The 72089-nt window shown below is 37.6% G+C and overlaps 1 protein-coding gene across 1 annotated transcript; it reads left to right on the forward strand.

The window, feature by feature from the left end:
- Positions 1-25322: 25322 nt before the first annotated feature.
- On the forward strand, positions 25323-40570 carry LOC139743208 (NXPE family member 3-like). The gene is made up of 7 exons (XM_071653737.1): positions 25323-25335; positions 26243-26364; positions 27819-27860; positions 30807-31232; positions 32097-32266; positions 37166-37224; positions 39654-40570. Exons 1-7 carry the CDS (start codon positions 25323-25325, stop codon positions 40475-40477), a joined length of 1656 nt encoding a protein of 551 aa, XP_071509838.1. The 3' UTR covers positions 40478-40570.
- Positions 40571-72089: the final 31519 nt, after the last annotated feature.

Here is a 72089-nt window from a genome sequence, read left to right on the forward strand (position 1 = left end):
TAAATTACTATTACTGCAGAAAAAGGTACTTCGTATCATATGCGGCGTCCCGCCACGTTCCCATTCAGAGCCATTGTTTACTAAATATAAGATTTTGAAAATCAAAGATTTGTATTTTTTTCAACTTGGTCAGTTTATGTTTAATTACAATGCAAATGCACTTCCCAGTATTTTCAATTCAATGTTTCCACGGAATCAGTTTTTTCATAATTATCCAACTAGACAATCTAATGAGTTTCATTTGCCCCTCCTGAGAACTTTATTAGCTCAGAGTACATTTATATACACCGGTCCTAGATTTTGGAATTCATTAAGCTGTGAAATAAAAAATTCCCCTTTTTTGCATTCTTTTAAGCGCAAGTTGAAATCATTTCTGTTAAATCCTCTTTGATATATTTCGTCCTTAGTTAGATCTCATCAACCTCAGGGTTCATCATCCATCCACCAATCTTTCGTTTACTGACTTCATTATTACGTAATGGATTGCATGGATTATTATGCAATAGCCATTAAATCCCTGCACAGCTGCGTGCAGTACCAGCCCTCTGAAGCACATTCTCAATCACCCCCTGTTCCATTTCCCTATGTTTATAGTTCAGCGTGTAGGCATTCTCTCATTCTCTTATTCTCTTTCTCTTTTTTTTCTTTTCCTTTCTCTCTCCCCATTCTTTCCGTCTTTTTTGTCAAGTGTTGTCATGTCTTTTGTATTTCTCCTCTCTTGTTCCGTTCTGTCGTAAATTATAACTGTGATAAGTATTTGTATATAAGTAATTCATAAGTTTGTTCATTTTTGAGTGGTTCACAACATACAAGCTTGCTTTTTAGTGGACCTCTCAGTTCTTTCTTTTTCCTCAATTGAAGCATAACTTTGTACTTTTTTGCCAGTATGCATTCTTTTGTTTATTTGTATCATTTATCTTTCACAAAGTCGAATGTTTATGTTTATGATGTAATTCCAAATATATTATGCGTTATGTTTTGTTGAAAAAAGAAGAATGAAAAATAAATGAATTGAATTGAATTGAAAAAAAAGTAAAGCTGCATTTTACATATAATTTCAGAGCATGGATTCATCATAATCAATCAATTTGCATTTTGTTTTGCTGATTTTTGCTAATGCCATTTTCTCGTCATTTTGTTGAAAGCTACCTGTCAGATAGATCAATAAAGGTTAAATGTCTTGTCAGGCCAGTCATCCAAAACTACATCCATCAATGCTTCAGTACCACAGGGATCAGTTCTAGGTCCCCTGTCGTTCTCAGTCTTCATTGATGACCTGGATGATCTCTGTGAGAATGCCCTATATCTGTATGCTCATGACTCCACCCTGTTCTGTTTGTTTGTTTGTTTGTTTGTTTGTTTGCTTTTATTTCTGCATTCAATCAGATGCAATTTGAATGCAAACTTCAAAAAGTACAAAGACAAAGAATAACAAGTGCAGTGAAATAAATCGATAACAGTACATAAATAGATTCACATAGGTGATTGCATTGAGCAATGTAGATACACAGAAACATAAAATAAGATATACAGTATTTTTCAGTAAACAGCAGAGATAATTGAATGCAGGAGACCACCATCATAAGCGATTAAGCTTGAAATGGATGGAGGCCTCATAATTAGATCATCAGGAGCAGCGGAGCCAGTTAATGCAAGCCTAAACAGAGAACTGGAAAACATGTAGCAATGGACTGATAAATGGAGGGTGTCTTTTGAGCCAGCCAAGTGAAAGACTCTAACAATATCAAGAAAGAGACAACCATCGAGGACAGACTTGCACTTCGGAAACACAAAAATCACCGAGGTAGACGAACTGGAGATACTGGGCATCACGGTTGACAAGAAGCTCACCTGGAATAAGCACATCAGGAACATTATTCGTCCAGAGTTGGACAGAGACTTGGTGCTCTTAGGAGGGTAGCATCTAAACTGGATGCCCCTGGGAGAGCCACAGTTTACAAGGCCCAGATAAGAAGTATCATGGAATACGCCTCTCTGTGCTGGCTGAATGCATGATAATTATGATCTCCTACAGTACTTCAACTACTTGATCGTATAGTACAGAAGAAGGCCCGACGCATAATTGGAATAAATGAGGACGAGGCACGCTCCAACTTCAATATTCCTTCGCTTCACCATAGACGTTAAGTTGCGGCTGCAGTTGCCCTGTACAAAATGCAGACGGGCCTCTGCCCTCAAGACCTGAAAAAGCTGGTTCCCCCACGAATACAACAAGAAGAACAACTCGCTCTAGTGCGTCAACTCCGAGACATGCTCTTGTGGAACCCAAGTCCAGAACACACTCAACTGGCAGGAGTTTTGTACACACTGCAGTCAGAGTCTGGAACAGCTTACCAGAAGACATTGTAGGCATGATTAGTAACAGAGGGTCTCAGTCATGCAAAAGTCGCGTCCATAACCACCTTCTGCAGATTGTATAGTATATTATTTATCAGGCCCCACTTTTTTTTTCTTTTTGTCAGGCATTATTCTTCTTTTAAGCTGCTGTGAACCCTTGATTAGGCCATGAGGTTGTTATGTATAGTGCAGGCCCGTAGCCGGGGGGGGGGGGGGGGGGGGTGCGTCGGGTGCGTACGCACCCCCCAAAATTCTGAAAGGTCCACTTTTTCATAATAACGGTTTTTAGCAATTCTCAAGATAACAATCCAAATAAATATAAAGACACATTATATGCTACGTAAATGTGGAAGAGTGCGTTTAACAATGTTAAAAATAATTGTACGAAACCCTTTTGTTGTATGAACCATCGGATCGTCCCCATGCACACAAACACAAATGTTATGTATCAATTTGTGCGAGCTATTATTATATTGGCACTGCATGCCATGGCCCTTGGCGCGTGTCACCGCTGTTTTTTGTTTTTTTTTTCCACTGGCCGCCCGCGTACGTGCGATTCGTGGATGACATTGAGGTTGACACTTGCATTTTTTCACAGGAACAGAGGTAAGTGGATGAAAATCTAATAGCCTCAAGTTTACATATATGATAAAAATTAAAGAAATTTCCTCGAAATTACTATAATCGAAAACCTGAGACATTTTATATCTACGTCTCACAAAGATATAGTACATGTATATATAAGTACATGTTGGCATGATAATGCCTGGGGATAGATTATTATGTCAACTATTTTCCATTATGAATGCATGCTCCAATCAAATTGTGAAAAGGTGGTCATGAATTAGCATTTCTTACGAACGATCAGGAGAGACAAAACAAAATGAAAGGCCTGTCTTAAAAACAAGACGTATTAGTACAAACGATTTCTTGAGCCTGCACCGTTTCAGGCTCTGTTCTGGATACGGCGGTAGAAACTCATTCTTTTTTGTTGTTTATTTTATCATTATTTACTAAGCTCTTTTCTAACTTACAGGTAGCGGATTTCTTTGCAGGCCAAATTCGGAAATGTACTGTTGATTATTACTTATACATTTTCTCATGTTGTGACAGTTCTATTGGTTCTCATTTTAAAGTGAGCCAAAACCTAGGAACATTCTCACTTATAATTTCCAAAGAGTATTATGCAGGCACGCAAACTCATTTTAGTTGTATTTCATTTAAATGTAATGGGTAAGAGGGTATGAGAGAGAACGGAAAGTGCTGTGAAGTAAAATGGTAAAGTAAAAAGTTTGTCAGATAGTATTACAAAAGAAACTCATTCTTTTTTGTTTGTTTATTTTATCATTATTTACTTATCTCTCTTCCAACTTAAAGGTAGTGGATCTCTTTGCAGCCCAAATTCGAAAATGCCTAGAGACAGCTAGTAACCAAATATGCTACTATAATTTAATAAATAAGAAATAACCATTCCAGTATGTATCTTAGTGTGCACAGTAAGACAGATCAAATCAAATAGGAAAACATCTGAGCACTATTAAAGCCTGAGGTCTGAATTTGCACTCAACTTCTTCCAATGGCTAACGGATGTTTAATTTTTGAATTTCACTGACCTCCAAATTTCACAAAGAAAACCTTCTTAGCATGATGGTTAATATGACATTTGACTGATATTGGAGATGTTTGCGAATCGGATCTACTACCTTTAATATTATTAAATCTAAAATGATTATTTGAAAGCTCGGAAATGCTGGAAATATCCTACCACAAGGAGGCAAAATATGGTTCACATTTACAATTCATTTTGTTTTAAAAAATTTCTTATTTATTTTCGTTTTTGACAAACTCGCATACCAACGGCTGATATACTGTATAGTAAAGTGAATGTTTCATCTTCCAACAGCATCCAATGGGATGGAAAACTCCAACTGAAAGGTGGACACCGTGACCATACTCGCTAAAGAAAACGCGTAATAGGGGTCGTTTTTTCTCACGGATTAGATGGAAAGTGTGATGTACGAGCGTATATAATCAAAGGGTATCAAAAAGGCCGAAATTTGGGATAATGGTATATTGTTCAATCATGATGAAGTACTTCTTTAGGGTGCAGGAAACATTTAAGGAATACTTGTTTTTAAGGCCCGAAAAAATCATATAATCATTACTCGTTTAGGGGCCATTTTGAAAGTCCATGTATGAGCATGGTGTCCACCTTTTAGTTGTCACTACCCCTCCCGGGACAGTATCAAAGGACCGTTTTGTTAACGCAATCCCCCCTTCCTTTAAAAACCCTGGCTTCAGGCCTGCTAACGCGGGTATACAATAGAAAAAATAAAAGTTAAAACAACACCATTGCAGGAAAATCACTATTCTCAATTTTGCGGCGCGCTACGCGCGCAGAGTCTCGAACATACACAATTAAACTTTGCAACTTCCTGGCAAAATGAGTTTTTACTATTTCCTAGATGAAATACCGTAACGCGATTGCATGCAACAGACAAAAATACAAATTTCCTCGAGACTTTAAAACGTCATTAAAACAGTCAAAATTCACAATTTGCGGCGCGCTTCGCGCGCAAATTCTTATACAACTTTTGTAGTTCGGTCGTCCAAAGAATATATATATATATATATATATATATATATATATAATTGTGTGTGTGTGTGTGTGTGTGTGTGTGTCATTATTGATATTGGTACCGAAGGTCCGTTTTTTTAGTGACCGCACCCCCCCCCCCCCTTGCAAAATCCTGGCTACGGGCCTGTAGTGCACAGCATTGTATTCATGATCTTGATACTTAGTGTCACGCCTTGGTGTGGACTATTGTTCACTCTAGCATGTTATATAAAAAAAAGTGTGTTAGTGTCATTTGTACTCGGTGTGAAATATTCACAAACTGCCATGTGAAGCATATTCCTTGCTGTTCCCGCTCTCATAGCATGGTAGACAAATGGCGAGTATTTCGTAATGTCATGAAAAGTTAAAATGAACCAACAGGCTAAGGAACACTTTTGTTCATCTGCTTTTTGCTATAAGCTTATATTTCTGCGAAGAAAAAAAAATACAAACATTTTGATGATGACGTTTCCAAGTAGGCATTTTTATATCTATAAATTCCGTAAGGGAATTTCGCCTCTGCATGTTTGCGTTTTAATAATAGGCCTACGCTTTATGCTATCCAGGAAACTGTATTACAATACTGCCCTGCTTTGGCAAAAGGAAGCAAGTGACATTTTTAAGGATATTGACTTTTTTATTGATGTGGCATATTTGTGGCATGCTATTTTTAACCGAAAAATCCAAAAGTTACTATTTTGGCCCATTTCTGAGATATTGGGGTGGCAAAAGGAAGCAAGTTACAACCTCATGACATGCTTGTCACTTGCTTCCCTTTGTCAAATCATTTATATTTACACACAATCTAAAATACTTTGGCAAAAGGGAGCAAGTAACATCCTTCTGATATGATTGTCACTTGCTTCCTATCAACTTGCCAATTTTTTATGTTTGCCACAAATCTATAATACTTTGGCAAAAGGAAGCAAGTAACATTCTCATGATATGATTGTCACTTGCTTCCTTTTGCCAGATTTTTCATGTTTGCTACAAATCTATAATACTGTTGTAAAAGGAAGCAAGTTATATGAGTTTCTATGGGAATATCAAAATTCTTCGAATTGTCATAAATGCATCACCATAAAATTATGACTTGCACGAATACCGACATTATTTTTCTTCACAAATTTCCATGTTGAAGGGCCTATCCAAAAACATATTTTGTTCATTTGTATAGCATTTGTACTCGATGTCACTCGCTTCCTTCTGCCAAAGTAGGGCAGAATAGTCACATGGTGTTTGGATATATTAAAGAGAGGAATAGATTTCGAGTCTATATGTATAGCATTTGTACGATACAATATGATATACTGTATAATACAATAATTTGTACTGTGCTCTTACGAACTATAATTACCTGTACCTCCGCCAAGGGAGGAGGTCATGTTTTCGTTACCGTTGGTTTGTGTGTTTGTCTTTAGATTTTAGACGCGCGGACGTTCAAAGGAAAAAAAAAATGTTCTGAGCTTGCGCAGTAGCGCGCGTAAAATCAATCTATTTTTAGCTTGCGTCGCCTGAGTTGTTTACTACGCGTACTGGGCTATTTTCACGTCCGCACAGTTTGCGACGTAGAGAGCTACTTCATGCACCGATCATCAATCATATGGGGGCGCGATTTTATTTTTTATACGTTGCGTCCCAGCGTAATCTAAAGCTACTTTTCCACACGACGCAGGGAGAGGAGAACGTCCAGCGCAAGCGTCGGCTGAAACGTCCGCGCGTCAAAATCTAAAGCTCCCTAATTTGTCCGTGTGCAAAGTTAACTCAAAAAGTAGTTAACGGATTGGGATGAAACTTGCAGGAAAGGTTGAGAATGACACAAGTAACAAACGATTAACTTTTGGTAGTGATCCGAGAATTTGGGGGGAATTTATGAAGGATTTTTGATATTTTGGCAGGTAGGGTCAATGAACTTGGGAGTTCAGGCTGCGCGTATTTGAGGTTTGCATGCGCGCACTAAAGTGCGCGCTCTAGTTTCTGCTAGGGCACAGGAGTGGCACAGTGATGTTGAGTTAAACAATCAATGCACTGTTTATAGAATTTTTAAGCAGCAATTATGCTTTGAAAAGTATCTGATTCGTCGTAATGAAAATGATAGGAAATCTTTAAAGGGAACACAAACCCAAAGAGCAATGTGGATTGAGTAAAAGCAGTAACATTAGTAGAACACATCAGTGAAAGTTTGAGGAAAATCGGACAATCGATGCAAAAGTTATGAATTTTTAAAGTTTTGGTGTTGGAACCGCTGGATGAGGAGACTACTAGAGGTTATGACGTATGAGAGGACCACAATATAAAGAAAATATAAAAGGAATTCCACAAAAATTCACTTTTCTAGCAAAATGAAAGAGTTCTTGACTAACCGCTTTCAGAAAGCAGGGGGAATAAGTGCTACCCCTAACATATGTCAGTATCAAGTTCATGGAATGTGTAATTTTCATGAAAAATGCCTTTCCAGCTATTATGGATAGAAGAATGAAGACTCCCGTAGTGGTAACACCATTTGCACGATAAAGAACCTATTCATTTTCCGAAAAGAGTCGGGAGTTATCCCGGTTAAATAGTTCATAGTTTTCAGTTAATACGCTTTATGAATATTATGATTGAAATGCCCATTATTTTTACTGTGCATGTTTAAACTGTGTATGAACTTAGATTGAACTAAACTGTTCTACACTTAAACAACACTAAACGTGTTGATAGTGTCGTTAAACATATATCAATCAATCAGTCCCTTTAATTGGTAACAGGAGGCTGCGATTACTTGCTTGTATGCATCACGTGTTATTGTACAGAAGGCTATGTCCCACCCAAAGAAATTACAATCGGATTTTTGCAATGATATAACTTTCAAACTGATTGAACAATCTGAATGCTATTTCAGGGAATGAAACTGAAACTTCTTACCTACATTTTGCAGAAAGCCCATTCAATTTGATTAAGTGGTCACAGTGAAATGTGGATCCTTGTGAATCATGTCATTGACCAGAGCTACCAAGTCTCACGTATTCTGAGTGAGACTCAAGCAATTTAGGGGTCGTCTCACGATCTCACACAATCATGGCACTCATTTTTCTCACGCATCAGGCGAAGTCTGCGACTTGGGCCTATAATAATGAGCATAGCTCAAAAGATTGAAGTGATAGTTGCAAATGAAGGTATATTTCCCTTTTGTCTTATAGTCACTTAAAGGGGAAGGCTAGTAACTGATCAGTGGGAATCAGTGGAAATGCTGGGAGATGATTGTTCCAATCCTTATGGGATTCATTCAAGAGTTCATTGTATATCTATTGTTGTGTGAAAATGATTTGCTTTCCAATGGTCTCATATTCAAGTAATGTGCAGTTTAATGCTTCCAGGTTAGCGTCCCTGGTCAGTGACGGAGCATTAATCTGCACATTACTTGAATATGAGACCGTTCTGAAGCAAATCATTTTCACACAACAATAGATATACAATGAACTCTTGAATGAATCCCATAAGGATTGTAACAATCATCTCCCAGCATTTCCACTGATTTTCACTGATCAGTCACTAGCCTTCCCCTTTAAGTGGAAAGCTAGTAACTGATAGACCTGATAGATGTTGAGAGAAGTGTAGAGTAAGTGAGAAGTGATCAGTTGGTAATGAAGAGAGAAATAAAAACGAAAAGAAAAAGAAGAAGAAGAAGACAATGGGAGACTGGAATGCAGTCAATAATGACAAAGGAATGTAACGATGAGTTAATTATAAATTTATTTATATCTGCTGCAGCGTAATAACTCAAGGGCAGTGTATTGGAACAAAATACAATGATGATTGCGATGATCATTTTGCCTATTGTATTATTGTGCTACTTTATTATGCTTTGTATCACCAGAGAGAGAATGCATGCATTGAGATGAAAGAAAAAGATGCTATATCTAATCTGTCGTGTTTTAAAGCCAGCAAGAAGCCAGGACAACGAAGATTCAGATTCCCCTATCATGAAAAAAAAAAAACAGAAAAGAAACTGCAGTTTAGATGAAATAAATGACCCCATTAACAATAGAATGACCCGATAGAAAACAAGTGAAGGAAACATCAATGGTTACTGAAGAGCGAAATAAAAATTGCAAACAAAGAATGATGGGAACACGGTAAAAAAAATCAAGTGAGATTAGAATGAATCAATAAGTCGATGCAGGCAACAACGGAATATATAGATGCGATGGGTTGACAGGGTTGATTGTTATGATCGTATGATTATTTTCCCGACTGTAAAACTGTGCTAATCTACTATGTTTGTGTATCACCGCAGAATAGGTACATGCATTGCTATGCATAAAATGTCACATCACACCTGTCGAAGATGTTGTTTGCCTGCAGCAAGCCAGTATAGGGTGATCCATGTCCCCCCTTGTGAAAAGACTATGCTTTTATTACCCGACATCGGACTTACTAACGATAAATTGTCTGCGTGTTTACCAAAAGCAAAATGCTTGTCTTCTCATTGAATGGAGCATAGGTCTATATGCACGTGTGCGAAAGTGTGTCTGTAGTTTGTTTCGTTTTGCGTGTTTTTCCTCCAAGACGTGTAGTAACCAGGTGACGCGATGGCGAAGGCTTAAATATAGAAAGGGCGAAAGACGAGTTATTGAAAGAACACATCTTAAGAAGTGCTTTCTAACGAAGGGGAATCTTGTTTTTGACATGATTGTGAACGAGCCTTAAACGCAAGGTGCAGCCTGAAAGAAACAAGATAAACACTCATAGCTCAGGTTAGACTTATGGCGCTGTTCACAGCATCATGTATAATACAGAGCTCTGAATCCTTACCACAGTGTTCTGCCAGCTAGCCTCTCTGCGGGATGGTGATGAAAACAAATTAAGCAGGCACACAATGATTATGCTACGTCCTTACAAGGCATTTCCAGCTTCCGTAGAAACTCCGCTATTCCATGTATTCTTTAACTCTTTAGGGACTGTATATACAGTACTGGTTGAGGTGAGGATTCGGCTTGTAACGTTTTGCGAGAGATTTAGAAACCACTATATGAAATGTTAAAGAGCATACAATTTTAAGGGAAATCAAAAGTTTATTTGACGAAAATCAGTTTTGAAATGACTAAGATATCTAAAAACGAGGAAAAACAAAAAGATTCTAAGAAAAGTCGTGTCAATTTTTGTGATCACTTTTTTTTAATAGCTCAGCCATTTCGGCCAATTTTTATCAAATAAACGTTGAATCCTTCTTGAAATTAGATGCTCTTTCATATTTCATAATAATTGCTTTGGATATAAACTCAAAATTGTATTGTCCAAGAATGGAAAATCATTTTGCCCAATTGATCGTGGGCCCGGCAGCCGCTGAGCAGCGCCAGATCGACGTTGCTCTAACCTTTTGAAGTGTTGAACGGCAAACAAGGTAGCAGCAACTCCCATCTTTTAACGTCTTTTGGTATATGACGCGGCCGGGCTTTGAACCCACGACCTCCCGATTATGAGGGCAGCCGCTCTACTCACTGAGCCAACACACATAAGAGGTTTCTCATTATCTCCCCAAGAAATGCTATAAACATGAATCCCCACCTCAACCAGTACTGTACAGTCCCTTTATTAATTAGCGGTATTCTCTCTAATTTTCAAATGATCAAGGGTGTGTTTAAACTTGCTGAGGTCATAATCGAAATCCATGACAGTCACACGTCCATTCCCCTTGTTACCCAAAACGATATCATATATCAAAGTTTTGTTTATTTTAGCTCGAACCTTCAAATCCCCCCCCCCCACCCCCATTTCTCTGAACATCAGAATTACATTACCACAATGCAGGGTGTGTGGTATTACTTTCACTGACTGCGTGAACTGGAAGCAGCATTTGTTACATCCCTTACACTTTGATTTTTAGATAGATGCAACGTTGATGCGTAATGTGCAAATTCACATAATGCTCAAAAAAATTTTTCCAGCTTACTATTATAGATAAGACAGAAATCAAATCAACAAAATGAGAGAAGTTTCATGAATGCCTGAAATAAAAAAAGAAAATTATGAAATTTAGAGAGTTTTTTTTTTCAAATTTTCACCAAATCGTCTATTTGGCACGACCACATACATAATTATACTAATCTCATTCAATTCAGTTTAATTCAATTCAAATTTTATTTCAGTTTTCGAAAAGAACATAGTCATTTCCCTTTGGCAACAGAGAGTAATAATAACAATGATTGTATATAATCATTATTATTATCATCATCATCATCATTATTCATGGTGTCTTTATTTCCTTAAATCGTTCTCAAATCATTCCGCCCAGGAGGCTGAATTAGAAATGATTTTACAAAAATAAAGTATACATATACAGTATCACATAGATATAAAAATCTAAAATTACATAATCAAGATAACATACAAGCTCATACAAAACAATTATAATTCAATATTGAATCAATCGAATATAGATAATTGTTAGTGCAGAATACTAATATCAATAAATATTAAATAACAATATATGAAATGATATAAAAACACCATAAACATAAAAAAGTATGATGTGATACATTTCATTTTCAATATACCTCTCCTCACCCCCCCCCCCAAAAAAATATATATTTAGGAAACTAGACTAGGTATTTCGCTATGGTGACTTGTATGCCTCCGTCATTAAGCATACTTCTCTTAATAAAACTATAGTAGGGTCTACGTCTTGACAGTGTGTGACGCAAATTTCACATATTCAAACTGGCAAAATATCAAAATGATACGCCGTCACAAATATACTAACTATTCATTTTCCTTGAACTAAACTATAGGTTTAATTGGACTGATGACTATATTCTTTACTAGTATTATCTAAATTAGAGAACAGATATTTTGGGATTTCAGGGTTTTCACTAAACCTTTAACCCTTTCATGAATTTAAAAATGCATTAAGTAGTTTCCAAAACATCAAAAAAATATAATTGCAGTATCAAATAAAGAAATTAAAACTTTTTATCCTGACCTTTGATCTCATAACCCTTAAATTCCCAAGAGAATCACTGTCAGCATGGATATGTACTTAAGTTTCATGATGATACCTTGAGCCACTTCCGAGATATATGGAGGAAGAAGTGAAATTGTGCATTTTCACTTGATCTTTGACATTTTGACGTTTGACTTGTTGGCATAAATAAAAACCTTCCTATCGAGTAATACCTATACACTAAGATTCAAGAAAAATCCTTCAGACATTGCATAGATTTCAGAGAAATAGTAGAAGTTTTGTTGGCCATGACCACTGACCCTTGACCTTTGACCCCAAATTTTCCAAGATAATCACTGCTACACTGTAGTTAGTACATGCATATACCTTGACCTATTTTCGAGATATGGAGAAAAAAAATGAAATTTCAAAATTTTCACTTGACCTTTGACCTTTGATCTCATGGCCTGAAATATTCTCTAAAGAATCTTTAGAAGAAGTAACAAAAATATACACTAAGTTTTAAGAAAATACCTTCTGGCATTGCATCGATATATGGGGGAAATAATGAAATTTTGAGCGTTTGGCCTTGGCATTTGATCTGTGACCTTGACCACGTGCACCAAAAAGTTAATAGGTACAACTTCCACTCAAACGTGACATGGCAAATTCATTAAGATACCTCAAATTGTTTTTTGATAATACTATCCACAAAATTGGACGGACGGACGGACGGACGGAAATCGGGTCTTCCACATCTATACCTTAATGCCATAATGTCCAGCAGATTTAATAACAATTGCTTCACAACTGTGGAATTACAAAATTAAGTAATTGAAAAAATGCAGTTACCAAGGCAAACACAAAATTATCTTGTATAACTATACCTCAGAACATTGTACCTGCCAAATATGAAATAGATTAGCCCTACTAGAAATTGTGTGTACCCTGACAACGCTTTTTCTGACGGACACAATAAACATGTCCTCCACATTCATATTTCAATGACATAATGTCCACATTTGATTTCAATTGCTTCAAAATTCTTTCAAAAATTTTCAAGGAAACTACAATTGGGTATGCAAAAAAATGCAGTTACCATGGCAACGCTTTGTCGTGTACGAACACAAAGAGTGTTTACTATACCTTTAAATTATAAAAAAAAAAACCTTCCCAAAATTATTGTGTAGCGTTTAATGACTAAATAAGGTACGGAACTGGGCTTCTCTTGTACCTTTTTTGTTCTACACCTGACAGTTGGATATTGTGTTGATCTTAAGGATGAAGAGTATACCTGTGGTCTGTCGAGGTGCCGGTAGCGAGTGCCTGAATTGTTGTGACTTTAGCAGTGACTTCGCGAATTTGCAGCATACATCATGCCTCAAGAGACTGAAGTTGTGTTATCTCGAGAGCGATGAGAAATGTACCGTAGGATTCCCCTAAGATCATTCTTAGGTCTCGTTATGGCACCCTTTAACTTTGGAGTGACACTCTGCCAGTTGTTGAGTAAGACCCGGATGACACACCGGGACGGCATATTCTACCAGGGGTCCAACGGCGTAGCCAGGATTTCATCTTAGGGGGGGGCGGTTAGTCTGCGAGGGAGCGAAGCGACCGAGCCCGAGCGAGCGTAGCGAGGGAGGGGGGGAGGGTGTGGGAGGGGGGTGTCCCCCCTCCCACGGTAAGAACTTTTTGCATTTTGATGTTGTAAATGGTGCAATTTGATGCATGTTTTTGCGCGTTTTATGGACGTGAAACAGTCCCACTTGTTTAAGGTAGCAGTATATTTTAGTGTAGATTATTATTGAACAATTTGCCTATAAAATGGTATAATTTAAGTACACTTCTTGTGTTAATTCTTTTCACTGAATATCATGAACGCGATTGAACCCGAGCGAGCGGAGCGAGCGAGGGGGAAGGGGAGGGTGTGGGAGGGGGGTGTCCCCCCTCCCACGGTAAGAACTTTTTGCATTTTGATGTTACAAATGGTGCAATTTGATGCATGTTTTTGCGTGTTTTAACGAGTTGAAACAGTCCCACTTGTTTAAGGTTGCAGTATATTGTGATGTAGATTATCATTGAACAATTTGCTTATAATGGTATGATTTAAATACACTTCTTGTATTAATTCTTTTCACTGAATATCATGAACGCGATTGAACCCGAGCGAGCGGAGCGAGCGAGGGGGAAGGGGAGGGTGTGGGAGGGGGGTGTCCCCCCTCCCACGGTAAGAACTTTTTGCATTTTGATGTTACAAATGGTGCAATTTGATGCATGTTTTTGCGTGTTTTAACGAGTTGAAACAGTCCCACTTGTTTAAGGTTGCAGTATATTGTGATGTAGATTATCATTGAACAATTTGCTTATAATGGTATGATTTAAATACACTTCTTGTATTAATTCTTTTCACTGAATATCATGAACGCGATTGAACCCGAGCGAGCGGAGCGAGCGAGGGGGAAGGGGAGGGTGTGGGAGGGGGGTGTCCCCCCTCCCACGGTAAGAACTTTTTGCATTTTGATGTTACAAATGGTGCAATTTGATGCATGTTTTTGCGTGTTTTAACGAGTTGAAACAGTCCCACTTGTTTAAGGTTGCAGTATATTTTGATGTAGATTATCATTGAACAATTTGCTTATAATGGTATGATTTAAATACACTTCTTGTATTAATTCTTTTCACTGAATATCATGAACGCGACTGAACCCGAGCGAGCGGAGCGAGTGAGGGGGGGGGGAGGGGAGGGGGGGGGGAAGGGGGTGTCCCCCTCCCACGGGGAGAACTTTTTGCACTTTGATGTTGCAAATGGTGCAATTTGATGCATGTTTTTGCGTGTTTTAACGAGTTGAAACAGTCCCACTTGTTTAAGGTTACAGTATATTTTAGTGTAGATTATTATTGAACAATTTGCCTATAAAATGGTATCATTTAAATAATCTTCTTGTATTAATTCTTACACTGAATATCATGAACGCTGTCTGCAGTTCAGCAATCAAACAGAAAAAGCATGCACACGAGGGTGTAGATAGGGGCATATCCCCTCCCACACGAAGGTGATTTTGCGTTTTCAGACCTGAAATTCAGCGATCTGGTGCAAATTTTTGGTGCAATACTTTTTCATCGAAGTGTTAACATCACGGAATCTAGCTCTTATTCCGAATGTGCACCATCTGTGTGTATGTATAAAGTCTAGTGAGGTAAAGCTTAGGGGAAGGGGGATTTCGCCCTCCCGCTCGCGGAGCTTTTGCGTTTTTAGAATTGAAATAAAGCGATCTGGGTATAGCCACAGTCTACTTCTATGCATGGCGGAAGGGGGGGGGAGGGGCGGGCGAGCAGGGAGAAGGCGTTAGCGAGTGTTATCTCCACCCTTCCCTTCCGATGGAGCTTTTGCCTTTTTAAGGTTGAAATTGAGATATCTCGTATACGCATATTTGATGGAATCAACATTTGGGAAATCACCAAAAAAACAAAACAAAAAAAAAACTGATGGGGGGGGGACTGAGGGAGGAAAGGGTCGATTAAAAGGGGAAATTCCCCTTATACATGACGGAACCTTGAGTTTTCGAAATATAAGTAATAAGTGATGGTAAATCTAAAAAGTGTACTAAGCTAGGGAAAGAGGCACAGAGGGGGAGGGTTTGGGAGGGGGATACCCCCTCCCAAGCACGAGAGATTTTGCATATTTTGAATTGAAATTCAACGATCTGGTGCACACTTTGAGTGAAATATTCAAAAAATATTTTATTTGATGAAAGGTTGCAAAGGATACCCGCTTCATGTGAATGCATATAGTATACACGCATTTTTTTTTCCGCCTCCCAAATCCCCGGTCCAAATCTTAGGGGGGGGGGCGACCGCCCCCATCGCCCCCCCCCCCCCCCCCCTGGCTACGCCAGTGCAGGGGTCTGATGTAACCTGGTGTATACTTTTAGTAAATCTTTCATCGGAAGTTTGAGATTCCAATGACCTTAACATGAACAAATCCTTTGACAGCATGGCACTCAAATGGCTATCTCACATACCACTTCCATTGTTGTAAAAAAAAAAGTAGCCATTTAAACTACATTGTCTAAAAGGCAACTGGGCTTTACCAAAATCGACCCTCATTACATAACATTTAGAAGCATTAAGTTGCATGTTGTTTGTAATGCACCATCTGATTAATTTCTGGAGGGTATACCTTGCATCTCACCGACCGATCCCCGTTGTATTGTTATCATGTCGTTGACATATTTCCAGTATTCAACGCTGGATGGCATTAAGGCGTCGTTGGTTAATGACGATCAGAATGCTGGGCCTAAACGTGTTCCTTGTGGTACTCCCGCATGGAGAGGTCTACTTGAGGACAGACAACCACGGTAGCTAATACGCTGGGATCGGTCAGTGAGGAAGTTGGCAATCCAGCATATGAAAGAGGGATGAACCTGTAATTTAACCAACCTTGGGATGATTATTGAGTGATCTACGCTATCAAAATCTTTGGAAAAAATCTGTCGTAACTACTACGTACATAGTGCCTATAGCTTGTCGACATTTTTGGATAGAAAGTTGACAATATCCGCTAATAGGCAGTGCATGTATACAAGACATACCGGCTCTACTTCCAAAGTGTTTACTGTCAAGAGAGGGATCAATGGCAGACATCAACCACTTAGTGATAAACAGCTCTGGAAGTTCTGCAAAATGATCTGTGAGTGCTATTGGTCTAAGCTTATCGATTCTGAGTGGTTTCTCTTTCGGGATAGGGACTACTTGCTTGCTTGCTTCCACTGCTGTGGCACTACACGTTCAGTATAAGAACTGTTCAGAATGTGACGTGACGGGGAGCTTTAAATTCAAGTAAGAGCATCCTAATCGTATCAGACGTTACATACGGTGGGAGGTTGGACATGTCAAGCGGTGCTATACCACTTGAGATGCTGATGAAATGCGAATTGACGGTTTCGGCGACAACGTCTACTTTTGACTGATCAACATCCAGGACATGGATTGTCTCATTTAACTGGCTACGTGACGTCATGAGCTCAATTTGTTTGTACCATGCCCATGACGCAGGATCAGCTTTCTTTAATTTGGCAACTCGATCATGATGAAATTCTTTCTTCACTCGGCGAATACTCCTATGTTATTGTGGAAGGCTTTCAATTCACTTACGGGGCCGTTCACAAAAAGATGTTGTCGTTTACTTACAAGAGTTTTCACTTCAGGGGTAATCCATGCTTTGTCTCTGTAGTACACTTGCTAAGGGGGTAAACGCTGCATTTTTTAGTACAAATGTCCTACTTGGCACAGATGTTCCCTAGTGCAACTGAAAAATTTTCATCTAAAGAGACAATCTGTATCTATGCAAATAAGCCTTAATTGGCATAATTTATGCAAAAATACATATACAAATTTTAAAAAAATATATGTGCATCCAGCGGAAATACCTAATTTGGTAGAAGTATTCATAGAGTAAGTGGAAACAATTCCTGCAAAAATTGATTTCATACCTATGTAAATAAAGTTAGAATTTGCATAATTATGCAAGTTATTGTGCAAAAATCTGCATTTTTGAGAGAATTTCTAAACTATTAAGCATTGGATCTTGTAGTACAAAGTTTGAACCTGGGATGGATGTTCCTTGGGTCAAAAGTAAATTATTCATCTGAAGAGACAAACTGTCTCTATGCACACAACCTGTTATTTGCATAATATGCATATCAATAGGCCTACCTACACATCTATAGATAATCAGAACAAATAAAAAGCCTTAATGAGACAATGTCTTAAATCGCTTTGAACTTAATATCCAAAAAGCTAATAGAATAAGACAACATTCTCACAACTACACTTTTCAGTTGCTTAAATTGTTTCCATATTATTTAATCAACTTAGGCATTTTATGCATAAATTATGTGAATAAGTACACCAGACGTGAAATTTAGAAACATATTGATCTTTGAAATAAATTTTGCTATCAATTTGCCCTCATTACATAAATGCTTTGCAGGGTGGGAAAGATAGCAATCGATAGCGACACTCTTTAAATATGATTATACAAATCTAACAGTATAGGGCCAACATATGAACAGATGCAAATCGGAGCAATATTGCTTACAAAAGGACTGTTTTCCCTTGCAAGCAGTACACAACTGAGGTCATGGTTAGAAAATCGTTACAAAAAACGCTACAATAGTGAAAGTGTGAATTCTGATTTTCATTGTATTTTGTAGGCAATCAAGCGAATAAGAGGCACTTTTACATCAAGCTGATTATAAACTTGTGCAAATTATGTGGATGCAAGGGTATCTGCACACATTAAGAACTTACAAGCTTGAGTTAGAAACAAAGTCTGTTTCTGAAAAAAAAAGTTAACTCAGTATAGGCCTACTATGAGCTACTATGGCATGGAAACTATGCTAGGAAATTTATACACAATAACACTTTGATAAGGCAATAATATGCAAAAATTGTCATGTGAACAATATAGGAGATGTTATACTTTAAGTCAAATAATCTCAGTCTCTGACTTAAAATCAGTCAATTTCAGAAGTTCAATTGTAGAAATAATATGTTCATAGCCATAAAAGAGCACAGGTGTGTATTTGATTTCTTTTACAATTACTAGGATGTGATTTGTCAACAGATCGTCACAGGCTACTTTGTACGAGAATCGTAAATGTCATATTCTCCCTGGTTGTGATTGTTTTCTCTTGGGATAATGTAACTCCCTGGCGGTCCAAAGAATGTTGTATTCCACCACATATCAGCTAATGCCTGTACAGATGATCATGACCTACATGGTCTTCAAGCTTCTTCAAAAAAAAAACACGATTATGTTAAATGGTATACTGTAAAGATGTCAGGGGTTAAATTAAAAGAAATACACAGGTAAAAATGTAAAAGGTAAGAATGTCAGAGGTTATACACGTGTGCATCAAAATTAACTTCTATGCGACCCATACATTAAGTGTAATGACGGTGATGACTACACCATGTCACTGAATTCCATGTCCTTTCCTACTTATCAAGAGCTAACAAAACACTTGAGAGGGGAGGGCTTAACATTTTTTCGATAATCAACAAAGGTATCACTGTCAGGTAGAACATGCACAAATATGCACTAAGTTTCATGTTACCTTGATTCACATTCAAGATATGAAAGAAAAGGTGAAATATAGCACTTTCATCAGAGCTTTGACATTTTGGCAGGAAATTTCCCAGAGAATATCCATTAGGTAATACATGTATATATTAAGTTTCAAGAAAAATCCTACAAGCATTGGAAAAACATGAGGGAAATAGTGAAATTTTGAGGGCCCAATTGACATTGATCTTTGACCCCTGACCTTTGACAAATGACCCCTAAATTCCCTAGAAAATCCCTGCCAGTACCAAGTTTCATGAAGACACCTTGAACCATTTGCGAGATGCTGAGAAAACAAGTGAAATTTTAACATTTTCACCTGAACTTTTACCTTTGACCTCTTGACCTGAAACTCTCTGGAGAATCTTATTTTGGTAGTACATTGTATGCAGTCACTAAGTTTGAAGAAAGTACCTTCAGACATCGCATAGATATGAGGAAAATAATGAAATTTTAGCATTGACCTTGAACTTTGATCTCTTTCCGATTTTACTTGAAAATTGCTTAATCGCTTGCCCCATCATACGTCATCTTTGGACCAGGTTTGGTTAAATTTGCATAATCCAGTCTTGAGTTATCGCATAAACTGATATAATTTCTTAAGTCGACCTTGACCATTGACTTCTGGTACATTTGGGTATTAATATGCACAACACGCTAATTAGGTGGTATTGGCATAGACAAATAGTGTTTTGATATTACAAACCATTTCCTTTTGACTAAAGGAAATGTATACTACTTCCGTAGTTTTCACACAAAATGCAGTTCTTAGACTGTAAGAAAAACTTTAAAAATAATGTTTTTACTTTACTTTCTTTAGTAATTATGTAAATTAGCTGGTAATGATGGTTCAATTATTCAAATTCTTTTCTCATTTTGTTTCATAAAATGTTTCTAACGGGTTATATCTATCTAGGATGAGATTTAAGGGAAGTTTCATAAAGGCTTCATTAAGGCTTTTTGTTTGTTCTGATTATCTATAGATGTGTAGGTATTGATATGCAAATTATAAAAATAACAGGTTGTTTGCATAGAGACAGTTTGTCTCTTCAGATGACTCATTTACTTATGACCCAAGGAACATCCATCCCAGGTTCAAACTTTGTACTACAAGATCCAGTGCTTAATAGTTTAGAAATTCCTACAAAAATGGAGATTTTTGCACAATAACTTGCGTAATTATGCAAATTTTATGTTTATTTACATAGTTTTGAAATCAACTTTTGCAGGAAGTGTTTGCACATACTCTATAGAATACTTCTACCAAATTAGTTATTTCCGCTGGATGCACATATATTTTTTAATAATTTGTATATGTATTTTTGCATAAATTATGCAAATTAAGGCTTATTTGCATAGATACAAATTGTCTCTTTAGGTGAAAAAAAAATCCAATTGTAGAGAGGAACATGTGTGCCAAATAGGCCATTTGTACTATAAAATGCAGCGATCACCCCTTTTTATTCGCCCTTAGCAAGCCTACTACTGTGGTGGTCGACTCGTACCTCCTTCTGAGGAAAGAATGTTTTCAAGGCTTGGTGAAGGGTGGAATAGAACGCATGGAATTTAGCCTGGGTATATGTGGGGCATGGGACATTTTGAGAACTGCGAGTATCCATGGAGTGAGAAGTAATCAACAGTATCTAAGGTCAACCATGGTATATATATATATATATATATATATATATATATATATAGTGTGAAAAGAAGAGCCAGGTGGACGTAGCTAGGTCAACGTGTCTGTTTATTGCCGCCGAGCTTTCGGTCCCAAACGGACCTTCATCAGGGCTTATTAATGGCGGATATAAAGGCTTGCGGCGGTGTCTGTGTGGGTTGAGTGTGTCTGTTCGTGTGTCCACACACGAACAGACACACTCAACCCACACAGACACCGCCGCAAGCCTTTATATCCGCCATTAATGATAATAATGATAATTAATAACATTTATATAGCGCTTAATACTGATGTTTCTAAGCGCATTGATCCGGAAAAAAAAAGTATGACATTAAAATAAAATACAGCATTATGTAAATATACGTATTATGATATAACATGCAACAGCAAAACAACATAATTAAAGTTGAGTAAACAGATAAGTTTTCAACGATGACTTGAACTTATCAACGTTATCAGCATTACGAATATGGAGAGGAAGTTTATTCCAGAGAGACGGGGAAATAACAGAAAAAGCCCTATCACCATAGCGGGTGCAGGTGCGGGGACCATGTGATAGTTGGAGAGTGGAGGAAGAACGAAGAGAACGGGTTGAAGTGGAGGAGCGGAAAGAAATTAAGTCTTTGAGGTAAGATGGAGCAAGATTATTACATATCTTGTAAACGATAAGGAGGATTTTGAAGGTGATACGGTGATGTATGGGGAGCCAGTGGAGGGATTGGAGAACAGGAGTAATGTGGTCAGATCTTTTTGTAAGGGTTACAAGCCTAGCAGCTGTGTTTTGAATTCTTTGAAGTGGTGCAATACTAGAAGCAGGGAGACCAACAAGAAGGGAATTGCAGTAGTCAAGGTGGGAAGAAACAAATGCGTGGATGAGACGTTCAGCGGAAGACTGATCCAATAACTTACGGATTAATAAGCCCTGATGAAGGTCCGTTTGGGACCGAAAGCTCGGCGGCAATAAACAGACACGTTGACCTAGCTACGTCCACCTGGCTCTTCTTTTCACACTGAATGCAAATAATGAAGGCCACACACTGGTACTGTAAATGGTCGATACCCCTTCTCACAGTCTATATATATATATATATATATATATATATATATATATATATACATTATACAAATAATTTATGAGTTGTGAGTGCATTAGGGCACGAATATCGCACGAGGCGCGAGATAAGCCACTGGTCTATTCAACAAGGCGCGTAGCGCCCCGTTGAATAGACCAGTAATTCGACATCATTCTAAGGTGTTATATATATATATATATATATATATATATATATATATACAGTCAAACCTGCCTTAGTGGCCACCTGTCTATAGCGACCACCTGTCTATAGCGGCCACTGAAACCCCCCCCCCCCCCGAGAAAAACCCTGTTAAGGACCCTGTGTCTGCGGCCAAAGAGCCGACAATTTGTAGCCGTGCCAGTCATTCATGGGCAACGTTCAGTGATCACCACCGCTGCATTCATCACTCATGCAGTCGTAATAATGCACTAGCGTTAAGCTTTCTTCACGACTGTACACATGCTACTGTGCAACAATTTCATAAATACCGGCATTGTTCAATGCATGAAACACATGTGTGCATACGAACACACATGAAGGCAATGCACACAAAGTTGGATAACCTGTCTATAGCTCCCCTGGGCGGCCGCTATAGACAGGTTTGACTATATGATAACACAGTCCGATCTCTGTGACAGTTGTTGGGCCATGTCGGAACCTACTGGATAAACGATTTGGGAGAAGCGATGTTTATATAAACATGTGAATACAAGTACTGAGTAGGCATATTTGTTTATAGGCTACTGACACAGAGGTGCTATCATACGTTGGCAATGTACACTGCAACAGAACTTTTCTACTGTTATAACATTTCTGTTGGGAATAGCATAGGTATATTTAGTTTTGTAGGAGTTTTGATTGATTTTGAACTTATTTTGTTGTTGTGTTGTTGTTGTAGTAGTAGTAGTTGTTGTTGTTGTTGTTGTTCTTGTTCTTGTTGTTGATGTCCTTACAGCTTGGAGGAGTCCGGATAATAGAGAGGACCGGAAAAAAAGAGGGTTCGATAACTGAGATCCGACTGAATATCAATGTCGTTTAGATCTACTGTAATATTAAAAAAAAAAAGTTGTATACTTGATTTCATTGTTATATGCACACACTGCACTTTTGCGGAGCCCCCTCACCCCCCCCCCCACCCCGAAAAAACTAACTGAATAATAATAATAATAATAATAATAATAATAATAATAATATTAATAATAATAACAAAGATAGGCCTAGTAATGAAGAAAAACCTCCTCCCTTGGCGGAGGTAATAATGGATGGTTTCGCTTGCTGATCCGAGCTCCATTATTCTTGTCGGCGATTAATTGTTTTCTTTCCCCATTCCCTTATACGAGGCTTATCAAATTTGGCATTCAGGTTCGGTGTTGATGCTAGGTAACGTCGCTATCACCAAGGAGCTTCAAAAGGGAAGCTCCTTGCTATCACCGTCCCTACTCACCATCAGGCAACGGTGCATAACCTACGCTAACAATTGAATAGCCTTGTTGGAATGACCTCCACACGTTTAAGCTATCTATAACATAGATCATGATATAAACTATGTTCGAAGGAGATAACAAGTATGAAAGCTATCAAAATGATATTTCTTCTCAATCTGGCACCTCAATTACGAGTTTATCCTTATAATTGAGATGCAGGTTCGAGCGCCAATTAATCACCTCGGTCTAACACCTCATTTATAAGGTAATTGAAGTGCCGTTGAGATATCGTGTATATCCTTGACATATCGTTCTTCCTATAATACAACTGATGCATATGTATAACATACGTAAAGCAACACGTTGTTCCGGGTTCCTGACTTTCGTCTTTTTTTACCGATTGCATTGCTCGTTATCATCGAGAACATCATTCTCTCGGGCTGCAAAGTCACCTGATGCCATGTTATAATATCTATATAGTCTTTGCCATTAACATAACAACAACATAAACACAACAGCACAGCAGCATTTCACACCATTGTTTCGGTGTTGAAGCGATGTGATTACTGGTTTGAAGTATATTTAGTATGTGATGAGGTTTTGCGCTCCATGGTTCGTCGGTCGTCGCGCGCAGTTGTCAGAAACGGTTCGTGTGGTCGTCAGTTGGATGGCGCTACTCGGCGTACCGAAGGCGGCAGAAGCCCCCGGCAGAAAGACGCAAAGACTGATTTGGGCAGTTTCGGGCCGCGTAGCTATGCCAAACATTAATGAGCGACTCCTAGAAATCGTGCACCGATGAGTAAGATGCACCACTCAGCAGGAAATTGCAAGAGTACTTGTCAAGGAATCCTTGCTATTGGATCATATCAATAGGATCTAACTATTAATTTTCCTGTCCTGGAGGTAAACGTTCTGTTTTGATCACATTATCACTTTATCTTTCATCTTTAAGCACATTGCACTCGCGACTGGTAATATCTTTTTTCTCATGCTATAGGCAGTTTTGCCAGGTTTTATTGTTGTTGTTTTTTTTCCTAAGAGGTCAGTACAATAAAACTAGCAATGCGAACGTGATATTAGTTTTGCAAATTGATGTCGAATGTAAGCATAAATGTTTGAGTCAGCAACATTCCGTAATGTTTCTTTATTATGACGACAACCTGACGAAGGCAAACGCCATTTTACGCCGAAGCAACGTTATAGTGCACAGAGTACATCATAGTCAATGTCAGTGAGTAGAGATGGCGTGTACAGTTTGCTTTACGTATAGTAGTGATGATTGTGCTAAAAAAATGTAACGATACTACTAGTAACGCAACCCAAGAAAGGCTCGTTTTAATTATGCTGTAATAGCTCTCGAGCTGTTTGTTAGAAGTCGATAGCGTGAATTTATCTATAGGCCTATTACGGCATCTTAGTCCAATCACAGCAAATGGACTCGAATGGCTTCAAGCAGACGGACCAGAGACACTCTGGCTTGAATACTGGTGTTTCGTGTATTCTTACTGGTCCAAACGATGCACATTGACTGCTCAATAGAAACAAACGCTGCCATGGTTCTGTCTATTGAGATTAGGATCATGATACCGCTAATGTTATGTGTTAATGTTCGATTTTTTTTTTCATAAGTTCATATTCTATCATTTGCTGAAAGATCAGTCTGATATACTTGACAGTCATTAACTGCCAGTCATTTTATCCCTTTGCGGAATATGGTACATTCCCTTTTTTGTTTGTATTTTTTCGTTTGTTTCTTATTTTTCTTACCGTCAGCCACCGAATCGAATTGCTCGTATCCTAAAGCGTCTGTGATTCCTAGGAAATAGAATGGTGTCTTATAAAACGGCAAACGTTGTTTTCTGGGTAACCTGTTTTACCCTGTCCTCACTGTACTTCTACGGAATGACAACTGTCAAAGTCAGAACTAACTTTGTTGCACCCCCCATCCGGAAGGTAAGAACCCTTGTGTGATCACCTCTCCGCTTACTTCGTCAGTGATTGTTGATGAACGTTAGAGCCGTTATTGCGTGACATTTCTATCATTTCACAATGGAAGGATTATAAAATTTTGTCGAAAGTATGAGTTAAAAAAAGAAACCAACCAGAAGTAAGCTAATGATGATATTGCAAGGTATATTTTTGCTTTCTATTGAAATTATGAAATAACGGAAAGTATGAAAAAAAAATCTGGTAATTTGAAGTCCTTGCGAAATCCAAATCCTGGGTCTGTCGCGATACACATTCCATACACACACACAAACGCACACACATCATGTATGTGTACATATATGTATAAAAAAGACCTACAAATAGATCCTCGTCATTTGATTGGTTGCTTTATACTGACCATTTGTCTCATTTTACTATTGCGTCATCATTCGTGAATTTGAGGGTCAATTTACAGCGCAATCTTGGATCTATGCGATTTGCTCCATTGCACTCATGCCAAGAGCCCGGCACACTATCTACGTGTATGTAAAACGCTTAACAAGCGTTTGCAATGTAATGTGCATGCGATCAAGCGCGCAAGCGTATAGCGCTCATGCAGTGAGCACTCTCAGATCTCTTGATCTCAGATCTTGCACATTCTCTCTTGTTTCAAAATTCATAAAACATCAAATGACAAGGATCAATTTTTAGGTGTTATATAAAACCAATTATTAATGTCTTCATTCGTACAATGGACAAAATTTTTCATTTCATTGATCCATTCAGCTCGTCATTGATCGATTCAATGAGGCGCAGCCGAGTTGAATGCATCATTTTATGTCTTTACTTCATGAATTCTGTCCATTGCCCTCATAAACTTCCGTTATTTGTATCATATATTTACATCATATATACACACACATACGTGTATATATATTTATATACATATATATATATATATATAATATACAGTATATATATATACATACACATGTACATACATAAATACATACATACATACATACATACATACATACATATAAGTGTCATGTAAGATATATCGATAAGTATGGGAAAATAAGAATATTGTATTTGTAATACATGTACAGGCCTGTATGTGATTACTCGTCTAAAAGTCGATTCATGGCTTCATTTCCCCCCTTTTAAATCTACCCCTGGTTGCAAGGTCGAGAATGAGAGATCATGTCTCCAAGCGGTACCTACAGAACAGGTGAAGATTGATAAATATTTGTCTGTTGCTTTTTCAATCAATTTTTCCATGTTCAGCAGACGTTCCCTCCTTTTTCTTTTTTTTTTCTTCTTTTTTTTTTTGGATGTATTGATCTACTTTATTTTTCAATCTTGCCAACACGTCTAAAATCCGACGCGGTCACGCCTTTCGAAAGAATTGATCGCTTGGCATGTGCAATTAAGTGCCGTATTGAAAAAAAAAGCAATACAAAAACAAAAAACCTTCAGCAGAATAAAAGCAGGCGTAGGTATTTAGCCGTAGTTATACAGTCAAAGACACAATGACGAAAAGATTTTAGCATTTCATTTTATTGTGCTTACGTACTTGTTCTATGCGGAAAAGCTTCTCACGTCTTTACTGTTAACAGATGATCTACAGTAAGAATGTTATTAATCTGTCATAAATAAACCAATCCCAATTTTACCTCCATACAAATCTTCACGACATTTCTATCTTTGAATATAGAAATCAAGAAAATTAGTTACACCTTTCGCATTAACCATCTGGGTGCAAGAAAAAAAATTAAAAAAGTTTTAAGAAAAGGGTTTGTTGTTGCTGAATCTTCATTCACAACCTTAGCCTTTTTAATTTGCTATCTTAGTTACAAACAATCAGTATTGATGTATGTTGTGTATGTGGCTATGATTCGTGAAAACGAGCCGATTTTCATATAGTTTCCACAACGTCTTTATTTCAAATTTGATTTCTATAAAAACCTTCACGATTACGTTGTCTTCTTTTCATTTTACCGTATTTAATCACACATTGAACGTGAAGTGGGTTTCACTATAAAGCAGGACCACATGTCAATATATCACATTTGTTTTCCTCGACTTAAAGGACAAGTCCACCTTCATATACGTGTGGATTGAGTGAATACAGCAATATTAGTAGAACACGTCAGTGAAAGTTTGGGGAAAATCAGACAATCCGTTCAAAAGTTTTGAATTTTTAAAGTATTTGCACAGTCACTGCTGGATGGGAAGACTACAAGAGTGTATGATGTCTCATGCGTACAACGATATAAGGAAAATATAAAAAGAATTTCATAAAATATTACTTTTTTAAAAGTTCACATTTGATCCTCGACTCGTCACTGGCGCATGTTAATGGTAATAATACCCCTTATCTGAACGAGGGAAGTCAAGTGTTCTTTTATTATGCGAGAAAAGTGAAAAGTGTTGAATTTTCCTTATACTTTCTTTATATCGTTGTACGCATGTGACATCACAAGCTGTATTAGTCTTCTCATCTAGCAGTGACTAAGCAGAAACTTCGAAAATTCATAACTTTTAAACGGATTGTCCGATTTTTCTCAAACTCTTGCTGATGTGTTCTATTAATATTGCTGCATTCACTCAATCCACATGTCTAGGAAGGTGAACTTGTCCTTTAAATTGCTTCTTCTGCGTTATCTTCCTCATGATTCTCAGGACAAACAGGTCGTCAAATCTGAAAATGTAGTCAAAGGAGAGGTAAGAAAAGTTGTATGCTGAGTGCTTGGATTGTGTCACAATAAGGAAATCCTCTACTTAGATCGACTACATTTCACATAGTCCATTTCATTTGATCAAAGCATGACATTTCATTCTATGATAACAATATGTATAAGTTTTATGCACTTTCCTCTATTGTTCCTTGCCTATGGAACTCCACCTCATATTTTCCTTTCTCCCTGAAATTAACAATCCGGAGCACTTCAAGGCTTCACTCATGACTGACATTCTTCGCCAGATATTCAAGTACTAATTCTCTTGGCCCTGCTGGAAAGAACACAGTGTCCCACAGTGTGAGAAACACAGTGTGAAATCTCTTCACACTGTTAGATTCGAACGTTTTAACAATGTGAACACATTGTGAATGATCAATCAAAGTGTAACACAGAACATTACCACTCTGTGAAAACCAAACCACAATGTGAAATCATCTCCACACTATTAAAATCGAGCGTTTTCACATAGTCAACTATGTGACCACACTGTGAACACACTGTGGGAACTACAATGTATGTTCTTTCCAGAGGGGATAAAGTCTATACGACTTTAAATTCTTTTTAAAGGGGATGGCGAGTAACCGATCAGTTGGAATCAGTGGGAATTCTGAGGGATAAATGTTCCAATCTTTGTGGGATTCATTTACGAGTACATTTATCTACTGTTGTGTGAAATTTATTTGCTTCAGAACGGTCTCATATTCAAGTAATGTGCAGATTAATGCCCCGTCACTGACCAGGCACACTAACCTGGAAACATTAAACTGCAAATTACTTGAATATGAGACCATTCGGAAGTAAATATTTTTCACACAACAATAGATATGTAATGTACTCTTAAATGAATCCCACGAGGATTGGAACAATCATCCTCAAGCATTCCCACTGATTCCCACTGATCAGTTACTAGCCCTCCCCTTTAAGTAAATATATTGAGCCACACAAATTATATGAATCATCATCCTCATCCTCATCGTCATCATTCGTGCACAGAGTACCATAGACCAGGAGCCGTACTAGTGGGTCTAGCAACAAAACAAGTCTTTGTTTAGACCATTTTCAAAAGTCCTGCTTTGCAGGATCGCTTACGTTCAGTCCGTTTATTTTACACTGAACCAATATAGTATGATTTCGTAGCAATCTGTTTTGCTTTTGCTTACTGCACTGAGTCGTCGCTAAGACTTTTTGTCATGTCAAGTAAGTGAAGCAAAGTAAATATCTGTGCATTTTTCATTGGTGGATTTCTCTGAAATTCTTCTCTCTGTTGTTAGTACTATACTGCCACATAACGACTTGTTGTAGTGCATGTGCTTATCCAGCGATAGCAACGCGTGCATCATAAACAAACATTTAGATATCTACTTTAGAATTGAATTTCCGATTCTCCTCAAAATTTCCTAATGTTTTCCACCATATCTTGCATTTGCAAATTTTTGCAACGCACGATACATGTCAAGATGAAATTTTCCTTCAGCATATCAAACATATCTATTGGAGCCAGAGTAAGTTTAATGAAAAATCTGCATGTTTTAATATCCCGTGTGAGGCTATGTTGCCGTGAGTCATGTATGCACTTTACGTCGGTAAGCTATCGAACATCAACCATTGTCAATCTTTGGCCGGGCGGAAAGCTGTAGTTTAATCTTGTAAAGGAGGAGGAAAGTCAGTCACAATAGCAGAGACGTGAGATCATTGATATAATTAGCAATGTGAACATCAATGTTATCATTGGTATATAGGTAAAGAATATTACAACATAATTGTTCTCTGCTTCTGTTGGTCTCTCTTTCCGCCTTTGGACTCTGTACTCTTGGGATGCTCTTGTTTTTGTGATGCATTTCTTTCTGCATGTAGGCCTATGTGGAAATAAAGCTTTTGCGGGTTTTTTTTTTCTTTTCCTGCTGTTTGATAAGTCCCTCTTTATGTCTGTCGACGAGCAGGTCGACGAGAAGGCGTCTGTCAACAATCCTTTGCATTCAAATGCGCAGCCATTGAACAAACAACCCCCTGGCCTTCTGCTACTCTTCCCGTGTGTAACTGTGGATGTCCTGAAAGGAAAAGTACCATGATTGGTTTCTGATTTACTGCATTTACAGTCATGTACATTAACTAGCGACAAACCACTTGATTGATATACAATAATTCATAAAAGCATAATATCATTCCGGCCTTACCTAACAACTGCAGGCCAACTTCCCTACATTATAGTCCTAACATGGTAAGTTTACTTGCCCATCTTCAGGACATAGGCATTCCAAAAACACACTTACAATCAAATTAACTGAATGAATTAAAACTTAAAAATCAGTTTTCCATGTAATAATAGTAATAATAAGTACAGCATTTGTAATGCGCCTTCGATCTAGTATCCTATTCTGAGGCGCAGAGGGACATAATTATAAAAAGAATAGCATACATCGTAGTCATAATTGTACATAAGAAGGTTGAAATAGAAGAAGAGATAGATAGAGATACACACCCAATGAACAATTCGTTGAAAATTCAATCAAAACAAGATGCGAACATATGTGATTTCAGAAGCTTTTTAAATGTTTCGATGGTCTCTGCTGATCGGATCCTCAGTGGAAGAGCGTTCCAGAGAGATGGGGCTGCAGAAACAAAGGCTTTTTCTCCGAGAGTCGAGATTGTTCTATTAACTGTTAATTGTTTACTATTACATGAACGGAGATTTCTGCCAGGGACGTATTCTGAAACAAGGTTTCAGAATGCCTTGTAATGTAATAAAATGACTGCAGAAACTGACAGTTTTTGCTCAAAAATGGCGGCATATTTATATCAAGAAATGTGTGTATGTCTTACTAATCCTGTGATAACACGACATGATAATGTCGTGTTATCATATGTAAGATACATAATATTTGTAATTTTATATATATTATGTAATTTTGACAATTTAATTTCTCGGCAGAAACTTTCATTCACGAGCAATAAATATTCTACAGTAGAGCTGGTCCGCAATCCCGGCGTTTTCAAGGTCGGTGACGTGATACAGATCCTTATCAACGCGCGAAGCGAACAGAATCTAACCAAGAAATGTGGAGGGGACTACTTCCGCGTAAAGTTGTACACGGCGAAGAGCAAGTCTTCGACAAGCTTTGACGTCACGAACGATCTTGGTAACGGAACCTACGTCGAAAACGTCACCCTCCGATGGCCGGGTATGATGGAGATTCACGTGTCCATGATCCATTGCGCGGAGGCGGTCCGAGTGCTCGAGAAGATTCGCGGGCCGGACCAGCCGGCGAGAATGGTCTTCACCGGCCGCTACATGACGACGGTCGATAAGAAGCCGGTTTTCGAGGACCGCAAATGTGTACCAGAAGTCATCGCCGACGTAAGTGGAGGACAAATGAAAATTACTTATCCTAGAAATCTGGGTTTTAAGGTCACCAACTCTGAATCTGGGCTTTTAAAGGCACCAACTGTGAATCTGGGTTTTTAAGGGCACCAACTCTGACATGTGGGGGCGACTAACATTGAATACATCTAAACTTTTCGTTGTTGTTGTAAAGACACTTTATACTAGGTCTCTTTTTATTCATTTTTCTTCATTTGTTTATTGTATGGACATTCATATGTCCAACATAGTATATCCCGACATGATTCTATACCTTTGATGAAAGAGTATGTATTTTGTGTGTCGTAATGTTTCCGTCCCTCAAAATTCTTATAATTTAAATAAAAGTTTCATGCATTGCTCTGCTCCTTTAAAGTGTCCTTGAATATTTTGAATATATCTTTTCACTTTTTTAACTTGAGCAAAGTGAGCTTACATTAAAAACGCAAGTTTAATATCTTCCCAAGATATGCCTATAGGAACCTGAGTATCATGCTTTTCATCCCTCCTTGTAAAATACAAGATTGATTGGTCGACGATCAGTATCCATACTCCACGGACCCTTTCCTAGCGAAACCTTGCTTTGGAACATACCCTCCGCGCAGCTAGGGACGTTAGAATTCTTTTGTTTGATTTCAATTGCTTGTTTCAATGCAACCGTTTTCTTTTGGCAACGTTCCTGTAGAGTATAATCTACAACAGCGGCAGGTCATTACGTTGTTCGTTAAATCAATTATTTAGAACCTCACCCCCCCCCCCCCCATCCTAAATCAATCGTACTCATTCAATGAAGTTGATTACGTTATTAGGGATATATCTAAATTCTGTTACCGTCTGTGTTTGTGTAACTAACATTGATAGGAATCCGCGTGTGACTTCACGGATAACCGGACGGGCTATCCGTTTTTCTGCCAACTTCCGACAAATGGCGCCCTAAAGTGTGACGACTGGACCATGTGGGTAACGAATGGCAGCTCGGCGTCTTTTTGCCTGGACATGTTAACGGAAGAGGAAAAACAGTATCTGAGCATGTATGACACAACTTTCATTTTTTCATCTTTAAAGTTCGTTTTGACAATTAGAAACTATTTGGTTCGTCATCGATACGAGACGATTGAATCTGGTTTCAGTCTAAATGATGGTGGGTGGCATATTGGGCACTTCCACTCCATCCCCTCAAAAAAAGAACAAAAATCTGAGCAATCTAACAAGCGATCGAATATCTCTTTTCTTGTGAAAATTATAGGATGAATATGTTTGCTTCGCAATGATGACAATCTGCATTATTGTTTCATTTTGTCACAAACTTAAAAAGAAAGTTCTTCACAAAATACTTTGAGAGGCAAATTGGGCATTTTGGTAAACTATTAATGCTGCCATATCAACATTGTCCACCATGGTAAACAACAATGTATGACAAAATATTGCCACCTCTCACTTCCTATTAGCCGACAGGCTTGCAATTGTCCCATGTCAAGTTCAAGTTCATGTTTAAGTACCCTCTGCAATTTTTTTTCATAATATTGAGTGCAAAATTTCAGAACACCCATGCATGCTCTGTTGCTCTCATTTGTTTATATAACTTATTTTCGTACCACACCCTTGAACAAATACGCGTAAAGTATTTACCCACGGTGACGCGTGAGTATCCAAACTAGGTCGTGACGACCGCGTCCAGTTAGTTTGCAAATGATAATCCAACAAGTTATTATCCAGCAAGTCATCCAGCAAGCCACAGCTTCGATGTAGCAATGTCCACATAGATGAAAATGAAATCGGCCACCAATATAAGTGAATCAACTGTTCACAGGCAATATGTCGTTCAAGCCTTATTGCCACAAAATATGAAGAGTTTGTTTGCAAAAACCGATAAGTCCATATTTGCCAAATGGAGATATTTGCGATTAAAGGTCAAGAAAAATAAAGAGAATAATAAGAAAATTTTTGCATCTTTTGACCATAACTTCAGAAATACGCCTTTATATGTAATGACCAATATATAATTTAAAAGGTATTATTTTGTACTTTATGACAGAGATCGTACTTCAAAATCTTAAAAAAAGAACTTATTGGTTTTTGCAAACAAACCCTTCATATATAGCAGGTCAGCAAGCAACACAGCCTGACTAGTTGTTTCAGTTTCAGAAGTGACGTAACTCTCAGAGCAAAGGTGTAGGGTACTCTGCCTATACGTCGGAGTTTCTGTTGCCTGTCTAGGTCCCTTCAACCATTCTCGAACGTTCTGTAATTTCTCAAACCTAGGGCTACGTATCTGTGAGTTCTAGGTCCTTCCACACACCCTCATTGTCTAATTATAAGCATGGTATGCCAAAAAGTTAGCTAAAATTAGCTAAAGAAAACACCGGGCTACACACTACAAAACATGTACTGTACAGTGTATTCATTGGCTCACGGTGTGTATTCACACACACACACACACACACACACACACACACACACACACACACACACATAATACATACTTAGAATTTGTTAATATACACAACTATAGGTGAAAGGAATTTCCCTGGAGGGGAGTGCTTGAACATACTAGCAGCTCTACTACATTGCATCAGTAGCCACATAATACAGGCACTACCCAGAATTCTACTCTGTACTGTCATAATGACTGTGTGTGCTCTTTCCTTTTGCATGAAAGTCAAACTATGCACCGACAGCTTTACAGATAGAATCTTCATCACAATTCCGGTCAATCCAATATGTGTACATGCATGCTCTCATTTAGACATCCATAATACATCATTAATATTTCTTATGTACATTTACGACAATAGGTCTACATAAATAAAAACAACTACAAAGAGAAGGGAGAGGGACAGATAGGACTATAGACAAAGCATTAAAATGTCATTAATTTCATCGAAGGAATGGTATGATATTGGAGGAAATGAAGATATGGTCATTAACTTTTTGCGAGAAACCAAGAAACCACCTATGAAATAATACAGATCATACCATTCAAATAGAAATTCAAAGTTTATTGAAAGGAAAACGGTTATGTAATGGCTGAGCCATCCAAACACAAAGATAAAAAAGCGATTTTGATAAAAGGTGGGTCCAACCTTTTATTAAAATTGCTCTGTTTTGGATATCTCAGCCATTTCAAAACCAATTTTCATCAAATAAATGCGGAATCTCTCTTGGAATTACATGCTCTTTCATATTTCAAGTGAGGTTTCTCATTATGCCAGCAAAAATGTTAGAAACCTGAAGTTATGTCTCAACCAAAACTATATGACCCCTTTATACTGTATCCCCAATCCTGCCCGCACTTCCGAAAGTTGTTTATCTTCTACCACTTTGGTAGTGTTTTCTCTGTGTTCATTTCATTTTTCGAACAATAGCCACATTATCATCAAGGCTAGCTCCATGTGATTAAAACTCTAGGGAAAGAAATAATACGCGTGTGATCAGACCTCCATGAAAAGATGGTCGCACACACTCCGTCGATAATAATATGCAGCGTTACTTTGTGGTTATGAAAGTGCGTGTTTGTATTCCATTATTCAAAAGAACTCCGTGCTCCGGGCAGCTAATAGTATAACTAACGTCAGTATCTTTGATACGACACGTCTTTACACAGTGATAAGCATGTGAATTAAAGATTACACTTTGCATCTGTTTTTTTTCCCCATTATCCAATAAAAACAACAGCTGGACTGCGTCATCAAGCCCATAAACGGATCGTTAAAGGGGCATGCCAGACAATTTGGTTTAGTTTCCCGTCATGTAGTGTACATAAAACTATAGTGTCATGTATGTGGAATATAATATGGTCCCTGAGCAGGTAAACCAACCCTCTGAAATAAAAATGTATACATGTATATGTATGTGCATGTACATGTATTTGTATATGTTTATGCATATGTATATGTATATGTACTATGTATATGTATATGTATATGTATATGTATGTATATTATGTATAGATGCATATGTATATGTATATGTATATGTATATGTATATGTGTATACCCTGAATAAGGATGATGGCATAGAAGCTCACATATTCAAGTAATGTTACGGTCCAAGTCTATTTCAATATCGCTTGTTTAACAAGTCTATCTCTGTAGAATTTATGCGTGCTATCGAGTTCCTTTATTCTGTTTCCTTCAGCAACCACTTCTACGCATTCGTATGTGAAGCTTTGATACGTTATCCTTCTTGTTTAGTATGATTTCTTATTGATTTCGAAATCATTCTTATTCTTTAATCCAATTACTATAAGTTCTTAAACTCTGTACTTAGTGCAGCCAATTAATAGATATTAAAATGTATCTTCCCCATGGAGGTCTCCATTAACTCGCTTGACCTGTAACTGATTGTTCTCGCCTCTACATAGAGGTGGTTGATGTTGGTTTTATCGGTGAGTTCGACCCCTTCAAGACCACAGCGTAAATTGTAATATAGTCATGAATTAATTTGTAAATAGTCAACAAAAATGACAGTGTCTAAATGTCCGAGCTGACTAAAGTAAAGCTGAAGTGTCATTTTCTACTATGGAAGCTAGTCCGATTATTTCCGGAAAAGGATATAAATAGACTGGAAAATATTTGCGTTGTACAGACAGGGGTTGAAGGTCAATCCATAGCTAATGTAATGTCTTACTTCTTTGTTTACACTTCAAACGTAATCGTGCATGGATTGTGCGTTGGTTGGTGCAAAAATGTTGCAGTCTTGACTTCTTCACCATTGATACTTCACTGTATATACGGGATATCTCTGGGCGTCATTTCATGAAGCGTTTTGTTTGATTTTTTTCTGATAAACTGTTATAAGCTAGTACTGAAATCCTCGTATCTGATTGTCTGAGCGCAAAGTTTGTCAGAAAAAATATCCGGCCGAAACGCTTCATGAAATCCCCCCCCCCCCCCACCGTTTCGCTTCCTTTCAATAGTTTCAGACTTATGTCTGTGTATCTGGTATCTGTCAGTTTGTGTGTGTGTGTGTGTGTGTGTGTGCTACAAGGTAAGTTTTCTTTTGTCTGTGCCCAACGTCGACTCACTTTTTTATATCTTCTTTTCTTTTCAACGAATGAAAGCAATTTTGTGCATATCAATTGCATACTTCAATCCATGCTTTATTTCAGTCCAGACTAAGGACACGTTATACTGTTAGATTTGAAGATAACAATGAATAAAAAATCAATAGTTCTGGAAAAATAAAGTGCAGATAACACAACAATCACTATGACCTGAACATGCCAGATGAAAGTATTAGGCAGAAAAGGAGTAAAACCATATCATATCAGCATCGTACGTTGATAGAGCAATACTGAAAAAGATGAATATCAGCGACATGACTCAATGAAGATAACCATGATAACCGACATCTATATCGCTTGTTTGGTGATCCAGAGAGGGTTGTTGTTAGTTAAAGACTTTCTTCTACTGTAAATGTCATCAGAACATTATTGTATGCCCCTCTGGGGCTACGAAAAGGATGCATAAATTGATAAATATCCTCTCACAATCTGGTATGACTATTCCTCGTTTTTGTTGTTTCGATTTATCAACTGCACTTGCTTAATGTATATTTTACTCGGGGGGAAAAGGTACTTTGCGAGATACACATTCATTTTAATATTTGAAACAAAATTGTTATTGCGATATGTAATCGTATTTGTTTGGAAATCAAATATCAATTACTTCGGATAGAAGAACTCCGAGGGACACATCATTTTGAACAAAATTGATTCTTTTTAGGAGATTATATGAAACAAAAGCAAAATACTGCAGTACATGTCATAGAATCGTTTATCCAAGATCAGAAAGAATTTGGTTGAAAATATAAGTTGCCACTGATATCTCCCCTTGTTCTTTTCAACTACCAGCAATCATCTTTAGATGATTAATAAGCAACTTTCTGGAGTATTGTAATAATGAATGAAATGTATATCTCATTTGCAGGCACAAAGTACCCATTAAAGGTTCTCCAATCGTTTTCAACGTTAACAATAACACCAACGGTAAGTAAGCCATTTGATCACATGTTGAAATTTCATTATTCATATCATTCATTTATTTTCCATATCAAAATAATACAAAATCATTACAAAGTAACAACTCTCATTTTAACCAGCAAAAGAAAAGCCAAATTAAAATGATACGAATATGTACATGAAATAACCAAATAATATTTACAATGCATACCCCTTACACATCAATGACCCAAGACATTTCAAACGAATCTTGCTTTTGTCATCCTGTGGACTGAATGTACTGCAGCTCAGTCTTTTTACTTATTTAATTTGGCATTGTCGTCTTAAAATACGTTAAAGGACAAGTCCACCTTCATATGCATAAGGATTGAGAGAATGCAGCAATATCAGTAGAACACATCAGTGAAAGTTTGAGGAAAATTGGACAATCCGTTCAAAAGTTATGAATATTTTAAGTATCTGCGCAGTCACTGCTGGAAGAGAAGACTACTACAGTTTATGATGTCACATGCGTACAACTATATAAGGAAAATAAAAGGGAGAACTTTACTTTTTGAATAAAGTGCACAGTTCTTCGACTTCCTACTGACATATGTTAAGGGTAATATTATTACCCCTGCCTTCTGAAAGAGAGAAGTCGAGTGTTCTTTTGTTATGGGAGAAAAATGGAAATATGTTGAATTTTCTTTATTCTTTCTTTGTATCGTTGTACTCATGTGACATCACTAGCTATAGTAGTCTTTTCATCCAGCCGTGAGTGAGCAGAAACTTCAAAAATTCATAACTTTTTAACGGATTGTCCGATTTTGCTCAAACTCTCACTGATGTGTTCTACTAATATTGCTGCATTCACTCAACCCACATGTCTATGAAGGTGAATTTGTCCTTTAATTACTTACTTTACCTTCATAGATTAAAGTTCATAACAGCCTGATCCTGCTTTTATCATTGGTTACAACTGAGAAAATATAAATTGTTTCAGTAACAAAATACAGATAAGGAAGGGGACAAAAATCAACTGAAATCAAATGCTCACAAAGTCATTCTAGGAATGCCGATTAGGAGACAAAGCCTTCGTTGTTCAAATGTCACCTTGTTTTTATAAATTGTAAAGATTCTTTTCTATCGCACAATATCTTTTCCTATCAAAGAACATCGAAGAAAACATTCTGAACTTCATATGGTACCTGAGGTGTGGAGTGATTAGATTAAACCAGCAGTTGTTCTGAAAAGAAAGATATAATAGTTCCTTCACCTGCATCTATTCCGGGTTTAGAGATACTATGCACTGTCTGCATATTTACTCAAGATAAAGGAGCATTTGCATATCAAACTACGCACTTCAGCGGCAAACAGTTTTATTGAGTTCGTCCCGCATGAATCCCTGCAGGCAGACAAGCTGAAAGATAAAACGCAGTGTGTTATGTAAAACTGTTTAGTTTAGAACATTTATTTTGAAATGTTACAAATATATACACACTGCGTAGATAATATAGTAGGGTTCATGCTCAGTTCATGCTGGAAGACTCGATTCCGGTCCAGATTCAAGTCCAAAGTTGAGCTTTTCAGGGTGTCACGTGATATTTCCACGCAGTCATCTTTTTGTTCACGGCGCCATGAACGCATCTTGAAACTTCTGGTAGCAGCACCATGACATGTAATGAGTCTGCTTTGCCAAGTTTGCTGTATGAATAAAGTACTGGCTCTTTGGAATGGAAAAGTTTGATGACATCGTATATAAAAAGATGACTGCCTATAAAAGCCCTGAAAAGCTCGGTTTGGAACCTGACTCTGGTTCGGAGTCCGGTCTTGCAGCATGATAATGGCCAAGAACATTCATCAAAAGTGACTAGTGAAAATGGCAGAAGAGCAATGTGAAGTAAATACAGTAAAAAAGAAAAAAAACATAGAGAACCTGCGGACAAAGCCAAAAAAAAAAAAGAAATTTTCGAGCTAGAAAGGCAAAAAAAGTGACTGAACTGTAAATGATCTTTCAACAGGATGAATGGTCCAGACTTGCAATTCTACGGGCGGCGAAAGAAACTAGAGGGATTAGTATAACAATTTGGGATTGATGTATGCAAACTTTTGACCTCCTGATCTTCTGCAGAGGAATATTTTGAACCATGCATATGCGATTGAGTGTTTTTGACAACTCATGTATTATAAACGTTACACATATATTCAAAAATTGTCTGTCCCCATTAACATATACTTTGAAAGGATTAAAAGAAGTTGTTAAAATTTGAGGATGATTGTATTCTTCCAATTGTATGTAAACTTTTTTGCTCCAAAAGTAAATATGTAAAATAATCAATACAGAGAAAAATGAATGTAGGCGTACATGCGTGTCATACCAATTAGCCAATATCTTACTTTGAATAGCTGGCATGTTGTATTTATGTACTTTTATAAGGCGTATTCGAGTCATTTTATTCACTTTCACTTTCTCTCAGATTGGTTGGGTAATATGACGAAGTACCAGAAGTCTTTGCCGCCGTGTCTTCCCGGTCAACATCTCAAGAACGCCATCCCTTCAGGATTCTTTTTCAACGACGTGTGGTACTCGGACCAGTGCGAAATACAACGCCCAGATAAAGCAGAGGCCTTGGCGTGCATGCGAAATAGGGACATCTACATCTATGGGGATTCCACTGTGCGGCAATACTATGACTTCTTGGCAAGTGCGTATGGACCAACGCTGAGAGGAAAGAGACCAAGGGACAAGACGGAAACCCAAGCAGGTCCTAAGGTGGCAGCAGACACCACCAACAACATCACTGTCCATTATAACTTCCAAGGGTTTCCTGCGCGACCGTCTTCCTTCTTACGCCGAAACTCACTGGACTACATCGTCAACAGGTTGGACAGCCAGGAGGCAAATGATCGCACGGTCGTTCTGATCTGCGTTGGAACTCACTACACAATCTACTCACTCGAAATGTACCTGCAGAGAATTAAGGACATCAGGGCGGCGGTGGAGAGGCTGCACGCAAGAAGCCCTAACACGCTGGTCGTTCTGAAGAGCGCCAACACCAGGAATCACAAGGGCCTGATATCCATTCTTACCAACAGCGAATGGTACATCAAAACCATCGATCTAAAGATGAGAGAGGTCTTTTCGGATTACGCCAAGGTGGCCTTCATAGACGCCTGGGATATAACCGTCGCACAGAACTTCCCACATAACGTTCATCCCAAAGCGCCCGTACTGAAAAATCTCGTAAACTACTTCTTTTCTTTTATGTGCCCAAAAGATGAGCCAGTGTCACAGCATTGACGATTGTTCATTTCTAAGTTTAATTTACATTTAAGATATTGAGAGAAAGAGAGGCAGAAGGAGAAAGAGCGAGAGAGAAAGAGAAAGAGAGAGAGAGGGAGAGAGGACTATAGTTAAGACAGTGGTGTTCTGGACTCAAAGGCCCGAATTCAGGTGGTGCAAAGGAAACCATGGTTTAAACCATGAACAAAAACCATGGAGCGCCAAGTGTCGCATGGAGCATTTCGTTACGAAATCAATCAGTCGATGAAATGATTATTTTGTAATGAAGTAACTAAATGAACATTTCGTCCGTGAAATGATAATTTCGTTAACGAAATAGTCATTTTGTTGACGAAATTACCAATTTGTAACGAAATATTCCGTGCGACACTTGGCGCTCCATGGTTTTTGTCCATGGTTTAAACCATGGTTTCATTGTAACACCTTCGTGAATTCGGGCAAAAGTTATCCACAATCATGGCAGGAATCATACAGGTAGATAGACATGAATGAAAAATATCGGTCAGCATACACTTGTTTTAGAATACAACGAGCATATCTATTTATTTTCTTTCAAATGCAATATTATACTTTTAAGCAACCGAATTCCATGGTGAGTAACTAACTGTGTATTGTAAAATATTCCTGTGAGATACAAAGTTTAAGTTAATTCTTGACATTGACAGCAATAAAGTGCACAAGGCTTTATAAGAAAGGGTAAGCGAAAGTTGATTTGCGCATTGATAAAGCACGAGAAAAAGTAAAAGACGTACTGGGTGAATGAAAAGAGTAGAATCAAATTATTGATGAGGAAAGAATCAAATCCTCAAGACGTACAGATCTCGGGGAAGAGCCTCAAAGTGCGCACATTATACAAAAAAAAAGACACCTTGTCAAGTTGCATATGAAAAAAAAAAGTGTTTGCAAGAGTACATAATATAATCACAGTCATGTAGAAAAGAAAAGAAACGGACGCCCTTGCTCAGTAAATCCACGAGGAATAAATGCCAGGTCCCCTTTTTATAAAAAGTTGACAGCGACTCTTGCTAGAATGGCAATTGTCAAGGTAACGACAAGAAACTAGCTTCCTGATTGGCTGTTGCTATTGGAAGTTGCCATTCCAGCAAGAGTTGCTATAGTTATATTATCTTTTATGAAATGGGGCCCAGATCTATAATCTTGGTCTATACTCTTCTACCATTCGTATATCTGAATTGTTCGTAGAATTCTCCTCAAACACCTGTTTGATGAAATGAAATGAAGACCGTGTCTAGCAAACAAATTTCAAGCGTTTTCATGACGACAACGCTATCAAAATTTGCCCTCTGATGAGTGGATGTTACTTAAGCTAGTTCTACGGGCAACTTGTCTTTCGATATTAACATCAGCTACAGAATGTTTTATTCGATATTATCTTTTCGAATTCATGTAATCATTAATTTTTAGTCGAATGATATTTCCATCAGAGAGGTTAGCAAATCATTTCCTTTTTGTTTATGGGTTTTTGAATTCACTCATTTCATATATCAAAAGATAATCAAGCAGAATAAGGAAAAGAATAAGGTAATTCGTTCTGAGAATAATATTTTCACAGAACTGTAGCAGCCAAGTATAAAGTCAGTTGACTTGACCGCGACTAGTTAAACAATGTTGGGATAGGGGTCTGGCTTCAAAACGGAAAAGTCGGCCGAAAGTATAGTTACAAAGTAACAACCTATAATTGACGGCCCATCTATGTAGGTATATCTCGTTAATCACCATCAATTTTATGAAACGAAGAACCTGCATTGTAAATGGCTTTTAATTTGCTTGAGGATGCTTTTATGATTTCTTTTATTACTGTTTGTTAATCCATGTGTTCTTTTGCTGCGCACAAAACTTCCTTGAGACTTGTTCCTGGCGTATAGATGCGTGAACCATTTTTTGGCTGAAATATAACAGATATCAGGAAGGCCTGCAAGTCTCTTTTTAAACAACACATTGTATAGATCCCTGACATCTGATTGGATGAATGCGGGTCACAATGGGTCATGACATTCAGAAGACTCAGCTTTTCCCAAGCTCACTCTTAATGGTAGTGCATTAGACGTTTATTGAACGGTGGATCACTCCAAAATCTTCGAGTGATCCCTGAGGTCACTCCAAAATTAGTGAAAATGAACATTTTCACTCAAAATTCACTCCAATTTTACTCTAAATTCACTCTTTTTTTTGTATTCACTCTTTTAAGAGTGAATATTTTTACTCTTTTTTTTTAGAGAGTAGATAGGCTGTTGATAGAGTTGTTCACGCAATCGATAACCATTCTCATCTAGTTAGTATTTTCTTGGACTTCTCCAAGGCCTTCGACACTATCAATCACGATATTTTACTTTATAAGTTATCGCATTATGGAATACGTGGGAAGGCCTTGGAGTGGTTCAAGAGTTATTTAGTTGATAGAAAACAATTCGTTACAATTAAAAACAATGATTCCGTTGTCAGAGAAGTTAAATGTGGTGTCCCACAGGGAAGTCTCTTAGGGCCGTTATTGTTTATTATTTATATCAATGATTTTTGTCGCGTATCCGACGACCTCTCTTTTATTCATTTTGCAGATGACACTAATGTATTTTTTGCCCATAATGATATTGATTTTCTCGTTCATAAAATTAACATTGAATTGAAAAAAGTGACAAATTGGGTCAGGGCCAATAGGCTATCACTCAATGCTCAAAAAACAAAATATATGCTTTTTAGTAATATTGTTGATAGTTTAAGTACAAATATAGTATTAGATGACTCTCATCTACAAAGAGTCTCACATATCAAATTTTTGGGTGTCATTGTGGATGAAAAACTTTCCTGGAAATCACATGTTGAAAATGTCTGCAATATAATTTCACGTAATATAGGCATTGTAAATAGATTGAAATTTCATATTTCACAAAAATCATTACTTATGCTATATTCGTCGTTAATACTGCCTCATCTTAATTATGGAATATTAGTTTGGGGCAACACGCATCAGAATTTATTAGAGAGAGTGTTCCTCTTACAAAAGAAAGCTCTACGTGTTATCTGTTATTCCCCTGTACGTTCTCATACAAATATGTTGTTTGCCTCCAACAAGCTCTTAAAAATTGCAGATTTGTTTTTGTTTAATTTAGGGCAATTTATGTACAAGTATTGTAATAACTCGCTTCCGTCTATTTTTGACTCTATGTTCCTAAAAAATAAATCATTTCATGAATATCCTACTAGGCGTTCCAATGAATTTCACTTACCTCTTTTAAGAACGATTTTTGCTAAAAACACACTTATTTATGTAGGCCCAAATTATTGGAATTCTTTGAATCAAGACATAAAAAACGCTCCATCCATATGTTCTTTCAAGAGGAGACTGAAGTCTTTTTTATTGCAATCGTACGACTCTACAATACCGAATTAACCATTTGGCCTTTTTTCTCAGTTACACTTACCTGCTCACTTTGTCCCCTCTTCAAAGAATTAATGGTATCTTTTTCCTGGATGCTCGCAATGTTGTCACCTATGCCATTTTGCCCATAGCGTCTTGAAGTTGACTTTCCGTATGTGACTCCTGTTCATACGTCCCTCTATTTTCTATTTTCTTGTCTTATTTCAGGCGTCAAAATATTACTTTTCCCCTACAACTATCCTCTTATTCTCTTGGCATGCTTCTGCCGAAGATCGCTGTTTCTGTTGTTCTGTTTCTGTTTCTGTTGTGCATTTTTGTCTGCTATTTTGTCTTCAGTTTGTCAGTCTTGTCCATTCCGTTTGTCTTGTACAACCTTTTTTTTCAGTAGTTGTCTCGTTGTCTAGTCCTGTTTCATGTTTGTTCGCGTCTATGAAAGTGTATATATGGTAATCTAATTTTTAGTGGGCTTCCAGACTTCTTCCACTTTATTATCTTTTGTATCCAGACTTCTTCCACTTTGTTATCTTTTGTATCTACGATGATTCGATTCCATCAATGTTCTTCTCCAGAGGGGCCCACACACTACAAGCTCTGTCTTTTTAGTGGGTCCCTCCATTTTTCGCACGGTATACATGTACTTCATTTCGATCACTTCTGTTTCTTTTTTACTATACAATGTATGATTACTAAAGGTCCTCAATTATTGTACAGTCTTTTCATTTCACTATGTTCTATTTACCTTGTTCTCTGTTATCAAAAGAAGTGAAACATATGTTATGTCGGAAAATGAAATAAACTTTGAATTGAATTGAATTGAACATTAAATCTGTTTTGGTCTAAACCACGCCTATATCGTGTGTTGTATAATTCACCATTTTATCATTCGTGCTACGGTTGGAATACTATATTCGGTGCAAGTTTAATCGCTCTATTCACCTCCACTTCGCGTCGTTGAATAGAATAGTGAAACTTGCACGCTCATGTAACACAATCGCATCATAACCGTTTATTGTATACTATAAGCCCTATTTGTATTCATGTTTTAACACAATGCTTTAAAAGTTAGAAAGAAAGGAGAGTATCTTGGTCCGTTCTCATCACGTGAACTCAGTAACATGCCATTTTCCCATCGCATGTAAATAATAAAAGATGTACGCAAATTTTCAGCAGCTTATATAACGAAAAAGACTTTCGTTCTTTGAAAAGAGAAAAAAAAAACAACTTACCCATTGTCTGTTTGTTTTTAATCTTCATCCTAATCTAGTGTGTACATCCGCCCTACTTTCAAAGATTTTTAACAGGCTCTACATGTACCGTAGCCTTAAGGAGTTGAAATATGACTTGGCCCTATCAAGGAAAATATCTGAAGAGTACCCCCGGTACTAATTGTTAAAAAGACAATCATAAGTGATCATTCTTATCTTTAAACTTTAAAGGCGATAAGTACCTACTTTTGCGTTCTTCCCACGTTCTGACAAGAGGTGTCAATGCACAAAGATTCATTCTCAAATTATTATTGTAGATTGTTGCGATATGGATAAACAATAAGAGTATACTTTTAAACTTGCTTGCCTTCTTGTAAACATGATAAATCTTTAATGTCACGAAATTGTATATTGATGAGGAGCGCTTTAGATGAGGGTTTCTACAGGACTAAAGCAGAGTATCTTACATTGGAGATCCTAAATAATCAGCTTTCTAATTTCCAATTTCGACACAATTTTATCTGAACATCATACTAGCTGAACAACAATAAACTGATCAATGTGACAACAGGAAGTGCGAACATTTCGAAAAATTTCTTGAGCTATTTACAGTTATGTGAAATCATGCTGTGAAATGGAAGTATCAATAAAGATATAGTAGAATCATTTTAAATTGTGGTTTCCTGTTATTAAGTGGATGTACTCTGTTAAATGGTTGTATCAGTGAAATGGTGGCATTATATAATATGGGATCCTGCATAATGGTGGCACTTTGCAGAAAAGCAGTTGGTAAACTTTAAAATGGTGGTATATCATGTTAAAATAGTGGTATATGTGGTAAAATGAATGCATCAAGACAGTATTCATTGGTGCTTATAATGATCTTGTGTATGATGCGTGTACTCAGAATGCATTCACACCACGTAATCAACCATCGACCCAAGGGGATCACAACACCTTGCTGGCAACCTTTTATATACATGATATTATCTACACACAAAACGGAAGGCAGTTGATTATCAAAGAAAGAAGAAAAACAGCATATAAAAATATACCGCTGTGCCATCGTGTGCCAGCTTTACAAATGGTCGTCTGTAATGCTATTGCCTCACTGCAAACTCATTCTTCAATTTTGTAGAAGCTCAATACATAACACTTCTTTCTCGGCCAGGGCCCCGTTTGATAAAAAGATTAAATCGATTTCAAATTTTCTTAACACACAGGCTGCCATAGACTTACTGTTGAAATCAACTATATAATCAATTTTAACTCTTCATAAAACAGGGCCCAAAGCATGTAGCATTTTCACATGCATGACATACTGATGTCTACAGGAGCCTCGTAACCCGATCCGAATGCCCCCAGTATAATTAGCAACCAAATCACATAGCACTTCTATGTTATCCTCTGATTTTCTTTATGCAGACAAAAAACTTATTACCTCCACCGAGGAACAAGGTTATATATATATGTTTTCATCGGAGTTGGTTTGTTTGTTTTTCGGTGTGCAAAGTAACTCAAAGAGAAAGTTGAGAACGGATTGGAGTGACACTTGCTAATGACACAAGGAACAGATGATTACATTTTGGTATATATAATAACAATCATTTAAATGGATTTTGAAGGTTTGTTTTTTATCTTTTTGAAGATAGGGTGAATGAACTTTGGAGTTCAAGCTGCGAGTATTTGAGGTTTGCATACGCGCTGTAAAGCGCGTGCTCTGCTCGGGCGAGGCATCGCGCAGCTGGATGTTGATAACGTAAAGAAAAACAAAAACAACGACAAAGAACCAAACTTCTGTATTGGGAAATTGGGATGATATTTTCACCAAGTCTGGGATGGATTGAAATGAGCTGCTTGGCGGAGGTCTGCGCTCTAAGAGTGCTTTTGTAGTTATCATCATTATTATCATTAATTCCGCCAAGGGAGGAGGCTGTGTTTTCATTTGTGTTTGTTTATTTGTTTATCTGTGTGCAAAATAACTCAAAAAGTTTTGAGTGGATTTGAATTAAACTTGCAAGGAAAGTTGATAATGACACAAGGAATAGACTTTCAAATTTTGTTACTGATCCGGAAACTTTTTGAAGGATTAGATCTTTATGCAGATATGGTTAACCCTTGACCTGCCACATTGATTACCTGTCTATAGGTTTTTATGTAAAATTTTAGCACATTTGGCACATTGGTATCAAGCGGCGGGTATTCGAAGTTTGCATAAGCGCTCTAAAAACGGGCGCTCCGCTCGGGGAGGCTCCGCGCGCGTAGCTGGCAGCTGATGACGTAAAAAAGAAATATATACCCATCGATCGACAATGTACTTATCAATGGGAAAATTGGGTGATTTTCAGCATGCGTCTTTAATGGGTCGGGGATGAGCCGCTTGGCGGAGGTCTGCCCTCTACAAATGAGGGGGTCGGTGCAATATAGTGCTAACCCACACTTTTGTCAAAATTGAGTTACATGCATTTGCATAATCCTTAACCTTCACTCTAACCTCCGTGAAAATATCATATTTGAATACAACCAATAAGATGGTAAGAAATGCATGCATTCATGTTTTATTAATGTACAATGTATGGACTTTCCAAACATTCAACAGCGATTATCTCAAAATGACTATTGTGTGGGTTAGCACTATATTGCACCGACCCCCTCAACCGTTTTTTCTCGTTACTCGATGAGGTCTTTGTGGCATCCGTCTGATCCACAGTGCTTTCATACCAATCAAACATTGTGTCACAATAACAGACTGTGAACCTCACGTAATCAATGTTGTATACCCTGTAGGGAATGTAGATGACTCTTTCAAATTAACAAAAGGAAAGCACCGCGGAAAAAAGGGGAACCCTGTGGAAACTGAGCTGGCTTTGAACGAGGTCTTTTGTACTATTTTACGCTGAAAACATAGCAATGATTCAATACGTGGCAGCACATTCTAAACTTAGAGCATGTCGCGTTCTCTGTCTCATTAACATTTGTATGTAGGTCTAAACACACTGTGATGTTTGAGACCGCTAATTACAGGCAGCAGTATCACATTTCCTATGAAGCAGAGTTATTGCGTGAAATGGTGTCATCCTATCACAATATGGTTGCATCCTACTAAATAGTGACAACCTCTGAACTGGAAATATCCATTTGTAGTATAATGTAGGAAGCTTCTTTAGAAAAAGTGTACAGTAGCCTTAAAATTGAGGTAGGCCTAACCTGTGACCAAAAAAACAAAATGTTGGAATCTATAATTAAAAAGCGGTTTCCTGTAATTGCATGAGGTATACTGTGAAATTAATGTAGGCCTAGCTTTTGAAATGAGGGTGCCCTGTGAAATAGTGATATCCTATTAAATTAAAAAGACTTTCGTTCTTTGAAAAGAGAAAAAAAAAAACTTACCCATTGTCTGTTTGTTTTTAATCTTCATCCTAATCTAGTGTGTACATCCGCCCTACTTTCAAAGATTTTTAACAGGCTCTACATGTACCGTAGCCTTAAGGAGTTGAAATATGACTTGGCCCTATCAAGGAAAATATCTGAAGAGTACCCCCGGTACTAATTGTTAAAAAGACAATCATAAGTGATCATTCTTATCTTTAAACTTTAAAGGCGATAAGTACCTACTTTTGCGTTCTTCCCACGTTCTGACAAGAGGTGTCAATGCACAAAGATTCATTCTCAAATTATTATTGTAGATTGTTGCGATATGGATAAACAATAAGAGTATACTTTTAAACTTGCTTGCCTTCTTGTAAACATGATAAATCTTTAATGTCACGAAATTGTATATTGATGAGGAGCGCTTTAGATGAGGGTTTCTACAGGACTAAAGCAGAGTATCTTACATTGGAGATCCTAAATAATCAGCTTTCTAATTTCCAATTTCGACACAATTTTATCTGAACATCATACTAGCTGAACAACAATAAACTGATCAATGTGACAACAGGAAGTGCGAACATTTCGAAAAATTTCTTGAGCTATTTACAGTTATGTGAAATCATGCTGTGAAATGGAAGTATCAATAAAGATATAGTAGAATCATTTTAAATTGTGGTTTCCTGTTATTAAGTGGATGTACTCTGTTAAATGGTTGTATCAGTGAAATGGTGGCATTATATAATATGGGATCCTGCATAATGGTGGCACTTTGCAGAAAAGCAGTTGGTAAACTTTAAAATGGTGGTATATCATGTTAAAATAGTGGTATATGTGGTAAAATGAATGCATCAAGACAGTATTCATTGGTGCTTATAATGATCTTGTGTATGATGCGTGTACTCAGAATGCATTCACACCACGTAATCAACCATCGACCCAAGGGGATCACAACACCTTGCTGGCAACCTTTTATATACATGATATTATCTACACACAAAACGGAAGGCAGTTGATTATCAAAGAAAGAAGAAAAACAGCATATAAAAATATACCGCTGTGCCATCGTGTGCCAGCTTTACAAATGGTCGTCTGTAATGCTATTGCCTCACTGCAAACTCATTCTTCAATTTTGTAGAAGCTCAATACATAACACTTCTTTCTCGGCCAGGGCCCCGTTTGATAAAAAGATTAAATCGATTTCAAATTTTCTTAACACACAGGCTGCCATAGACTTACTGTTGAAATCAACTATATAATCAATTTTAACTCTTCATAAAACAGGGCCCAAAGCATGTAGCATTTTCACATGCATGACATACTGATGTCTACAGGAGCCTCGTAACCCGATCCGAATGCCCCCAGTATAATTAGCAACCAAATCACATAGCACTTCTATGTTATCCTCTGATTTTCTTTATGCAGACAAAAAACTTATTACCTCCACCGAGGAACAAGGTTATATATATATGTTTTCATCGGAGTTGGTTTGTTTGTTTTTCGGTGTGCAAAGTAACTCAAAGAGAAAGTTGAGAACGGATTGGAGTGACACTTGCTAATGACACAAGGAACAGATGATTACATTTTGGTATATATAATAACAATCATTTAAATGGATTTTGAAGGTTTGTTTTTTATCTTTTTGAAGATAGGGTGAATGAACTTTGGAGTTCAAGCTGCGAGTATTTGAGGTTTGCATACGCGCTGTAAAGCGCGTGCTCTGCTCGGGCGAGGCATCGCGCAGCTGGATGTTGATAACGTAAAGAAAAACAAAAACAACGACAAAGAACCAAACTTCTGTATTGGGAAATTGGGATGATATTTTCACCAAGTCTGGGATGGATTGAAATGAGCTGCTTGGCGGAGGTCTGCGCTCTAAGAGTGCTTTTGTAGTTATCATCATTATTATCATTAATTCCGCCAAGGGAGGAGGCTGTGTTTTCATTTGTGTTTGTTTATTTGTTTATCTGTGTGCAAAATAACTCAAAAAGTTTTGAGTGGATTTGAATTAAACTTGCAAGGAAAGTTGATAATGACACAAGGAATAGACTTTCAAATTTTGTTACTGATCCGGAAACTTTTTGAAGGATTAGATCTTTATGCAGATATGGTTAACCCTTGACCTGCCACATTGATTACCTGTCTATAGGTTTTTATGTAAAATTTTAGCACATTTGGCACATTGGTATCAAGCGGCGGGTATTCGAAGTTTGCATAAGCGCTCTAAAAACGGGCGCTCCGCTCGGGGAGGCTCCGCGCGCGTAGCTGGCAGCTGATGACGTAAAAAAGAAATATATACCCATCGATCTACAATGTACTTATCAATGGGAAAATTGGGTGATTTTCAGCATGCGTCTTTAATGGGTCGGGGATGAGCCGCTTGGCGGAGGTCTGCCCTCTACAAATGAGGGGGTCGGTGCAATATAGTGCTAACCCACACTTTTGTCAAAATTGAGTTACATGCATTTGCATAATCCTTAACCTTCACTCTAACCTCCGTGAAAATATCATATTTGAATACAACCAATAAGATGGTAAGAAATGCATGCATTCATGTTTTATTAATGTACAATGTATGGACTTTCCAAACATTCAACAGCGATTATCTCAAAATGACTATTGTGTGGGTTAGCACTATATTGCACCGACCCCCTCAACCGTTTTTTCTCGTTACTCGATGAGGTCTTTGTGGCATCCGTCTGATCCACAGTGCTTTCATACCAATCAAACATTGTGTCACAATAACAGACTGTGAACCTCACGTAATCAATGTTGTATACCCTGTAGGGAATGTAGATGACTCTTTCAAATTAACAAAAGGAAAGCACCGCGGAAAAAAGGGGAACCCTGTGGAAATTGAGCTGGCTTTGAACGAGGTCTTTTGTACTATTTTACGCTGAAAACATAGCAATGATTCAATACGTGGCAGCACATTCCAAACTTACCATGAGCATGTCGCGTTCTCGGTCTCATTAACATTTGTATGTAGGTCTAAACACACTGTGATGTTTGAGACCTCTAATTAAAGGCAGCAGTATCACATTTCCTGAGAAACAGAGTTATTGTGTGAAGTGGTGTTATCCTATCACAATATGGTTGTATCCTACTAAATAGTGACAACCTCTGAACTGGAAATATCCATTTGTAGTATAATGTAGGAAGCTTCTTAAAAAAAAAGTGTACAGTAGCCTTTAAATTGAGGTAGGCCTAACCTGTGACAAAAAAAAAAATAAATTGGAATCTATAATTGAAAAGCGGTTTCCTGTAATTGCATGAGGTATACTGTGATATTAATGTAGGCCTAGCTTTTGAAATGAGGGTGCCCTGTGAAATAGTGATATCCTATTAAATGATGGTATCTTGTGAGATGGTATCCTATGAAAATCAAACAGTGGTATCCTGTTAAATTGAGCTGGCTTTGAACGAGGTCTTTTGTACTATTTTACGCTGAAAACATAGCAATGATTCAATACGTGGCAGCACATTCTAAACTTAGAGCATGTCGCGTTCTCTGTCTCATTAACATTTGTATGTAGGTCTAAACACACTGTGATGTTTGAGACCGCTAATTACAGGCAGCAGTATCACATTTCCTATGAAGCAGAGTTATTGCGTGAAATGGTGTCATCCTATCACAATATGGTTGCATCCTACTAAATAGTGACAACCTCTGAACTGGAAATATCCATTTGTAGTATAATGTAGGAAGCTTCTTTAGAAAAAGTGTACAGTAGCCTTAAAATTGAGGTAGGCCTAACCTGTGACCAAAAAAACAAAATGTTGGAATCTATAATTAAAAAGCGGTTTCCTGTAATTGCATGAGGTATACTGTGAAATTAATGTAGGCCTAGCTTTTGAAATGAGGGTGCCCTGTGAAATAGTGATATCCTATTAAATTAAAAAGACTTTCGTTCTTTGAAAAGAGAAAAAAAAAACTTACCCATTGTCTGTTTGTTTTTAATCTTCATCCTAATCTAGTGTGTACATCCGCCCTACTTTCAAAGATTTTTAACAGGCTCTACATGTACCGTAGCCTTAAGGAGTTGAAATATGACTTGGCCCTATCAAGGAAAATATCTGAAGAGTACCCCCGGTACTAATTGTTAAAAAGACAATCATAAGTGATCATTCTTATCTTTAAACTTTAAAGGCGATAAGTACCTACTTTTGCGTTCTTCCCACGTTCTGACAAGAGGTGTCAATGCACAAAGATTCATTCTCAAATTATTATTGTAGATTGTTGCGATATGGATAAACAATAAGAGTATACTTTTAAACTTGCTTGCCTTCTTGTAAACATGATAAATCTTTAATGTCACGAAATTGTATATTGATGAGGAGCGCTTTAGATGAGGGTTTCTACAGGACTAAAGCAGAGTATCTTACATTGGAGATCCTAAATAATCAGCTTTCTAATTTCCAATTTCGACACAATTTTATCTGAACATCATACTAGCTGAACAACAATAAACTGATCAATGTGACAACAGGAAGTGCGAACATTTCGAAAAATTTCTTGAGCTATTTACAGTTATGTGAAATCATGCTGTGAAATGGAAGTATCAATAAAGATATAGTAGAATCATTTTAAATTGTGGTTTCCTGTTATTAAGTGGATGTACTCTGTTAAATGGTTGTATCAGTGAAATGGTGGCATTATATAATATGGGATCCTGCATAATGGTGGCACTTTGCAGAAAAGCAGTTGGTAAACTTTAAAATGGTGGTATATCATGTTAAAATAGTGGTATATGTGGTAAAATGAATGCATCAAGACAGTATTCATTGGTGCTTATAATGATCTTGTGTATGATGCGTGTACTCAGAATGCATTCACACCACGTAATCAACCATCGACCCAAGGGGATCACAATACCTTGCTGGCAACCTTTTATATACATGATATTATCTACACACAAAACGGAAGGCAGTTGATTATCAAAGAAAGAAGAAAAACAGCATATAAAAATATACCGCTGTGCCATCGTGTGCCAGCTTTACAAATGGTCGTCTGTAATGCTATTGCCTCACTGCAAACTCATTCTTCAATTTTGTAGAAGCTCAATACATAACACTTCTTTCTCGGCCAGGGCCCCGTTTGATAAAAAGATTAAATCGATTTCAAATTTTCTTAACACACAGGCTGCCATAGACTTACTGTTGAAATCAACTATATAATCAATTTTAACTCTTCATAAAACAGGGCCCAAAGCATGTAGCATTTTCACATGCATGACATACTGATGTCTACAGGAGCCTCGTAACCCGATCCGAATGCCCCCAGTATAATTAGCAACCAAATCACATAGCACTTCTATGTTATCCTCTGATTTTCTTTATGCAGACAAAAAACTTATTACCTCCACCGAGGAACAAGGTTATATATATATGTTTTCATCGGAGTTGGTTTGTTTGTTTTTCGGTGTGCAAAGTAACTCAAAGAGAAAGTTGAGAACGGATTGGAGTGACACTTGCTAATGACACAAGGAACAGATGATTACATTTTGGTATATATAATAACAATCATTTAAATGGATTTTGAAGGTTTGTTTTTTATCTTTTTGAAGATAGGGTGAATGAACTTTGGAGTTCAAGCTGCGAGTATTTGAGGTTTGCATACGCGCTGTAAAGCGCGTGCTCTGCTCGGGCGAGGCATCGCGCAGCTGGATGTTGATAACGTAAAGAAAAACAAAAACAACGACAAAGAACCAAACTTCTGTATTGGGAAATTGGGATGATATTTTCACCAAGTCTGGGATGGATTGAAATGAGCTGCTTGGCGGAGGTCTGCGCTCTAAGAGTGCTTTTGTAGTTATCATCATTATTATCATTAATTCCGCCAAGGGAGGAGGCTGTGTTTTCATTTGTGTTTGTTTATTTGTTTATCTGTGTGCAAAATAACTCAAAAAGTTTTGAGTGGATTTGAATTAAACTTGCAAGGAAAGTTGATAATGACACAAGGAATAGACTTTCAAATTTTGTTACTGATCCGGAAACTTTTTGAAGGATTAGATCTTTATGCAGATATGGTTAACCCTTGACCTGCCACATTGATTACCTGTCTATAGGTTTTTATGTAAAATTTTAGCACATTTGGCACATTGGTATCAAGCGGCGGGTATTCGAAGTTTGCATAAGCGCTCTAAAAACGGGCGCTCCGCTCGGGGAGGCTCCGCGCGCGTAGCTGGCAGCTGATGACGTAAAAAAGAAATATATACCCATCGATCTACAATGTACTTATCAATGGGAAAATTGGGTGATTTTCAGCATGCGTCTTTAATGGGTCGGGGATGAGCCGCTTGGCGGAGGTCTGCCCTCTACAAATGAGGGGGTCGGTGCAATATAGTGCTAACCCACACTTTTGTCAAAATTGAGTTACATGCATTTGCATAATCCTTAACCTTCACTCTAACCTCCGTGAAAATATCATATTTGAATACAACCAATAAGATGGTAAGAAATGCATGCATTCATGTTTTATTAATGTACAATGTATGGACTTTCCAAACATTCAACAGCGATTATCTCAAAATGACTATTGTGTGGGTTAGCACTATATTGCACCGACCCCCTCAACCGTTTTTTCTCGTTACTCGATGAGGTCTTTGTGGCATCCGTCTGATCCACAGTGCTTTCATACCAATCAAACATTGTGTCACAATAACAGACTGTGAACCTCACGTAATCAATGTTGTATACCCTGTAGGGAATGTAGATGACTCTTTCAAATTAACAAAAGGAAAGCACCGCGGAAAAAAGGGGAACCCTGTGGAAATTGAGCTGGCTTTGAACGAGGTCTTTTGTACTATTTTACGCTGAAAACATAGCAATGATTCAATACGTGGCAGCACATTCTAAACTTAGAGCATGTCGCGTTCTCTGTCTCATTAACATTTGTATGTAGGTCTAAACACACTGTGATGTTTGAGACCGCTAATTACAGGCAGCAGTATCACATTTCCTATGAAGCAGAGTTATTGCGTGAAATGGTGTCATCCTATCACAATATGGTTGCATCCTACTAAATAGTGACAACCTCTGAACTGGAAATATCCATTTGTAGTATAATGTAGGAAGCTTCTTTAGAAAAAGTGTACAGTAGCCTTAAAATTGAGGTAGGCCTAACCTGTGACCAAAAAAACAAAATGTTGGAATCTATAATTGAAAAGCGGTTTCCTGTAATTGCATGAGGTATACTGTGAAATTAATGTAGGCCTAGCTTTTGAAATGAGGGTGCCCTGTGAAATAGTGATATCCTATTAAATTAAAAAGACTTTCGTTCTTTGAAAAGAGAAAAAAAAAACTTACCCATTGTCTGTTTGTTTTTAATCTTCATCCTAATCTAGTGTGTACATCCGCCCTACTTTCAAAGATTTTTAACAGGCTCTACATGTACCGTAGCCTTAAGGAGTTGAAATATGACTTGGCCCTATCAAGGAAAATATCTGAAGAGTACCCCCGGTACTAATTGTTAAAAAGACAATCATAAGTGATCATTCTTATCTTTAAACTTTAAAGGCGATAAGTACCTACTTTTGCGTTCTTCCCACGTTCTGACAAGAGGTGTCAATGCACAAAGATTCATTCTCAAATTATTATTGTAGATTGTTGCGATATGGATAAACAATAAGAGTATACTTTTAAACTTGCTTGCCTTCTTGTAAACATGATAAATCTTTAATGTCACGAAATTGTATATTGATGAGGAGCGCTTTAGATGAGGGTTTCTACAGGACTAAAGCAGAGTATCTTACATTGGAGATCCTAAATAATCAGCTTTCTAATTTCCAATTTCGACACAATTTTATCTGAACATCATACTAGCTGAACAACAATAAACTGATCAATGTGACAACAGGAAGTGCGAACATTTCGAAAAATTTCTTGAGCTATTTACAGTTATGTGAAATCATGCTGTGAAATGGAAGTATCAATAAAGATATAGTAGAATCATTTTAAATTGTGGTTTCCTGTTATTAAGTGGATGTACTCTGTTAAATGGTTGTATCAGTGAAATGGTGGCATTATATAATATGGGATCCTGCATAATGGTGGCACTTTGCAGAAAAGCAGTTGGTAAACTTTAAAATGGTGGTATATCATGTTAAAATAGTGGTATATGTGGTAAAATGAATGCATCAAGACAGTATTCATTGGTGCTTATAATGATCTTGTGTATGATGCGTGTACTCAGAATGCATTCACACCACGTAATCAACCATCGACCCAAGGGGATCACAATACCTTGCTGGCAACCTTTTATATACATGATATTATCTACACACAAAACGGAAGGCAGTTGATTATCAAAGAAAGAAGAAAAACAGCATATAAAAATATACCGCTGTGCCATCGTGTGCCAGCTTTACAAATGGTCGTCTGTAATGCTATTGCCTCACTGCAAACTCATTCTTCAATTTTGTAGAAGCTCAATACATAACACTTCTTTCTCGGCCAGGGCCCCGTTTGATAAAAAGATTAAATCGATTTCAAATTTTCTTAACACACAGGCTGCCATAGACTTACTGTTGAAATCAACTATATAATCAATTTTAACTCTTCATAAAACAGGGCCCAAAGCATGTAGCATTTTCACATGCATGACATACTGATGTCTACAGGAGCCTCGTAACCCGATCCGAATGCCCCCAGTATAATTAGCAACCAAATCACATAGCACTTCTATGTTATCCTCTGATTTTCTTTATGCAGACAAAAAACTTATTACCTCCACCGAGGAACAAGGTTATATATATATGTTTTCATCGGAGTTGGTTTGTTTGTTTTTCGGTGTGCAAAGTAACTCAAAGAGAAAGTTGAGAACGGATTGGAGTGACACTTGCTAATGACACAAGGAACAGATGATTACATTTTGGTATATATAATAACAATCATTTAAATGGATTTTGAAGGTTTGTTTTTTATCTTTTTGAAGATAGGGTGAATGAACTTTGGAGTTCAAGCTGCGAGTATTTGAGGTTTGCATACGCGCTGTAAAGCGCGTGCTCTGCTCGGGCGAGGCATCGCGCAGCTGGATGTTGATAACGTAAAGAAAAACAAAAACAACGACAAAGAACCAAACTTCTGTATTGGGAAATTGGGATGATATTTTCACCAAGTCTGGGATGGATTGAAATGAGCTGCTTGGCGGAGGTCTGCGCTCTAAGAGTGCTTTTGTAGTTATCATCATTATTATCATTAATTCCGCCAAGGGAGGAGGCTGTGTTTTCATTTGTGTTTGTTTATTTGTTTATCTGTGTGCAAAATAACTCAAAAAGTTTTGAGTGGATTTGAATTAAACTTGCAAGGAAAGTTGATAATGACACAAGGAATAGACTTTCAAATTTTGTTACTGATCCGGAAACTTTTTGAAGGATTAGATCTTTATGCAGATATGGTTAACCCTTGACCTGCCACATTGATTACCTGTCTATAGGTTTTTATGTAAAATTTTAGCACATTTGGCACATTGGTATCAAGCGGCGGGTATTCGAAGTTTGCATAAGCGCTCTAAAAACGGGCGCTCCGCTCGGGGAGGCTCCGCGCGCGTAGCTGGCAGCTGATGACGTAAAAAAGAAATATATACCCATCGATCTACAATGTACTTATCAATGGGAAAATTGGGTGATTTTCAGCATGCGTCTTTAATGGGTCGGGGATGAGCCGCTTGGCGGAGGTCTGCCCTCTACAAATGAGGGGGTCGGTGCAATATAGTGCTAACCCACACTTTTGTCAAAATTGAGTTACATGCATTTGCATAATCCTTAACCTTCACTCTAACCTCCGTGAAAATATCATATTTGAATACAACCAATAAGATGGTAAGAAATGCATGCATTCATGTTTTATTAATGTACAATGTATGGACTTTCCAAACATTCAACAGCGATTATCTCAAAATGACTATTGTGTGGGTTAGCACTATATTGCACCGACCCCCTCAACCGTTTTTTCTCGTTACTCGATGAGGTCTTTGTGGCATCCGTCTGATCCACAGTGCTTTCATACCAATCAAACATTGTGTCACAATAACAGACTGTGAACCTCACGTAATCAATGTTGTATACCCTGTAGGGAATGTAGATGACTCTTTCAAATTAACAAAAGGAAAGCACCGCGGAAAAAAGGGGAACCCTGTGGAAATTGAGCTGGCTTTGAACGAGGTCTTTTGTACTATTTTACGCTGAAAACATAGCAATGATTCAATACGTGGCAGCACATTCTAAACTTAGAGCATGTCGCGTTCTCTGTCTCATTAACATTTGTATGTAGGTCTAAACACACTGTGATGTTTGAGACCGCTAATTACAGGCAGCAGTATCACATTTCCTATGAAGCAGAGTTATTGCGTGAAATGGTGTCATCCTATCACAATATGGTTGCATCCTACTAAATAGTGACAACCTCTGAACTGGAAATATCCATTTGTAGTATAATGTAGGAAGCTTCTTTAGAAAAAGTGTACAGTAGCCTTAAAATTGAGGTAGGCCTAACCTGTGACCAAAAAAACAAAATGTTGGAATCTATAATTAAAAAGCGGTTTCCTGTAATTGCATGAGGTATACTGTGAAATTAATGTAGGCCTAGCTTTTGAAATGAGGGTGCCCTGTGAAATAGTGATATCCTATTAAATTAAAAAGACTTTCGTTCTTTGAAAAGAGAAAAAAAAAACTTACCCATTGTCTGTTTGTTTTTAATCTTCATCCTAATCTAGTGTGTACATCCGCCCTACTTTCAAAGATTTTTAACAGGCTCTACATGTACCGTAGCCTTAAGGAGTTGAAATATGACTTGGCCCTATCAAGGAAAATATCTGAAGAGTACCCCCGGTACTAATTGTTAAAAAGACAATCATAAGTGATCATTCTTATCTTTAAACTTTAAAGGCGATAAGTACCTACTTTTGCGTTCTTCCCACGTTCTGACAAGAGGTGTCAATGCACAAAGATTCATTCTCAAATTATTATTGTAGATTGTTGCGATATGGATAAACAATAAGAGTATACTTTTAAACTTGCTTGCCTTCTTGTAAACATGATAAATCTTTAATGTCACGAAATTGTATATTGATGAGGAGCGCTTTAGATGAGGGTTTCTACAGGACTAAAGCAGAGTATCTTACATTGGAGATCCTAAATAATCAGCTTTCTAATTTCCAATTTCGACACAATTTTATCTGAACATCATACTAGCTGAACAACAATAAACTGATCAATGTGACAACAGGAAGTGCGAACATTTCGAAAAATTTCTTGAGCTATTTACAGTTATGTGAAATCATGCTGTGAAATGGAAGTATCAATAAAGATATAGTAGAATCATTTTAAATTGTGGTTTCCTGTTATTAAGTGGATGTACTCTGTTAAATGGTTGTATCAGTGAAATGGTGGCATTATATAATATGGGATCCTGCATAATGGTGGCACTTTGCAGAAAAGCAGTTGGTAAACTTTAAAATGGTGGTATATCATGTTAAAATAGTGGTATATGTGGTAAAATGAATGCATCAAGACAGTATTCATTGGTGCTTATAATGATCTTGTGTATGATGCGTGTACTCAGAATGCATTCACACCACGTAATCAACCATCGACCCAAGGGGATCACAATACCTTGCTGGCAACCTTTTATATACATGATATTATCTACACACAAAACGGAAGGCAGTTGATTATCAAAGAAAGAAGAAAAACAGCATATAAAAATATACCGCTGTGCCATCGTGTGCCAGCTTTACAAATGGTCGTCTGTAATGCTATTGCCTCACTGCAAACTCATTCTTCAATTTTGTAGAAGCTCAATACATAACACTTCTTTCTCGGCCAGGGCCCCGTTTGATAAAAAGATTAAATCGATTTCAAATTTTCTTAACACACAGGCTGCCATAGACTTACTGTTGAAATCAACTATATAATCAATTTTAACTCTTCATAAAACAGGGCCCAAAGCATGTAGCATTTTCACATGCATGACATACTGATGTCTACAGGAGCCTCGTAACCCGATCCGAATGCCCCCAGTATAATTAGCAACCAAATCACATAGCACTTCTATGTTATCCTCTGATTTTCTTTATGCAGACAAAAAACTTATTACCTCCACCGAGGAACAAGGTTATATATATATGTTTTCATCGGAGTTGGTTTGTTTGTTTTTCGGTGTGCAAAGTAACTCAAAGAGAAAGTTGAGAACGGATTGGAGTGACACTTGCTAATGACACAAGGAACAGATGATTACATTTTGGTATATATAATAACAATCATTTAAATGGATTTTGAAGGTTTGTTTTTTATCTTTTTGAAGATAGGGTGAATGAACTTTGGAGTTCAAGCTGCGAGTATTTGAGGTTTGCATACGCGCTGTAAAGCGCGTGCTCTGCTCGGGCGAGGCATCGCGCAGCTGGATGTTGATAACGTAAAGAAAAACAAAAACAACGACAAAGAACCAAACTTCTGTATTGGGAAATTGGGATGATATTTTCACCAAGTCTGGGATGGATTGAAATGAGCTGCTTGGCGGAGGTCTGCGCTCTAAGAGTGCTTTTGTAGTTATCATCATTATTATCATTAATTCCGCCAAGGGAGGAGGCTGTGTTTTCATTTGTGTTTGTTTATTTGTTTATCTGTGTGCAAAATAACTCAAAAAGTTTTGAGTGGATTTGAATTAAACTTGCAAGGAAAGTTGATAATGACACAAGGAATAGACTTTCAAATTTTGTTACTGATCCGGAAACTTTTTGAAGGATTAGATCTTTATGCAGATATGGTTAACCCTTGACCTGCCACATTGATTACCTGTCTATAGGTTTTTATGTAAAATTTTAGCACATTTGGCACATTGGTATCAAGCGGCGGGTATTCGAAGTTTGCATAAGCGCTCTAAAAACGGGCGCTCCGCTCGGGGAGGCTCCGCGCGCGTAGCTGGCAGCTGATGACGTAAAAAAGAAATATATACCCATCGATCTACAATGTACTTATCAATGGGAAAATTGGGTGATTTTCAGCATGCGTCTTTAATGGGTCGGGGATGAGCCGCTTGGCGGAGGTCTGCCCTCTACAAATGAGGGGGTCGGTGCAATATAGTGCTAACCCACACTTTTGTCAAAATTGAGTTACATGCATTTGCATAATCCTTAACCTTCACTCTAACCTCCGTGAAAATATCATATTTGAATACAACCAATAAGATGGTAAGAAATGCATGCATTCATGTTTTATTAATGTACAATGTATGGACTTTCCAAACATTCAACAGCGATTATCTCAAAATGACTATTGTGTGGGTTAGCACTATATTGCACCGACCCCCTCAACCGTTTTTTCTCGTTACTCGATGAGGTCTTTGTGGCATCCGTCTGATCCACAGTGCTTTCATACCAATCAAACATTGTGTCACAATAACAGACTGTGAACCTCACGTAATCAATGTTGTATACCCTGTAAGGAATGTAGATGACTCTTTCAAATTAACAAAAGGAAAGCACCGCGGAAAAAAGGGGAACCCTGTGGAAATTGAGCTGGCTTTGAACGAGGTCTTTTGTACTATTTTACGCTGAAAACATAGCAATGATTCAATACGTGGCAGCACATTCCAAACTTACCATGAGCATGTCGCGTTCTCGGTCTCATTAACATTTGTATGTAGGTCTAAACACACTGTGATGTTTGAGACCTCTAATTAAAGGCAGCAGTATCACATTTCCTGAGAAACAGAGTTATTGTGTGAAGTGGTGTTATCCTATCACAATATGGTTGTATCCTACTAAATAGTGACAACCTCTGAACTGGAAATATCCATTTGTAGTATAATGTAGGAAGCTTCTTAAAAAAAAAGTGTACAGTAGCCTTTAAATTGAGGTAGGCCTAACCTGTGACAAAAAAAAATAAATTGGAATCTATAATTGAAAAGCGGTTTCCTGTAATTGCATGAGGTATACTGTGATATTAATGTAGGCCTAGCTTTTGAAATGAGGGTGCCCTGTGAAATAGTGATATCCTATTAAATGATGGTATCTTGTGAGATGGTATCCTATGAAAATCAAACAGTGGTATCCTGTTAAATGTTTGCATTCAATAAGGATACGTTATTGTGAATGTGCGCACCCAAAATGGTTGCCTCCCAAAGTGTAGCTCTCAATCGAACATTGATACACTTTTTTGTCTGTCAAATTTTTGATTTATCATCAAAATGTGGTGCAACTTTGTCCCAGAATACTGCATGGAAATTTCCTCCAGTTCATTGCGAGGATTTCAAGAACCCTGAACGTCAACACTTCGGAGTCTTGAGATACCCTATAGGGAATGTAGATGACTCTTTCAAATTAACAAAAGGAAAGCACCGCGAAAGAGGAGGAACCCTGTGGATATTGAGCTGGCTTTGAACGAGGTCTTTTGTACTATTTTACGCTGAAAACATAGCAATGATTCAATACGTGGCAGCACATTCTAAACTTAGAGCATGTCGCGTTCTCTGTCTCATTAACATTTGTATGTAGGTCTAAACACACTGTGATGTTTGAGACCGCTAATTACAGGCAGCAGTATCACATTTCCTATGAAGCAGAGTTATTGCGTGAAATGGTGTCATCCTATCACAATATGGTTGCATCCTACTAAATAGTGACAACCTCTGAACTGGAAATATCCATTTGTAGTATAATGTAGGAAGCTTCTTTAGAAAAAGTGTACAGTAGCCTTAAAATTGAGGTAGGCCTAACCTGTGACCAAAAAAACAAAATGTTGGAATCTATAATTAAAAAGCGGTTTCCTGTAATTGCATGAGGTATACTGTGAAATTAATGTAGGCCTAGCTTTTGAAATGAGGGTGCCCTGTGAAATAGTGATATCCTATTAAATTAAAAAGACTTTCGTTCTTTGAAAAGAGAAAAAAAAAACTTACCCATTGTCTGTTTGTTTTTAATCTTCATCCTAATCTAGTGTGTACATCCGCCCTACTTTCAAAGATTTTTAACAGGCTCTACATGTACCGTAGCCTTAAGGAGTTGAAATATGACTTGGCCCTATCAAGGAAAATATCTGAAGAGTACCCCCGGTACTAATTGTTAAAAAGACAATCATAAGTGATCATTCTTATCTTTAAACTTTAAAGGCGATAAGTACCTACTTTTGCGTTCTTCCCACGTTCTGACAAGAGGTGTCAATGCACAAAGATTCATTCTCAAATTATTATTGTAGATTGTTGCGATATGGATAAACAATAAGAGTATACTTTTAAACTTGCTTGCCTTCTTGTAAACATGATAAATCTTTAATGTCACGAAATTGTATATTGATGAGGAGCGCTTTAGATGAGGGTTTCTACAGGACTAAAGCAGAGTATCTTACATTGGAGATCCTAAATAATCAGCTTTCTAATTTCCAATTTCGACACAATTTTATCTGAACATCATACTAGCTGAACAACAATAAACTGATCAATGTGACAACAGGAAGTGCGAACATTTCGAAAAATTTCTTGAGCTATTTACAGTTATGTGAAATCATGCTGTGAAATGGAAGTATCAATAAAGATATAGTAGAATCATTTTAAATTGTGGTTTCCTGTTATTAAGTGGATGTACTCTGTTAAATGGTTGTATCAGTGAAATGGTGGCATTATATAATATGGGATCCTGCATAATGGTGGCACTTTGCAGAAAAGCAGTTGGTAAACTTTAAAATGGTGGTATATCATGTTAAAATAGTGGTATATGTGGTAAAATGAATGCATCAAGACAGTATTCATTGGTGCTTATAATGATCTTGTGTATGATGCGTGTACTCAGAATGCATTCACACCACGTAATCAACCATCGACCCAAGGGGATCACAATACCTTGCTGGCAACCTTTTATATACATGATATTATCTACACACAAAACGGAAGGCAGTTGATTATCAAAGAAAGAAGAAAAACAGCATATAAAAATATACCGCTGTGCCATCGTGTGCCAGCTTTACAAATGGTCGTCTGTAATGCTATTGCCTCACTGCAAACTCATTCTTCAATTTTGTAGAAGCTCAATACATAACACTTCTTTCTCGGCCAGGGCCCCGTTTGATAAAAAGATTAAATCGATTTCAAATTTTCTTAACACACAGGCTGCCATAGACTTACTGTTGAAATCAACTATATAATCAATTTTAACTCTTCATAAAACAGGGCCCAAAGCATGTAGCATTTTCACATGCATGACATACTGATGTCTACAGGAGCCTCGTAACCCGATCCGAATGCCCCCAGTATAATTAGCAACCAAATCACATAGCACTTCTATGTTATCCTCTGATTTTCTTTATGCAGACAAAAAACTTATTACCTCCACCGAGGAACAAGGTTATATATATATGTTTTCATCGGAGTTGGTTTGTTTGTTTTTCGGTGTGCAAAGTAACTCAAAGAGAAAGTTGAGAACGGATTGGAGTGACACTTGCTAATGACACAAGGAACAGATGATTACATTTTGGTATATATAATAACAATCATTTAAATGGATTTTGAAGGTTTGTTTTTTATCTTTTTGAAGATAGGGTGAATGAACTTTGGAGTTCAAGCTGCGAGTATTTGAGGTTTGCATACGCGCTGTAAAGCGCGTGCTCTGCTCGGGCGAGGCATCGCGCAGCTGGATGTTGATAACGTAAAGAAAAACAAAAACAACGACAAAGAACCAAACTTCTGTATTGGGAAATTGGGATGATATTTTCACCAAGTCTGGGATGGATTGAAATGAGCTGCTTGGCGGAGGTCTGCGCTCTAAGAGTGCTTTTGTAGTTATCATCATTATTATCATTAATTCCGCCAAGGGAGGAGGCTGTGTTTTCATTTGTGTTTGTTTATTTGTTTATCTGTGTGCAAAATAACTCAAAAAGTTTTGAGTGGATTTGAATTAAACTTGCAAGGAAAGTTGATAATGACACAAGGAATAGACTTTCAAATTTTGTTACTGATCCGGAAACTTTTTGAAGGATTAGATCTTTATGCAGATATGGTTAACCCTTGACCTGCCACATTGATTACCTGTCTATAGGTTTTTATGTAAAATTTTAGCACATTTGGCACATTGGTATCAAGCGGCGGGTATTCGAAGTTTGCATAAGCGCTCTAAAAACGGGCGCTCCGCTCGGGGAGGCTCCGCGCGCGTAGCTGGCAGCTGATGACGTAAAAAAGAAATATATACCCATCGATCTACAATGTACTTATCAATGGGAAAATTGGGTGATTTTCAGCATGCGTCTTTAATGGGTCGGGGATGAGCCGCTTGGCGGAGGTCTGCCCTCTACAAATGAGGGGGTCGGTGCAATATAGTGCTAACCCACACTTTTGTCAAAATTGAGTTACATGCATTTGCATAATCCTTAACCTTCACTCTAACCTCCGTGAAAATATCATATTTGAATACAACCAATAAGATGGTAAGAAATGCATGCATTCATGTTTTATTAATGTACAATGTATGGACTTTCCAAACATTCAACAGCGATTATCTCAAAATGACTATTGTGTGGGTTAGCCCTATATTGCACCGACCCCCTCAACCGTTTTTTCTCGTTACTCGATGAGGTCTTTGTGGCATCCGTCTGATCCACAGTGCTTTCATACCAATCAAACATTGTGTCACAATAACAGACTGTGAACCTCACGTAATCAATGTTGTATACCCTGTAAGGAATGTAGATGACTCTTTCAAATTAACAAAAGGAAAGCACCGCGGAAAAAAGGGGAACCCTGTGGAAATTGAGCTGGCTTTGAACGAGGTCTTTTGTACTATTTTACGCTGAAAACATAGCAATGATTCAATACGTGGCAGCACATTCTAAACTTAGAGCATGTCGCGTTCTCTGTCTCATTAACATTTGTATGTAGGTCTAAACACACTGTGATGTTTGAGACCGCTAATTACAGGCAGCAGTATCACATTTCCTATGAAGCAGAGTTATTGCGTGAAATGGTGTCATCCTATCACAATATGGTTGCATCCTACTAAATAGTGACAACCTCTGAACTGGAAATATCCATTTGTAGTATAATGTAGGAAGCTTCTTTAGAAAAAGTGTACAGTAGCCTTAAAATTGAGGTAGGCCTAACCTGTGACCAAAAAAACAAAATGTTGGAATCTATAATTAAAAAGCGGTTTCCTGTAATTGCATGAGGTATACTGTGAAATTAATGTAGGCCTAGCTTTTGAAATGAGGGTGCCCTGTGAAATAGTGATATCCTATTAAATTAAAAAGACTTTCGTTCTTTGAAAAGAGAAAAAAAAAACTTACCCATTGTCTGTTTGTTTTTAATCTTCATCCTAATCTAGTGTGTACATCCGCCCTACTTTCAAAGATTTTTAACAGGCTCTACATGTACCGTAGCCTTAAGGAGTTGAAATATGACTTGGCCCTATCAAGGAAAATATCTGAAGAGTACCCCCGGTACTAATTGTTAAAAAGACAATCATAAGTGATCATTCTTATCTTTAAACTTTAAAGGCGATAAGTACCTACTTTTGCGTTCTTCCCACGTTCTGACAAGAGGTGTCAATGCACAAAGATTCATTCTCAAATTATTATTGTAGATTGTTGCGATATGGATAAACAATAAGAGTATACTTTTAAACTTGCTTGCCTTCTTGTAAACATGATAAATCTTTAATGTCACGAAATTGTATATTGATGAGGAGCGCTTTAGATGAGGGTTTCTACAGGACTAAAGCAGAGTATCTTACATTGGAGATCCTAAATAATCAGCTTTCTAATTTCCAATTTCGACACAATTTTATCTGAACATCATACTAGCTGAACAACAATAAACTGATCAATGTGACAACAGGAAGTGCGAACATTTCGAAAAATTTCTTGAGCTATTTACAGTTATGTGAAATCATGCTGTGAAATGGAAGTATCAATAAAGATATAGTAGAATCATTTTAAATTGTGGTTTCCTGTTATTAAGTGGATGTACTCTGTTAAATGGTTGTATCAGTGAAATGGTGGCATTATATAATATGGGATCCTGCATAATGGTGGCACTTTGCAGAAAAGCAGTTGGTAAACTTTAAAATGGTGGTATATCATGTTAAAATAGTGGTATATGTGGTAAAATGAATGCATCAAGACAGTATTCATTGGTGCTTATAATGATCTTGTGTATGATGCGTGTACTCAGAATGCATTCACACCACGTAATCAACCATCGACCCAAGGGGATCACAATACCTTGCTGGCAACCTTTTATATACATGATATTATCTACACACAAAACGGAAGGCAGTTGATTATCAAAGAAAGAAGAAAAACAGCATATAAAAATATACCGCTGTGCCATCGTGTGCCAGCTTTACAAATGGTCGTCTGTAATGCTATTGCCTCACTGCAAACTCATTCTTCAATTTTGTAGAAGCTCAATACATAACACTTCTTTCTCGGCCAGGGCCCCGTTTGATAAAAAGATTAAATCGATTTCAAATTTTCTTAACACACAGGCTGCCATAGACTTACTGTTGAAATCAACTATATAATCAATTTTAACTCTTCATAAAACAGGGCCCAAAGCATGTAGCATTTTCACATGCATGACATACTGATGTCTACAGGAGCCTCGTAACCCGATCCGAATGCCCCCAGTATAATTAGCAACCAAATCACATAGCACTTCTATGTTATCCTCTGATTTTCTTTATGCAGACAAAAAACTTATTACCTCCACCGAGGAACAAGGTTATATATATATATGTTTTCATCGGAGTTGGTTTGTTTGTTTTTCGGTGTGCAAAGTAACTCAAAGAGAAAGTTGAGAACGGATTGGAGTGACACTTGCTAATGACACAAGGAACAGATGATTACATTTTGGTATATATAATAACAATCATTTAAATGGATTTTGAAGGTTTGTTTTTTATCTTTTTGAAGATAGGGTGAATGAACTTTGGAGTTCAAGCTGCGAGTATTTGAGGTTTGCATACGCGCTGTAAAGCGCGTGCTCTGCTCGGGCGAGGCATCGCGCAGCTGGATGTTGATAACGTAAAGAAAAACAAAAACAACGACAAAGAACCAAACTTCTGTATTGGGAAATTGGGATGATATTTTCACCAAGTCTGGGATGGATTGAAATGAGCTGCTTGGCGGAGGTCTGCGCTCTAAGAGTGCTTTTGTAGTTATCATCATTATTATCATTAATTCCGCCAAGGGAGGAGGCTGTGTTTTCATTTGTGTTTGTTTATTTGTTTATCTGTGTGCAAAATAACTCAAAAAGTTTTGAGTGGATTTGAATTAAACTTGCCAAGAAAGTTGATAATGGTACAAGGAATAGACTTTCAAATTTTGTTACTGATCCGGAAACTTTTTGAAGGATTAGATCTTTATGCAGATATGGTTAACCCTTGACCTGCCACATTGATTACCTGTCTATAGGTTTTTATGTAAAATTTTAGCACATTTGGCACATTGGTATCAAGCGGCGGGTATTCGAAGTTTGCATAAGCGCTCTAAAAACGGGCGCTCCGCTCGGGGAGGCTCCGCGCGCGTAGCTGGCAGCTGATGACGTAAAAAAGAAATATATACCCATCGATCTACAATGTACTTATCAATGGGAAAATTGGGTGATTTTCAGCATGCGTCTTTAATGGGTCGGGGATGAGCCGCTTGGCGGAGGTCTGCCCTCTACAAATGAGGGGGTCGGTGCAATATAGTGCTAACCCACACTTTTGTCAAAATTGAGTTACATGCATTTGCATAATCCTTAACCTTCACTCTAACCTCCGTGAAAATATCATATTTGAATACAACCAATAAGATGGTAAGAAATGCATGCATTCATGTTTTATTAATGTACAATGTATGGACTTTCCAAACATTCAACAGCGATTATCTCAAAATGACTATTGTGTGGGTTAGCACTATATTGCACCGACCCCCTCAACCGTTTTTTCTCGTTACTCGATGAGGTCTTTGTGGCATCCGTCTGATCCACAGTGCTTTCATACCAATCAAACATTGTGTCACAATAACAGACTGTGAACCTCACGTAATCAATGTTGTATACCCTGTAGGGAATGTAGATGACTCTTTCAAATTAACAAAAGGAAAGCACCGCGGAAAAAAGGGGAACCCTGTGGAAATTGAGCTGGCTTTGAACGAGGTCTTTTGTACTATTTTACGCTGAAAACATAGCAATGATTCAATACGTGGCAGCACATTCTAAACTTAGAGCATGTCGCGTTCTCTGTCTCATTAACATTTGTATGTAGGTCTAAACACACTGTGATGTTTGAGACCGCTAATTACAGGCAGCAGTATCACATTTCCTATGAAGCAGAGTTATTGCGTGAAATGGTGTCATCCTATCACAATATGGTTGCATCCTACTAAATAGTGACAACCTCTGAACTGGAAATATCTATTTGTAGTATAATGTAGGAAGCTTCTTAAAAAAAGTGTACACTAGCCTTTAAATTGAGGTAGGCCTAACCTGTGACAAAAAAAAAAAATAAATTGGAATCTATAATTGAAAAGCGGTTTCCTGTAATTGCATGAGGTATACTGTGATATTAATGTAGGCCTAGCTTTTGAAATGAGGGTGCCCTGTGAAATAGTGATATCCTATTAAATGATGGTATCTTGTGAGATGGTATCCTATGAAAATCAAACAGTGGTATCCTGTTAAATGTTTGCATTCAATAAGGATACGCTATTGTGAATGTGCGCACCCAAAATGGTTGGCTCCCAAAGTGTAGCTCTCAATCGAACATTGATACACTTTTTTGTCTGTCAAATTTTTGATTTATCATCAAAATGTGGTGCAACTTTGTCCCAGAATACTGCATGGAAATTTCCTCCAGTTCATTGCGAGGATTTCAAGAACCCTGAACGTCAACACTTCAGAGTCTTGAGATACCCTATAGGGAATGTAGATGACTCTTTCAAATTAACAAAAGGAAAGCACCGCGAAAGAGGAGGAACCCTGTGGATATTGAGCTGGCTTTGAACGAGGTCTTTTGTACTATTTTTCGCTGAAAACATAGCAATGATTCAATACGTGGCAGCACATTCCAAACTTACCATGAGCATGTCGCGTTCTCTGTCTCATTAACATTTGTATGTAGGTCTAAACACACTGTGATGTTTGAGACCTCTAATTAAAGGCAGCAGTATCACATTTCCTGTGAAACAGAGTTATTGTGTGAAGTGGTGTTATCCTATCACAATATGGTTGTATCCTACTATCCTGTATCCTGATATCAATCCTGTATCCTGATATTAATGTAGGCCTAGCTTTTGAAATGAGGGTGCCCTGTGAAATAGTGATATCCTATTAAATGATGGTATCTTGTGAGATGGTATCCTATGAAAATCAAACAGTGGTATCCTGTTAAATGTTTGCATTCAATAAGGATACGCTATTGTGAATGTGCGCACCCAAAATGGTTGGCTCCCAAAGTGTAGCTCTCAATCGAACATTGATACACTTTTTTGTCTGTCAAATTTTTGATTTATCATCAAAATGTGGTGCAACTTTGTCCCAGAATACTGCATGGAAATTTCCTCCAGTTCTTTGCGAGGATTTCAAGAACCCTGAACGTCAACACTTCGGAGTCTTGAGATAGCTGAGACTTTTCTAGTGCCATGTCGATTTAAGCTCGCCGCACCTATACGACTCACGACCTTACGACTGACAGACTTTGGATCTGAAATAAACAAGCGGTGTTTATTCTGAGGAAATTGTGATTTATCTCGGATCCAAAGTCTGTCAGTCGTAAGGTCGTGAGTCGTGATGTGCGGCGGGCTTTACGTGTACACAGGTCTGCTTCACAGCAGCAGCCAGAGATGATCTTATAGAGATTGAAGGACCTGTTTACCTTTTGGAACAGTGATTTTAAAAAAAAGAAATCATGATATGTGTAGGTCTGTTGTACCACAAAACAGCCTATCATATAAAATTTTCATGATAAAGCCTAAAATATAAGGAGATATCTATATTTTTCTCAATAAAGCGTAATTGTAGACGGATTAGCCTGGAAGCATGTTTATCATAACTATTGTTCACAATTTATATATTTAACTATACTTCACATCGATTTTACCGATTTGAATTTTTACAGGGGTTGTTTCTATCCCAAACTCACATTTTGGAACTATTTTAAAGCACTAATGCTAGGTTTTTGTTTCATCTGCAAATGGTAAATTATACCTTCAATGCTGTTCATGCCACATTGATAGATCCAGACTCTTGGACTTCGATCACAATGGCCATTAAAACGGTTACCAACTTTTTTGTTTCTCTTCTGTCTACCCGTGTGTATCCTTGACTGTGATCGCAATTAAAATAATTGTACCTTTTTGAGCAAACCTGCACCTACCATGTACAAGGGCTACGTAAGGCCAGCAGAGAAATGAAACTACTAAACTACTGAGTCCTTCAATGAAATAATTCATTCAAGTGACTCACAGATTTATCAGACTGGGCCGACGTATACTCATCTGGCCATAGATCTCAAAGCACGTAAGAATGAGGCCGATTTCATATCCGACATCTCAACCCATGATAATCTCCCGTATGAAAAGTAACAGAGAGATTATAGTTATGATGCAACTTGTGGAATATCTAGTAACACGCCATACATGTCCCGACCCAGTCGGCATACAAACAGCACCGC

The sequence above is a fragment of the Diadema antillarum genome, unplaced genomic scaffold, assembly GCF_040938485.1.
Source record: "Diadema antillarum isolate AM-2024a unplaced genomic scaffold, OU_Dant_1.0 scf00000004, whole genome shotgun sequence".
Taxonomy (NCBI): Eukaryota; Metazoa; Echinodermata; class Echinoidea; order Diadematoida; family Diadematidae; genus Diadema; species Diadema antillarum.

Bases quoted from the DNA above. Each gene is read 5' to 3' on its own strand.
- LOC139743208 (XM_071653737.1), top strand. The intron at 32,267-37,165 runs GTATGACACAAC...TCTCATTTGCAG, and splicing joins GAAAAACAGTATCTGAGCAT to GCACAAAGTACCCATTAAAG. The intron at 37,225-39,653 runs GTAAGTAAGCCA...ACTTTCTCTCAG, and splicing joins CGTTAACAATAACACCAACG to ATTGGTTGGGTAATATGACG.